We start from the raw sequence: 60948 nt of genomic DNA, 5'->3' as shown, positions 1-60948 counted from the left end.
AGGTTTTGTCTAAACTTGAGTAAAACATCTGATAAGTGGGTGATAAGAGTGTGCTCATCTGCTAATATGTTTGGGACACAAACTTCAATATCTAAGAACAAGGAAGAACACAAGTCAATAAATAGTTTATATTGGTTGATAGACAGCATAAACAAGTGCATTCTTTAACATTTCCCCTTTTTTAGAGCTAGAAAGTCCCTCTAAAGAGTATCTGTCAGCGTCTTTCGGTGCATCGGTGCAGTGGGTGGGACTATGCATCGATCCGAAAACAGAGGGAGGTACAAAGAGACACACACGGAGAAAGTCAGCTGAAGCTTGTTCACTCCTTCTCCGTGTCCCGTAAGGTTCAGCGTGTATCTGTCGAGAAGTTACCGGCGGAGGTAGTTTAAAACACTTTTGTCTGAATCCGCGGAAGAAGAGGAACAAAAAGAAGAAGTAGCTGTGACAGCGTTTTTACCCGCTCAAGTGGTACATCTCTCCGACAGTGCCAGTGAAAGGTGAGCGATTTTAGTAACTAAAACCCTGATAGAACAGTGTTTAGAATTATTGAAGAAACATAGTTTACTCAGAAGGAAGACTTTAACAGCATGCCACTGTTGTATTTTACCTATAGCTCCTAAGCAGCTTTTTTCTTTATTTCCACAGAAAGATTTCAAAAGTGTCTGCAAGCAAAAGAGACCACGTTTTAAGTCAACGCAGCAGTATGATTCTTACGAAAAAACATTGCCTTCTGTGATGCCAAATGATGGTATCAAGACGTCATGATCTTCTTTTGTTTTGTGGAAGTTCCTTATCACTTTCACACTGAGCAGGGATATTTCATTGCAGAGAGCTAAACATGAACATGAACATAAGCATGGTTTTAAACGAATCATGTAACAATACCACCTGCAATGACACTCGCATTGTGAATGGGGATGGCAAGCCAGTTACCAGCATCATCATGTTTCTGGCTGCCGTGGTGGGGAACCTCCTGGCTCTCTACATCCTCGGGGTGCACCAGAAAGAGCATCGCTCCAGGTCCTCTGTCTTCTGCATCCTGGTGACGGGCTTGGCCCTCACTGACCTGCTGGGCACCTGCCTCCTCAGCCCACCTGTGTTCATCTGCTACGCCTGCAACAAGTCCCTGATCACTCTGGGGGGTGCGGGCCTGTGCAACCTCTTTGGCTTTGCCATGAGTTTCTTCGGCCTTGCTCCCACGCTCATCCTGTGCGCCATGGCCGTGGAGCGCTGCCTGGCCATCAGCCACCCTTACTTTTACTCTGTACACATCCGCCACAGCTTTGCCAAATTCTCTCTTTTCTTTATCTACCTCTTTTCTTTGGCCTTTTGCCTCCTGCCATACAGCGGCTATGGCAAATTCAGACAGTACTGTCCCGGGACGTGGTGTTTCATCGACATGGACGCCACAGGGGATGAAAAGTCCAGCTTGGTGCTTGCCTTCTCTCTGTCCTTCTCTTCTCTCAACGCCCTGCTGATCTTTGCAGTGTTTGTGTGCAACGGCTCAGTCATTGTCAGCCTGTGCCAGATGCACCGGAGCCAGATGATGCGGCGTGGCTCGGTCGGGTCGGCGGGGAGGAGGAGGAGGATGAGCCTGGCCTGGTTTGTACAGGGGGAAGAAGAGGTGGACCATCTGGTGCTGCTGGCACTCATCACCGTCATCTTCGTGGTCTGCTCCCTGCCACTCACTGTGAGTTCATTTTTGACATTCCCTTGTGTTTGTGTGTCTCACAGAATGAAATCTTTTGTGGATCCTAGTCGGCAATTTTTTTGCAGATTTCACCTCTGAATCATGATATGTCAGCATGCTATGAATGTTATGTACAGTGGAAAAAAGTAAAGACCGGACAACCTATTGTGACATTTATTCAGTGGCTGTTGAAATCAAGAGGAGTCAAAGAAGGTTTATTCTGAAACGGGAACAGAAAAAAGGAGTGAACGTATTGTTCCCCTTTAACACGAGTCCTTGGCTGGACGTATGTCTCAAAGCTGACAGTGAAGGGTAGTTTCAAGCATGGAGATTAGTTTTTTTTAGAATGTATGATGTATACTACTTCCCCTCACTCTCTAATCATTATGTACATAGAAAGCTCAGCTGGCATGGCGACCGTTGATGTTTTCTTGCTCTGGTATGTGTTTGCATGTACTGTTGGAGTCTCCACTAATAAAAGGTGTGCCTTAAAGTGCAGCCCTCCTCACACAAAGCATGCTGGCTGTGTGTGCATGCACTAAGCTCCATATCTGTCCCTGTTGGAGAGGAGTGTGCAAAACCTGCCAACCCTGGAGGACTGGTCCGTTACTGCCTTTCCCAGAGGGCAACGCTCCATTTAGAGGAGGTTGCGCTTTCCCGTCTGTGCCCATAAACATCAGCCAGAGGTCCTGATGTCACTGATGTTTGGGAAATAAATATCTGCGTTGCATTACAAAGGCATCCCTACTTTCACATGTTGTAAACCTTGTTAACAGCGGTGGTCTGAAGATCAGGTAGTTTACAGGAATCAGTAAAAAGGTTTTCACATTCCGTTCTTTGCCATTTACTCATCGTCTTCATCCGAATGGGTTGTGGTAAGACATGGTTTGACTAACCTACAGTGCATGCAGCTGCATTTGCCAGGAGTTGTCAAAGAGAGGGCCCTGGGGAATGAAAATGATGACGTTACGCACACTCAACACTATGAGTCAGACTTCAGGAAACAAAAATCCCAACTTCAACACTTGCAAATGTAATTTAGCTGTAATTGTGGGTCGTTTCATATTAGAAAACTTGCAGCTTCGCCATGAGTCATGTTACCTCAATTCTTTCACTTTTCCTTCTAAAATACATTTTTGTTCTCTGAATTGATTGGAGGACTTTCACAACCCTAATTTTAGATGTACTCATCAATATTCATATGTTAATCATCCCTACCAAACAATCTAGAGTTACAAGCATTCACTAGTATGTTAGTCTGAATAATTCAATGCCCCGTTATTAAGCTGTTAGTGATTCATGCACCATCTCAGCAGACATTTCTGTTTTTGTGTTAGCTTGCCTGCCAATGAGCATGCTCATCATTGTGGTTCTAACCGATACATGTGATACATTGGTGATACAGCGAGTGCACCACAGCAGACTTAACACGTTTCTGTGGCCTGAAGCTCACCGGGTAGTGGTGAAAAAGTCTTATTGTTTACTATGAGAAGAATATAGTCAAGCACATATTTAGTTGATGCTGCTTACAGCACTGACACAGTTCTGACATTTGTTCCTTCACTTGCACAAGTATTCAAGCTGCATGCAATCATTATTCCTCCACGTGTTACATGTGTTTCCATGAAGTCTTAATTTGCTCAAAGCGCTTTCATGTATCTGATAACACCTTGAAGAATGATGTTTTTGAAGCTTTGATGGCATCAGCAGGGACTGCACGCTGTGGGTGTGATTGAAAACAGATGCTGGAAACCCAATGTTTCCTTTTCTCATTGTAAGTTTGGCATGTGAATAGACCAAATAGAAACTTGTCAAATCAGAAACATTCATTATTTTCTGTGTTCTTAGCCACACGGGCATGAATTAAGTTGCAGACGTTGTATTTGCAGTTCGAGTTGCTTTAGCACAAAAACAAATGAGACAGTATTTGCTCTGTGCGTTACAAAGGTGTAACCCTGAATGTTATCTATTATTCAGGAGGCAAAACACATTTACTGATCAAGGAAGTGGTAAAAGATAACCAGATGTGTGGGAATTTCTCAGGAAATGCTCAATCTTTATTTGATGGTGGTGGGTGACGTATTCTATACGTTATCTGTTGGCTCTGTATATTTGATCTGTTTGCTGTTACCTGATTAAAATAGCTTCTCACGCTGGTCACACTACAACACTGCCATATGTTATATATCACCTAACTGATTTAAACACACAGTTCACACATTGAGCAATTAAAGTAGACAGCTGAAGGATAAAAGGTGCCATTAATCTATACAACTTAATGAACATTATCATTGCAGCTGTTCTGTGAAAGAACAGTTTATTGGTACTGATGCAACATAAAACATGAGGAACATCTTGGTCTGTTCTAGGAAGCAGAATTGACATGTTAGTGTCATGTTGTGCCATTTGCAGTATATGGCCACTGCTTGTTAAACATTTTAAAATACAGATAAAAAAACCTTCACTAGCTGTAGAACGGTTGTTTTGTGGGGATTTTAGGGTCAGTATTTCATACACCTTGACAGGTTTCCCTCTAAAAGGGAAATCCACAGGTCTTGTTGTCCTCCTCTTTGGTTTGTCTTCCTCAGTTAATTGATCAGAGCTGTCTCCTTCAGGGGAGAGGTACAGACTGATAACCTGCACAGTTCCTATGGGAACCACAGAAGCAGCCCAGGGTTAATATGTTGAGTCAATACCAGGATCAATAACGTGCTGCACTCATATCACAAGCTTTGTGCAAGATTGTACATGTTTTTAACTGTACATTAGAGAATGACATAGTTCACAATGCAAAATAAATCTAGCCTCAATAACCCCATGGCATGTTTTGTTTTTAGGTGACTGTAAATGTAATCCAGAGCTGCACTCTGGGATGGATTTGAATCACTGACGCTTTGTATAATGAAAGGTTTTCCATTACCATGTCTTAGTCAGCAGGCTCTTATTGACTTGTGCTTGAGGTTAGAAAAAAAAGATCCATAAACTGAATTATATTTCATAGCGCTGTTGAAAGTTTTATAGTTTTAAAAATAGTAGCTGTAATGGATTATTGTGTTCATAGATCCTATGAACACATCCTAGATCCTATGATCATGAAATTGAAGTCAAGAAAAATACTGGACTAGAGGTCAGGAAGTTGTAAACCCTGTTGAGTTGTTTATAAACAAGTGTATTAAAAGCCTATTTTGCATGCACTGTTTCTCACCAAAATTAAATTATTAAGGACATGATCTTTGGAAAGATCTCAACTCACATGATTTACATTAAAGTTTGCATTCCAGAAATCTTCTTCATCTTTGCTTGTGGTGGCAGAGTTTTACATGTATTGGCACATTACCAACATCAAGATCTATCACAAAGCCTAAAACCAAAGCATTTAAATTCGAGGATTTTCTTCCCACTTGGTTAACTACATGTCCCTCTATCTTTCCCCTGTGGCTTCCAAATAAAGACTAACATGCTAAGAAAGAAATTCTCAAGGGCTACACAAGCACAGTTCCTACGATATTGTACAAAAATAATAAAAAAATACTGCATCACTTCCAATAGCTCTGAGCAAAATGAGCCAGAGGGCAGATTGTCAGTAAAAAAAATGAATAACAGCTCTGACACATTTATAGACACCGGGCATCATGCCTCATACATCATAAATCAGGTCTGTCTGACAGTCAGTAAGAGGCAACATCTTATTTAGCTTAAAGCGACAAAAACCTACAATGTTTCACCTTTTCAGGGGCTCTGAGACTAAACATTGATTAAGGAACCAGTTAATAGTTATACATCATGAAGAATATTATGTATAAGCTAGGAGAGAGCCTGCTCTTAATAAACAATAAGACAAACGTGGTTTCGCCGCATGACTCAGACCATAAGCATACAGCTACCTGCCAATAGTTACAGCCAGGATCTCTTAAATCCTTCGACAGGCCCGGTCAAAGCCGGATTTAAAGGCTACTGAAAATATGCAGAATGAGAGGTATCAACTACCCATATCCAACTGGATCCAGATTTAGTGAATCAGTATGAATGAAAAGGGGAATTCCTCAAATCCAGACACATCCAAGATGCCTGAAAGCTGATATCCCTGTAATGCCTCCCAGAGGTGCTGTTACATGAGTCTACGTGTGCATCAACACAAAATGTGGAAAACATTGGCTGAGGTCTTTGTGACGACAGCACAGTGTACCCTGACCTTTGAGGTGTCGGAAGTATCCATCAGGCATGGGAGAGGTCCCGTCGGATATATAAGACTTACATGCTGTAATATGTGTGAGCCGAAATAAGAACTGGTTTTGTTTTCGTGAAGCTCCAGCCCGCTGCTGGGAGATAAATACCATTGTGAGCTTCATCCATGTTTCCGTGAGGAAAGATGATGCTCCACAATAAGCAGCTGGCTTTAAACAAACAATGAGGATTCCCTTCCTTAGTGGATGAACGCTTTATTCTCTATTCAACCTATACACAACACACACACACACACACACACACACACACACACACACACACACACACACACACACACACACACACACACACACACACACACACACACACACTTAATATGTACGCACACAAATACTCCTATTACAGCAGTCAGAAGGCTGCAGGCTCACTAAGCCTTCTCTTTGTTACTATTATTTTTCTGGTTTGTTGTATGATGTCACACGCAGGAGGAACTGAACAACAAATGACCGCAATGAAGATCCTCGAGGTAACGAGGTGTAGATATTGAACCCATTTAGTGTTTCGTTAAATTGTGTTGCAGCTGAAGAACATGGCCTCAGGCTTTAGTCAGACAATAAGAGGTGCTGAACAACATTATGAAGGCTGTGAATGATGAAAAGTGTGTAAAGACGGATGAAGAGAGCAGATTCGAGATTGCACGTTTGAACTCAATCCCCTGAAGTAAACTTTATTTTTTATAGCAGAGATTTTGACCAAAACCTGTATTCAGTGTATACATATTGTTATTCTGAAGTGTATCAGCAGCTATTTGCTAAATGTTGGCTGTTACTGTATGTGCAGGGAATGTAAGGTATTTTGTGCTGAAAACAGGTGCCTGCTGTCACTGGAACAATGCTGATGAGAGTGAATTACTGTAAAAAAGTTGCAGGCTAGAAAAAACTAAACAATGAGCAGAGAGAAACTAAAATTCTTCGTAGAGGTAATAGTTGTCTGTGAATTTGTCACTGGGTTGGACAACTTTCACATAGAATCCATCTTATGTGAACAATATTTAGTGTAAACCCTTTAAATCGTATTTTCTTTCTTTTGTTCTAGTTTGAGTCACAACTTTACGGTTAACCCTGTGGGGCAATCTTTGCGGATTTGAAATCAATGCAATGTTGCAATGAATATCCTGTTTGGGTCTTTAGGGTTTTGTGCACAATAAATTCTTATTCCTTGTCCCTTGAATGATCTTTATCTACGTCCATTCAGACTGCTTGCCACATATTTTCTCTGCAGCTACAAATTGAAAACATTACTTTGGTGGTAAAAGCGGGGGATGCAAAGCGGGAAAGTATTATCAAATTCATTTGATTCCCGGTACTGCTGATTTGCAATCACTGCATAAATCTGTGAAATTACAGGCTCTTAATTAACATATTGTATAAGGAGTCCTTGATAGATCCTGTGTGTGTTTATGGATAATTTACATCATCACTATTGGACATACTGCCTGTATTATTTCATATATATTGAATAATAATACCCACTGCAGCCAAAATTGGGCCAACAATTATTTGATATGCATTCACAGTTTGACATTAATTTGAGTTGTTTTTATTATTTGTGATGGTTTCATTGTGCAGATATTCTTCACAAGTCATGACTGCTCTTTTATTACAACAGCCCCCCCCCCCCCCCCCCCCCCTTAAACGGTGTCTGTATTTTATGGGGGTCAGTGGAGAGATCTCTCTGTAAAAACACCAGTGCAGAATCACACTATCCGTGTGCATCTGGCTGTATACTGTACATACGACAGATGGTTAAAGGTGGTATGGTGGCATAAAACGTACGTACATTCTATGTTGGTTTTAAAAAATCGACTTCACTGATAGATTTAAATGCCACATCTGAACGATTATTACATTGACCAAACCGTGAAACAGTATTGATTTTGGCAAATGTGATTAGTTATTGGCCTAGCTTGCTGGGTGGTCAGCCAAAAATAATTATTCTTCTTACATCGACTGCTGCCTTCAGGCTGATTTGTTTAAAGGTCCCATGTCATGCTTTTCCGGTTATTACCCGTCCCCTTGTGTGTTATGAAGGTTTTTATGCATGTGAACGGTCTGCAGAGTCAAAAACCCTCAAAGTACACCCTGTAGGGAGTAAAACTCTAACACAGTCTATGCTGCCCCAAAACGCCTCGTTGGAGATTTCTCATTTTCCATTGTTTACTTCCTGGGTACTCTGACGTGTGAATACCCAGAGGCCACACCCTCTGCCAGCATTTCACGAAACAAAGCTTCCCAAACCTTTCAGCGATTCATGCCGGATATGTACAGCGTAGGGCACTGAAGAACGATGCTGTTCCTACTTTGTTTGGACCAGCGGGAGATTCGGGTACACAACCTGCAAGTATTCATTGTTGTTTGTATTTATGATGTTTAAAACAAACAAGGTATCTACCACGATTGTTTAAATGGGTAAACGTTTTTCGGGCTACTAAGTTGGGATCGCGTATAAATAGGAGCTCCAACAAGCCGTTTAGGACAGAGAGTGAATACCGGTGAATACACATACTTTACAGAGATCCTGTATGAGAAACCAATGTGATTTTGGAAAATTGCACAGTATAAATCTATTCTAGTAGACATCAACAATGGAATTATGATCAGTAGAAATGGCCATGACATGGGACCTTTAACAAGAGACATGAAGAGACATGTAGGACGTCTTCCTTAAAATGCTGCCATTTCATCATCAGCTTCTCTTTTAAGACCTGAGGTTATGTTTGCCCCATGTTACATGAAATGATATTTATTTTATTTTGTTTGTTCTTGGAGACGTTAATCAATAGCTCACACGCAATATTTAGTGGTTCTTGCCATGTGTGTCCACAGTTATTTGTCTATCCATCAGCACCTTCATTGTTCCCACAGCATTGTGTGAGATGTGTTCCACACCCAAGTGTAGAGTTTCTCAACCTCAGGGTTGGGACCTCTTGTGGGTTCACTTGATATGCGTAGACTGATACATTTATATGTGTTTGTTCCCAGTATATTTATTAAATAGTTTTATAATAAAACAAGTTTCTCTCATGGTTTTAAAAAGACGCTGGACCCAAAAAAAGTAAAAGAGGAAGGCAGGTATAACAAAAAGCGAACTTTTAATTAAATAAAGCTGATGCAAAAACAGGAAGACCAGACAAGGCGAAACAAAACAACAAAAATAAAGAAACACTGAACAAGTACAGACCACAGGGCACGAGGAACAAGAGCGGGAACACAGGCAGGATATCGGAGAAAACAAACCGGTACAAAGACGATGAACTGACCGGGAACACTAGGGAATACACTTATATACAAGAAAAATCACAAAGACAAGACACAGGTGGAGAAACACAAGGGCAGGAAGTAATACAAGACACTAGGAGAAAGGCATTTAAAAATAAGACGGGAAACCAAAACTAAGATCATGACAGTTTCAGGCCTACACTGAAAAATACATTTGGAGAATCATGCTTTTGAAAACGTAATATATAAGTATGCCATTCTAAAATTGAACATGGCTATGTTGGAGATATACTTCAGGATGAGCAGACACACTGAAACAATATGGCTTTAAAACTATTAGTACCGATTTAACAGCATGAGACAAGCGACGTGTGCTTGTACAAGTGTGTTATAGAGTAATGTGTCTTTTCCCTCACCAAAAATATTTAGAAAACACACCAACAACAGCCCAAATTGCAGAATTTGAGCAGTTACAGAGTTTATGTTCGGGGACGGGGAAGCTGATCTAAGCTGCTATCAGCTAGGAATTAAAAGCCTGCTATCCATTGCTTTGACTTTGCTCTTTGCTAATAAATAAGCAAGAAGTGAATAAAGAGTTTGATATTCAAGTCAGAACAAATCCAGGTATCTTTCCAACCAGGAACCAGATCAAAAACGGAGTTAGGTAATTGAAATCATCCCTGGTGATGGTTTTGTAACAACATCTTCTTAGAAATGTTGGGAGAACAAAAGGATTCTTGTTTCATACTCCAACTCTCCAACAGTGTCAGGAGATGTATGGTCTAATAAAACTTGGCTGAGCAGCAGGAGGGAAATACAATACAACAAACGATACACCCTCACATCAAACAAAGCAGAATCTGCTCATCTGTTGCTGTGCCCAGGGACTTGGGATGATGGAACACGTCGGTACCCAACAGATATTATAAATTACTGACACCAACAGTTTAGGGTCACGCACTTCAGATAATCTCAAACATTCATCATGAGAAGAAAAAATAAGAATTCTCCCTTGTGATTTCTTGCATCATATTAAATTTGAAATACTTGTGACAGAATTCATGAGTAAATGAGTTGTTAGCCATGATTTCAGTCCAGTCATACACTTACCCTTTTCTTGTTCCATGGAGTTTATGATTCATAAAGTGTTTGCGTTTAAAAACACATTAGATGACCAGTCTTGCCGTGCTGGGTGTTAACTTTTCTATCACAGCTTATAAATAATGATGATTCCCATGTGACAACACAAAATGAATCCTTCATCTTTCAATTATTGATTATTTCTGTCAAAACACTCACACTTGTTTTCAATTCTGGGAACAGGCGATATAATGTATTATTTGTGGTCTTCCTAAAATGTTATTGTGCTGTGTATGAAACAAGTTCTATCTTCAGAGAGCGTCTGAGCTCTTTGACAACTGGGATTAAACAAATCCAACAAGATAATTGCAACCAGGCGGCCAGGAAAGAATCTATGGTTTGAGATTTAAAGGCCCAGTGAACTCTAGCTGTTGTTTACAAGTGCACAGAAACTGAAAATATGTGGTGGGAATAAAATCCCCCCCACTCTCCTCTAATCCCTGAGAGTCTCTCGATGTCCTAAAAATACCTCCAAAAGTCTTGTGTGGAACAAAAGCTTTAGGATTGACTTTGTATAATGATGCTGATAAATGGTAAGATTTTAATATGCGCAGCCCAGTTATGAAACTAGTTCATGTTTAGAAAGAAAATAAGTTAAATGAGAATAAGTGGGTTGATGCATCAAGCATTTAAAAATAGATTTGACATATTGCTTATTCATTTTGAAAAAGATCCTGACACCCTCCCACACACATTTATGCTCCCAGCATCCCAGTAGGAAAAACTCCCGGTTTGATGTTGACAGAGGGGAATGCTGGGTACCAACTGTCCAGACAGAGAGATAATTAATATAACAAATTAGTTAGCAAACATTCTCAGGATAATTAAAGAACAAAGTAAACACACAAGCACAGCCGAATGTGTGCTACCTGACAGTACTCACACTCATTCACACTACACACCGTGTTCCTAAATTGATGTGGTTGTCTGTAATTCACCTTAGTGAAGTCCCATTGTCCCAGTCCCATTGTTTTCACTTCCAATGAAGCAGTTAAGTTAAACTAGGAATTTATTTGCACATGATATTTATAATTGTATCTGGTATTGTATTGTTATCCAACCATGATTGCCCCATAACTCTGTCATAAAGTTGTTGTCATAGCCAACAGTGATGATAGATACACCTATGAAAATAGTACCATAGTTTTAAAACAACATCATTATTTCAAGTCAATGTTGTTCAATGACTATCATGCCCTACTTTTGGCAAATGAGATGATGAATTGTGTAATGGCTAGGGAATGAGAAAGGATGGATGAAAGCGGGTCTTATCGTCAAACAAAACACACGTATAAGTCAACAATAATCTCTCAAATTGAAGTTTTAATTTCCAGAACACGACAAAAAAGACTCCTCTTGGCATTAACATCTCTCAAAAGACAATCAGCTAATCACAATAGCATGCTGTTATCAACAAGCAAACATCAGCCCCTCGGTCATGAACCTTGGAGTGACATTCACCAGCACTTTTAAATTTGACAAGCAGGTTAGCACCGTAGTAAAATCCTGCTTTTTTAAAATAAGACTATTGGCCAAAACCAAGTCGTATTTATCTTTTAAAGACTTGGAAAGGGTTATTAACGCCTTTGTAACCTCGAGACTGGACTATTGTAACGCTCTGTATGTGGGTATGGACCGGGCCTCAATCAAACGCTTACAGCTAGTCCAAAACGCGGCTGCACGTTTACTGACTGGTCACAAAAAGCGCGACCACATCACCCCTATTCTGGCCTCATTACACTGGCTTCCAGTTCGGTTCAGAATTGATTTTAAAGTGCTTTTATTTGTTTTTAAAGCCCTAAATGGGCTGGCTCCGGCCTATATAACTGAACTGCTCCAGCGCTACACCCCAGCCAGAGCTTTAAGGTCTGCTGACCAGCTGCTGCTGGTAGTGCCCAAGACCAGGCTAAAAACCCGAGGGCACCGAGCCTTTGCAGCAGCTGGCCCTAGGCTCTGGAACACTCTGCCCCTCCATGTGAGGTCGGCCCAGACCCTAGGGGTTTTTAAATCCACATTAAAAACACACTTCTTCTCTCTGGCCTTCTAATTAGAGCGGAGCATGACTCCTGACTTCTCCGTGTGTTTTATATCTGTTATAGTTATATCTGTTGTAATTTATTGTCGTTTATTGTGTTTTGTAGTAATGTGTTTTTTATTACATGTACAGCACTTTGGCTCGACCAAAAATCGCTTTTAAATGTGCTTTATAAATAAAACCTGATTTGATTTGATTTGATCAGCCATATGAAATACAGTAAAGGCGGCATTGGGCTCTTACACTTGAGTTTTACAACATGTGAAACTCGGTCTATTCTTATCATATATTGACACATCAACATGACACTTTGTATTTCACTCTGCCCAAGATTGAAGTTGGGATTTCTTCTCTCACAGTTGTTTCACTTCCTCTTTGGTGTTCTCCCATGTATGTTTTGTCAGCATTTTCTTCAGCAGCACCACAAACTCTCAGTGTCTCTCACACCACACAGTTTGAGCTCACAGTGATCATTTTAGTTTGCACTTAATTCTTCAGCTAACATCACTGGTGATCATTATAGTTTATGTAAACATGAAGGCCGTTTAATCTTTTTTTTAATACTTATTCTTCACAAACTGTGGAAGAGAAGAAAGCATTTAACACAAATAATTTATAGCAGAAGGTCGTTGTGTGCTTGCTTGTAAAACTTGTATTAACTTGCTCAGTGATCACTTCTTCCCAATAGGTGTCTGAATTGAGTGACAAAGAAGCGCCTGTTCTCTTGAATAGTTTTCGTATGCTTTCCCTCTTGCTCAATGCTGGTAAAGGTGTATTGGCTGCAGGTAACTCACTGCAGCCTTGTGCAGAGTAGAGTGACTCACTAATGGGGGTTCAGACAGCACAAGTCCCCTGATGCAACTTGTCTGAAGACAAACACAATCGGACTTTACTACCTCACGTTGCTGCAACTCATTAACATTTGATGTTTTCTTGCTCCAGAAACAGAAAACATTTACATTTCATTTTTTCATTTAATCGTTTATTTGAATAAACACAATGCACATTAATGAACACTTAAGACAAATAATGCTTCAAGTGTAAATATGCCGGATTTTAGCTTTGAGCTCATTTCCATCCGTCGTCCCTGATTTATAAATGTATAAACATAGCAAAAAATAAATACATGATATGCAAAAAGAGCAAGAGCAGCATACACAAGTATTTACCACATGGCAGTACAATATAGCAGCAACGACATATGAAGTGCAAGAGATGATACAAGAGCTACATAAAGTGCGAGAGGAGATACCCCTGTATTAAAGTTCATTTAGCAGTGATTGCACGTCTGTTTGTTTCTCAACCGTTCTTTGAGTTGACCTTTAAAGCTATTGAGAGTGGGACAATCCCGTATGTGACTCCTTTGAGTTGATGCCTCTTAAGTGAATAACTTAATACTGATAACTTCCACTTCCATGCTCTGGCCACTAGAGATTTGTTTTAAGTGTTGTGTAGGTCACTAAACAAAGCCTGTAGAGAAATCCACATGAGGGACCTAATGATGACATTCACAGGATGCATTTTAACACACTTCACACTTCACACTTGCACACACTTCACACTTGCATCACACCCACTCCTTTTTCCTGTCTTTATCTTCATCTGTATCTCAGACCACACTAACCACCCCCTCACTAACTTCCTCACTGCTCAATTGTGGAGCAGTGTATTTCCCCTTCAGTGTTGAAACATGCATTACATTAAAGCACCTTATGACTCATCATCACCAGACAGTTTATCATCGGGCCCTTCAGGAGGAAAAATCAGGTGAAAGGTCAGCGTGGTGGGTCAGCCCGGGGCACATTTATTGTTTTGGTTGGAGGAGCTTGGGGAGGTTTGAGGCTACTCATATGTTCTTGTGAAGCCTGGATCGATTTATTTGACATCACAGCGTCAAGCAGGAACAAATTACAGACAATCATGCAGTCAACGTGTGTGAAAACTCAATGAACAGTATCTTCAGTCTGAGGATTGACCTAGAGGTTAATGATAGGGCAGATGAAGAGTGGACAGACTGAGTGAAGTTAAATTAGGAGTAAGAACTCTGTGTCACCTCACTGGCTGTGAAACACGTGTTAGTTTCTCACACCTTCGGTAAACTGTGCTGCTGTGTCATACTTATTTGCTTATTTGCTCTTTTTCCCAAGTGAGATGTGAACATTGATATCAGTCTCCTGTCTTTACATTGAGAACAAGGAGTCATTATTCTATTAGGCCTCATAAAGACTTTAGGGCAGTTAGCCAGAATCTGTCCAAGTATGCCTGCCAGCCGCTTTCAAGTTTAATTATTAACACACCGGTACATGAAAAGGACATTTAACAACAACATTTTGAGCTTTCAGAATAGGTTTACATGATATAACTATTTCCCTAACCCTATACTCATCAAGGATTACTGTGATAGACACTACAAAGGCAAACATGTTGAATGAATGAACTTAAAAATGTATCAGTGAGGTGGACAGGAACTTAACAGATACACATTACAATACAAGCTGTGTTTGAATCTTGTTCCCCTGCCTCCAAGATGACATGTTTTGTTGCCTGTCCAAGAAACAGGCATGAGATCTTCTTATCCTAGACTGTCTGTAGGAAAGCAATTAAGCATGTTTCACAGAAATGTTGGACTACTCCTTTAAAGTCTACTGTAGCACTGCAGAATTTCTCTCTTTCTTTCTGGCTCATTGCTGTAAACGGTGCTCTCTGAAAGGCCTGTAATCTCTGCGCTGCCTCCTCTCATCCCCGTGTAATGATCCCGCAGTGAAACAGGATCAGGAAGAAGGAATTGGGAAGAGTCCTCCAGGACCATGAGATGGGAAATAATGGCTCATAGAGTGCAGACATCCATTATGTAGTCTGCTTCCTGAAAGACACAGCGATCATCCGCCCCATTTCGCGTCTTATGTGTCTCTGACAGGATGTACCCATTTACACCAACAGGGTTCAGGTACTCAGTCAGCAGGATATCGAAGTAAAATAAAAAATCTTCACACCTAAAATATCAATCTAGTTCACTTTGATATAGTAGTTGTGGAGATACATTCAGGTTGCAGATTAGTGAATGGTGATGAATGTGGAGGTTTTGTGCATGTACGAAATGTGCATCTGCCTGCAAATGTACTGTATGCATCTGTATATACAGTACATGTGTGATTGTGTCTATGATTTATGACTATGAGCTAGTCGTTCTTTAGAAGCTTTAAGCATTGTCGTCATTCTCTGTTCACCTAAATAATCCCCATGCACTCGGCTGCTGAGCACCGCTTCTGGGCTCTTCAACCACAGACTGATTCATTAATATGCTCCTGTTTAAGGAGAGCATGACATCTCATCAGTTTTGGCCCCACAGCCTGCAGTCCTTTGGAGAGGACGGCTTGTGATTTGTGGCCCTCTCTGCAGCGCTTGAGGTCTGTGGAGAGGACCATAAGAGGCAGGGTGGCATGCGGCAACAAAAGCAATGCTGAGGGTGAAATGTGGAGGGAGACAACAAGGGCAAGGAATGGCCGAGCAAATGAAGATGCATGTCTGTTTGAAATGTTTCTGTAACATTGCATGATGAATAAAGTGTACGATAACTCCTAGTTGAGCGCTACAGGCATTTGTCATTCGTGTTTGTTAGTGTGTTTAGTGCCAGTAGGCCTAAGATGCATTTTTACTTCAAGTATTATTTCAAATAACAAGTTGTTGCTAGCACGAGGTCTGTTTCTGTGATAGTTAGTGGTATCTGAGTTGTTAAGGTCAAAAAAGGACATTATTTCACTTTTTAAGTTTTTAAACATGAGCATCCATGTGTGAGAACTACCTCTTGCATACTGCTGATGTCATTGCAAACAGATATAACTTATACAAATATTAGGTTTAGACTAGCTAGAAGTTAATAAAAACTAGTGATCGACCAAATAATCTGTCTGCCAATAAATGCGTCACATTTATGCCATTTGAGATAATTGGCATCACCCCATGTCTATTTTAACAAGGCCCATTGGTGTTTTTTTAAATACAATTTGACTTTGCCAAGAACAGAGTAGGTCACAACACTGACATTGTTTTTTGTTTCTTGTTTTAAAGTTCAGTTTTTTAAATACATTTACATTAATATAGTTGATTTGCTTTTATTTAAAATACTGTAAGTGCAGTGGAGACAGGGTGGCTATGTTAAATTAATGTTCATCTAGGTTTAGCAATTCTATGTCTGATTTGATAATATTATTACTTTTTTATTTATTGTTTTATCCAATGCAGAAGAAAATCCCCCAAAACAACATAATAAAAACAAGAACAATATGTCTGCATTATATATCAGCTATTTCCCCCCCTCTCTATTAATATTGGCCTCGGCATGGCCAATTCAAAGACCAATATGGCTTGAACTCTACTATAAACCAAAGACTAACTAAATGTAGTAATGGATTTATTAATAGATGCAACCCAATGTGCTTTACATTATTCATTATGGAATTTGGGCATATTGTGATTATAATCCATAAAACGTGTTTGCTTCATGTATTAAGCCTCCGCATTCAGTGAGAAGTCAACAACAATCCTGACGACATTGGTTGTGCAATTCAAGAAATTTGACATTGCCTCCTGAAACCTTGAATACTTCCTGAAACAGCCAAGAACATCTGTCTGTTGTTAGGTTCAACTGTGGACTCTTACCACTTCTGACACAAATAAGATGACGATGGTGTTCCAGGGTGCGGTTTTTAGTCATTATACCACAGATCTCAACCCTTGCTTAGAAGAGTCACAACATAATTGCTGTTGTTTTGGGGTTTGCCGGCCTCTTCTTCCCTCTCTGTCTTTCTCATGGATGTAGATCAATATGTGAGCGACCACATCCGTGTGAGGTAATCCAGTAAATATACATGGAGAGGACAGAGTAAGCCCTTTGCCTGCTTGATCCCTGTTGGCCTGGCTCTGGTCTTGCTCCCTCTGGCCCTTCTCACTTTAGATTATTAATTTTCATTCCAGGCCCTAGCAACAGGGAAAACATTTACACCAATGTATTAAAGCACTCAATCAGCATCAGGTCATTAATTAGACCACTGTTTGTTGGATATTTCATGGAGGAAATGGAGAATTGTTGATAGAGAAGAGAAGCGAGGTGACATTGATGCTTCCTGGGCCAGCTGCTGCTTCTCTCTCGGCAGGATGAATAATCAGCCAGCTGCTGCTGTCTGGGCTGCCTCCCTGCTGACTGTCATACCTTAAAGGTCAACACAGGAAGGAGTTGTGGTTTTCTTATTACAAGAGCATTGTCTGCTGCTGGATGCAGGACACTTTGTACGTCTCAAAATTGAAGTGCTCACACCCAACTTGTGGTTTGAAGAGAGAGAGAGAGAGACGTTAATGTTTGGTATAGCCTAGTATAACAAGAAGAACCACAGCTCTGCCTGTCACTGACAACAAAGTAATGTGCTCTCATCTGGTTTTAATATCAAAGTGCAGAAAACACCATCATGTTGTTACAGAGGCTTGATGTAGGTTTGTTTCTATTGGGACCCGACCAGCAAACCAAGTGTTTAATCAGTTGGGCTGACGGGTTACCAAAGCTCTTGTTTAGCACTTAGAGCATTTCTTGTAAATCCCACAACTATTGTTCTGGTTTGCTTGTTATGGGAAGCATACAGTACCCAAAACACTAAAGAAAACCGGCTCCAAGTGTGCCGACACCCAGATATAATGCTCATCTTGTTCTGTAAATTAAATAAACATGGTTCAGAGTTATTTATAATCAAAACAACGAGTCTTAAAAAGCAAAAAAGTCGAAGCTAGTGTCCAGACAAATTACTGATGATCATTTACAGGAGAAATACATCCAAAATATCTAAACTGATCAGAAAGAGATTTTTTTTTAGTAATACAGAAAGTTGGACAGGTGGGTAGGGATAAGAGAAGTGAAAGACATAAAGCCCAGTGTTTGAGGAAGTATTCACATCTTAACTTAACTAAAAGAATAAATACAATTCTGTAACATATAATAGGGGCGTTCACACAATAGTTCATGAGAACTCAGTTCATGAGAATTCTTTTAGTTCTGATGAACTAAAGCAGATCGCGTTCACACCGCAATGAGTCCCTGGGGGTGGATTAGGCAAATGAAGCCGCTGACGTCACTTCTTCTTCTTCTGCTTTGGGTTTACTGGCAGGCCGCAAACCACTTCACGGCGTATACTGCCACCCGTAGTCCCCGGCCGGAAGTCCCCGGAGTTGGGGACTGGCTTCAGTAGAAGCTGCTGGGACTCCCAGCAGCTTCTACTGAAGCCTTCCGAGTAAATCGCCAGAACGCCGACACCTCCTCATCTCCACCGCTCCCATGTTTTCTTTTGTGTTGCCATAAATTAGTCTCTCTGCGTTTGTGCGCTGGGCTAATGCTAATGCTAATAATGCTAATGCAAGGATAATAAAATGGCGGCTTCACAAAACTTTTTGGGAGTTTTACGGGGCGTGGTTTGCAATCCGCCCAGCCAATCAGACATAGGAACCTGTTCAGTCCCTGCTCTCTAGCAGGGACTGAACAGGGGGTAAAAATGGTTCTGATGAACTAATTTAGTTCAGGGGGCTTTTTGGTGTGAACGCAAATATATCTGAGTTCTGATTAACTATTGTGGGAAAAGTACTCCGGTGTGAACGCGGCTAATGTAATAGAGTTTCGAAGATAAAGTATTAGGAATAATGTTCTTAAAGTACTACAGTAGGTGTAGTACCCAATGCAGAACAATCTAAAATAAAAACAAAAAACATAAAAAGCTTTAAAATGATTCAAAATCCAAAGGTAAATTGTGTATAGATGACATTTAATGATCTCTTACTCAGCTAAATTATTAATTGTCTTTCTTTAAGCTGTTCATGAAAAATATGTCGGTTAGTTTAACCTAATAAAACATCAGGGACAGAAAACCAGCGTTTTTCTTGCTTCCGTGTAGGGGACTCAACTCTCTAATATTTTAAATGTTTTTTATTTTTAAGTAACCTCCACCCTCTTTTTCTTCAGATTGCAGGCTTCATCAACGCCATTCACCCATTTTGTGGCGACACAGAGAACCTGACAGCCTTCCGCTTCTACGCCCTGAACCCCATCGTGGATCCCTGGGTCTTCATCATCTGCCGCAAGTCTGTGTTTTGCCACCTTGGCTCTCTTCTGAGCTGCCGCTTCAGCAAAAGAGCGGTGAAGACGACGGCAAACTGCGCTCTTTCTTTACCACTTGACAATCACATACAGCGCAACCCCCCAGATGTGACAGATCCACAGACACTGTACTCCGGTTTACCTCTGTGACCCCACAGATGACCTCTCAACTGGAGGCAAGAGGCTTTAACGTCTCATAAAACATGTTAAAATGAAACATTTGCAAACAGGATTCCTGCCCTCACCATTTAAAGGCACACAACGTTGACAAATCTTTGTCCATGAACTAACTTCTGGAAAAACAATTGCACTAAGTCTTAAACTTCCATTGACTAATGGAAACTGTTTAAAAGTGTCATGGAGAGATGTCCCATTAACAAGCAGCACTGTAACATAGCACTAAGGACCACATTAAACCATGACATGCCTATAAATATTTACTATAAATTCAGAATATAGGTCATCAGTTAATTGCTATATCGGTAAACAATATGCATGAATGTACTGTATACTGTCTTCTTTTTCTCTCAGCCTTTTCTTTACGACACAGCCGGGTAACTCTACTAATGGACATCTACAGCATCTATGACATGAGAAGCAAGTCACACTCAACATGTGAATCCATTTCAGAAAAAGTTGTCATTTGGTTTCCCTGACAAGGTGCAGTGTAAATATTATTATAATTAATGGAGAGTAGTTAATCATGTCACAAGCCTAAAAGTCTACAGCCATGTCAGCAGTCATTTTAAGGCTTCACTTTTGCAGAGCTGTGCTTTGAGCTAAATGCTAACGTCAGCATGCTGATGCTATGTTTACCCTTTCAGTTTGTCATGTTTCCTTGTTAACATTTGCTAATTAGCACTGAACACAATGTACAGTACAGCTGAGGTTTAGGAATATCATAACTTCTCTAGTGTTTTGTCATGCGTGAGCATCAGGGTGTCATTCAGCAAAAGGTCAAGGGATCACCACAAGTCCTCAGGCTTCATCTTTTCGGGAACTTAAATGTGAATGATTTTATGGGAATCATGTTGCAATTCTTCTGTGTGTGAACCCACAGACTTACACTGCCATCTCTTGAGTGATACCGGGAGAAAAAAAGTTGTTTTCTAGACAAATGTTGTATTTACATTGTACTGTTCCATGGGCACAGACTGATGGTACTTTAAAACATATGAATGTGATATATATAATTGGAATGGATATGAATCGTGTCTTTTTGATTGTTGTTATTTTAAAAAGTACAGTTATAAAAGAATAGCAAAGCACTCCTGAATTGCAATAAATTAGGAGCAAAACTAAATAATCTGTTTAAATTCAAACTAAGTTCTCTGCCTTTTTGGAAGTTTAGATCTAATATTTGATAAAGAAATAAAACTAGACTACATTTTTGATTTCTTGAAACTACACAATAGAGTGCTGATGTAACCTGGTATAAAAGCATTACTAGTTCATTTTATTAAAACAATAATGATAAAAAGGACACTTTAGTCGCTCTAATAATTCCTATTCCTGCCTTATCATTGTATTGCAAACACATTTGCTTTCTCCCCTTCTCTTTTGTATCTCACTGATTTCTAAGCTACCTATGATGATTGCCTTTGAATGTTAAACTCTGCTGCTGCTTAATGCACTGTGACAATGTGTTTTGTGTTGTGACTTTAATGCTGTAACTGCATTTAAATGTATTTATGCCTTAATGTTGTGTTTTCTTACAATTGTGCCGGTTTGGTGGAGTGCAAAGCTACTGGGATACCAGACATGAGGTATTTTTATTTTTTCTGGCTGTGCACATATCATGTTTGCTTAGTCATTTGAAACTTAGTCATGCATGACCTGAGGAAAGAAAGACACGTTACCACTTGAGTTGTACATTAATTCGTATTTAAATGAAATTATAAATTTAAGAAAAAAATTCAAATAGTATTTGTTATACGTCTCACACTTTGTTTGTGTGGAATAATATATTGATGTAAGGATAAACGGTCTCACAACTTATGTCTGTGTACAGTATGTTCCCAAAGAGAAATGTTTATGCTGATTTTGTGATGTCCAACAGTCTCTGCTCTGTATCTCAGCCCATGTGTAGTTCTTGACTGTCATAAGACCTGAGCATGTTTTCTGCCCAAATAAACAGAAGATGATTGTGTTTGAGTTTGGACCATCATTTGTTTTTGTCTTGTTACAACCCCTTGCATCAACCTTGAGTCCTGGGGAACATTTACAGTATATAACGCACAGTATTCTGCTTGGTTGTCCGTAGTCATGTGGAAATGTCAAAAGCTTATTTGACTGTATAAAACAATCAAAAAGGAAGCGTCCGTAAGTAACATTTCAAGTTTCAGAATGAAAGAAAGTTAGTAGTCATGTAATTGATTGTTGACGGGATTTTGACATTTGGATTTCTGTTATACTTTGTTTTTATTTTGATTAAGAATAAATACATGTTGGTATTGACATGTGCACAAAAGGATGAGAAATATGAATCGTTTTTGCAAATTAGACCCCATTGTGACATCATATATTTTATGGGAGTGTTGAAGCTGTAAAATATGAGTCTGGACAAGGATGGTGGTTCTGACGGGATGAAGAGAACGCTTAAGATCTGGATTTGATAAGGAGTGGACTTCTGATGAGCTTATCATGGGCACACGGTTTGATGCCTGGAGGCCGATGGGGCGGAGGAGGGCAGCACCAATATCTCATGAATAGCTGAGAGCTGACAGCAGAAAGGAAAACAGATTAAAAGTATGACAACATATAATTGAGTTGCTTAACTTGAAGAAAGAACGCTTATCAGCTGATTAAGGAACAGCAGGAGAGAGAGAAAGCATTTGAATGAATTAAGCTTAAAGATTGTCTTACTGATTGAACTTGGTTAGAAAAATATCACTTGTCACTGGCTTGAGCTTCAATATCAGGATACATGTATTTATTATCCTTGCAAGAATGGAAGTAGTTCTGCTTTACAGAAACAGTTTTTGTGGGTGAAATAGTTTTGTGAATTAATAAAATCATGGAGTCCTGATTTAGCCTGAAGAAAGCAGACTGGCATACTGTATTGAATGCACAAAACTGGAAATTGATGCATACTTTATTAAAAGTGAAAGGCTCCACATTTTTTTAATGTTACATGTTTACAGATAGTCACCGCATGTAATTCAAAGTAATAGAAAGTGTTAATACTGACATAGATATTTACATTTTTAACTGCTGGCTTGTGTGGAAAATAAGGAGGGATCACACAAATAAAAATGACATGCGAAACATTAACATTGAATAAGAGCTGAATGATGACAGTATGATGTAAACAGTAACATTTGTATGTATTCATATTGGTTTTGTCATCTTTAGAAACATGACTGGCAAACAAAGACCTAAAAGTCTAATGTAAAAATGATATTAAAGCAGCAGAGCATCGGCTTGTACTTTAGCGCCACTATCTGGTTAACCAGTGAACACTTCCAAAACTGTCTCTCCCCAGGCAACCACTTGTCCGTGACAAAGATGATTTGGTTATATAAATCAAAGCAGAGCGTTTGATCAAATAAGATTCACATACAAGAGTAATCAGGATGTGGCTCCAATGTGGTTACTTTAATTAGCGGGTGTGTGACTTATCACAACACCAATGCAGCCAAATTGGTTTTTAACACAAGCCACATGTTCTGAAAAATGAATTATTGGAAATTAATCACATTTAAGATTTCTTCTTGTGTAACAAAACATATGCCTGCTTTTAAATCATGCGAAAGAATAGTAAACATCTGGAGTCCAGACTGTTTGCATGTGTGTTTTCTTTGTGTGTAAAAACAGCCATAAATCACCTATCATTTTTTCCTTTCAGGCAAGACTAATTCTGCCAGGAAACCGATATACATAATGGAGAATTATTTTACTATTCATACACAAATGTTGAGTTATTTAATCCAAACTTGCTTTTTTCATTTAAAAGTTATTCATACCTATATACAGTAAGACTGAACATATTATTTAGTTTTTTATAACCATGCCTTCACACTTTCAACTAGTTTTCTGAACTCTTTTCTACTTGACTTATAGCTAAAAAGGTATGTTACTGTAAATAAAAAGATGCCTAGGGTATTCAACAATCAAAATAAGGGTCTACAGGACTGAAGATCACCATCATCCCAACAAATAAAAGCCACATGGAACACAGAACCATTATTTTATTTTGAGTGACCTCCGAGCACATACATGTACAAAATCACAGTATCTAAATCTATACTTAAATGATTAAGAGAAGCTCTACGAGTAGCTTCCTGCCTCGAACAGTTTGATGACGATGGCTTCATGGGGCCGCAGCTCCAGCGCTTCCAGAGATGTCGCCCCCAAACGGTCCATTCGTGTGCTGCTCACAAACACTCCGGCTTTGGGGAGGCTCGGTGCCCAGGCTGGATCCAAGGGGCGAAGCTCAGGCCCGACGTTGAGCAGAATGAGGAAGTGGACACAGCCCCAGGAGCGCAAGAAGGCCAGGATCGGGGGAGATGGAAGAGAGGGCAGGGTGGAGTTGGAGGATGAGGAGCTGGAGGAAGAATTGAAGGGCAGGAAAGTGAAGCTGCCGAACTGAAGAGCTTCTTCTCTGGCTCTGGAGTGACTGAGGGAGGTGAAGAGAGCTACAGCCAAACGCCTGTTCTTCTCCTCGTCCTAAGGTAGGGACAGTTAATATAACATGCATAACTAATGCTTTGTTTCTTTCACATAGATGACTCCAAAATACAGGTTTATCTAGAGGAACACAGTGCTTTGTTACTCACTGTAATGACGTCTAATGATATATTCGTGTCTCCATGTGACGAGTTGACTTTTAGAGACACACTCTGTGAAACGGAGAAGTATATTTGGTAATGGGAAATTATGAAATGTTAAATATATTGACTTAAAGTCTTTCCTGTGTCTTACCGGTGTTTGGTTGATGTCTTCGTCATACGAGACTGCAGGTGAACCTGGCAGAGTCATCATCAACACCAGCAGTAAATTCTTCAAATTACGGGAAGCTTTACCACCAACCTGCAGAAACACATTGTAGTTTTATAATAAGTCACTAAATCAAATACATTTAAAAATGATATAGTTAATTTATGCAGGCGTCTTACTGTCCAGCTGGGCCAGGAGTCTTCTTCTTTTGTTTGCAGCTGTGTCTCTATGGCAGCAGCGACTTCCTCTGAAGACAGGCGGTGTTGTGAAGTTGGCAGAATTGACTTCAAGACTATATCCACCACTGTGACATTGCTATGGCTAGAGTTTTTTAGCAGAGGCAGAACGTCGCTCGTCTGTTTCACCACCACAATCCTGAAGAAACACACAGATGTGGTTTAAAGTTCATTTTCAAATAAAAAAACAAACAAACACCTTTCAACATGTATAACAATACCTTTCCTCCTCCTCACTGCCAAACTCTTTGAAGACACCTTTCCACTCCAGCAGAGTCTGAAATGTTAAAAACATAGTTGGAGGAGGGGAGTTTGGGAAACTCTTCTTGTAACAATCAAAACACGTGAGAGAGCATCACTTTACCTTTTCTGAATACGCTGCATCTGTGTCACAGATTTCAAAGCCTGCCGCACCCTGTTCCAGCCAGAACCGCAATGCATGCTGTGGAAAAAGTATTGCCATGTTTATAAGAAATCCAGCACTGAGAACTTAAAATGTTTACCAGCATGACCAGAGAGGAGGTTTTACATGGACGGTGCCTGAGACACCCGAGGTCTTGCTAGCATTTCCCGCTTCATCTCCAGGTCCCAACAGATCCACTTCACAGACGTTTAACAGCACCTTGAGACCTGTAGGGCCAATAAAAAGCTACATTTAGTCTACTGGTGCAGGCTGTTTGAAAAGAAAAAAGGCCCTTACCCACCTGCTTTGTTGCTCTCTGCTAACAGATGCTGGATCTGAGGCAAAGTCCCAATCCTTTCACCAGTAGCATTGTTTGTGGGATGCGCCTTCTTGTCAAACAGACCCTCCAGAATTAGAGCTCCTATACCCAAGGACTTGAGGTAAGGAAGCTCATCACACAGCGCTAGGGGGATTTAATGAAAGACAAAGATAAAATGTTTTATATGGGGTTTTTGGTATGTACCAGATGCAGATAGATTATGTAGGCTATTTGCGGATGCTTATCTGTACTAGACAACATTTCTTGAACACATAAAAATTGTTAGACGTCTCTGCGATAAATCAAAACTGTTTATCACATTTTAATACAATTTAATACCAATGCGGCTTTTTTATCTCCATACCAAGGTTGTTGCACATTAAAGGTGGGGTAGGTAAGTTTGAGAAACCGGCTCGAGATACACTTTTTGTTATATTCCATGGAATGCTCTTAACATCCCGATAGCAATGAATATCTTAAGTGCTTTGACAAAAAATCCATACAAAAATGTCATCTGTGGAAGCCGTAATACTGTAAAAAGCACGACCAATCATTTTAGCCGGCCCGGCTAAAATAACTGGATGGCCTACCTGCCTGTCAGCCTTCCATGTGTGCACAAACTTATATCGTGCCCTCATTGGTCATGTGCGCCTCCGTGTGTGTTGGAGGAGGGGCTCTGTAAGGAAGTGGCAGATTTGTTCCGGCTGTGTATTTTCAAATTCTAGCGCACTCGAGCTGGTTTCTCCAAAATTACCTACCCCACCTTTAATTATGATTTGGCTGACAATATTAATGCTGTGATGTCTAAAGAGTCCATGTGGGGAATAAATCAAGTAAATGTCCACGCCAATTGAAAACATATCTTCAGCTTTCATGCGAATTATGACTGTTTGGCCTCAGACATTTTTCTCAGTAATCAAGGAGTTTATTTGTTAAAATGTAAATTGGGGTGCGGTTTGAATGTTCCTATACAGTGTATGACAGCACTAGGATTCATATCAGCCAGCTGGTAGGCTTACTTACTGAAAGAAGCTGGATCTCCACCAATTACTGTAACAATCTATGAGCAAGACTATGTTTCTAACCATGCAGGCACATTTTCTGGGGCATGGACATTTCAAGATTTGCTAGAGAATATATGAATGACAAGCGCCCTGAAGTGTCAGAAGGTCCTGAAAACAAAATCTACTTTAAGACCACTTACATTTTGAACATGAAACAATAAGTATTACAGCATAGAAAACGATATACATTATCTTACACATGTAATATGTTTAGCTTATATTCTTTATCCTCAACAGGTCAATCTGGCCCACAACATGACACCACACACCATAAGTGTTACCATGAAAACGTTCTAACTGCTCTAGCTTTAATATTATGTTCATACTGACATTTCTCACTGTAACGTTCACAGTAAGACACAAGCAACATAAAGTTTGTTATTCTGATTTGCAAAAACTGTTGAATAAACTATGAATTCCTCCAAATGGCCACTAGAAGGCAGTAAATCCAACTATTTTATCCCTCCAAATTGGCATTTCCTCACCATTGATGCCCCCTGACCCCTCGGCCTGCTTCTCCAGGGTCAGCTCTGGCTCCACCTGGTAGAACAAGGACTTCTGCCACCACTTCAGCGGCGTTACAACCGGTCGGGGGCTCATGGTTATAATGGCGATGGCGATGGCGAGCATGGCTAACCAGGCCAGCCAGAACAGCAGCACCAGGTAACGCCGCACCTTCTTCCAGCCCGGACCACCGGCTGCCAGCTCCAGCTCCTCCTTGGAGAGGGGCTGCCACCGCTGGATGGGCTCGTCCTCCGGGATGAGCAGCGGGGCCGACTCCGAGCCGCCCACGGTGCTCGACAGCCCCGGGTCTGCCACGCTGCCATACCCGGTGTCTCCTGCGTTCAAAGGCATCCTTTCCGGCTACGGATAGGTAACATATAGTTAGATTAAAGGGTTTATTTGTGTGGTAATGCATGCAGAGACTTAAGTTACAGCAGGCAGGAGTAGGCCCATGTTGCTGAGTTGAAGTTTGGTGGTCTAACCGTACCTTATTAGTTTGCACCAAGTGAAGAACAATGGGACTCTATATATAAACTCAGGTGCTGCAGGATTCAAAGTTTCTACATTAAAGTAATTCCACACTCAGCAAGCTGCTCTGCCATGACCTGCACTCAACACCCCCTGCTGCTACTACCGGGTTTACACAGGTGTTTCCATTGATTCAATTAGCTGATTTGACTTGTTACAGGTCAGGTGACATACAGCGGTGAAGTTAGTTTTAGGTTGGATATTCAACAGACATCACTGTTGATATGGAAGCTATAGAAAAAAACTGAATTGAATAAAGAGTGTTGTGTCATATTTGTCCAGTGTAATCCTAAAATCTGGTATGGACATGAAAGCAATTGAAACAAACTGAAATTGTATTTTTTTTAGCATAGTTTTGACAAATGTGTTTGCATAGAGGATTGACAATAACATTGTTTTTTTGTCATTCAAAGAGTTATTTGTTATTAATTGAACCGTAAGAGTAATAGCCTCGCATGTGAGCTAACTGACCCCTGACTTCCAACAGTCTGTGAAACTGAGTAGTTGATTATCCAACCTAAAAACTAACTTCACTGCGGTAATTGATATTACTACTGGTCCTGGAGCCAAACCAAAAGCAAATGTGCACATAAACACATCAAGAAAGTAATTTAAACACAACAAAAATGTCTTCTAATGCTGCTATACAAACAACACAATGAAATGTTATTCTATATTTACTTATATATATTTAGAGATGGTGAACAGAAAACAAGCGGTTTCTCCAATTTCCAAGAGATTTGCATGCTTAAAAATAATAGGTAGACTTAATTGTGTCTCTAGGGAGGTTAACTGCATATCTACTGTCATATTTTATTTGTATATATGCTGCTGTTTTTCATATAATTCTGACATCCCTTTGATCACATTAGAATTTGAATTAGTGAGACTGATTATCCTAACATCACATCATTTACTAGTTGAGGAGCCGTCTTGTGGCCACTATAAAACAGCTGCTTTTATTCAGCATTGCTTTGGACTGAAATGCACCAGCTGGCCAGTTCATGTTCAACTTTCTGTGAAGCAACACGGTCAGTGTATGTTTTGGTCATTGGATTTTCTTTTCACAAATGGATATTCAAAAACAAAAAACGACTGGATATTTAATTTTCGTTTTAAAATTGAAAAACCAAAATTGAAATACAAGGCGTTTTTCTTTATCATGGTCAAAAAGGGATTTACTAAACTTAAAAAACGGGATCATTTTCTACTTCTCAAAACAAAAAATAAAATCACTAGAAAACAGAAACAAAAAAACTACAGTTTTTTCATATTCTGCTACCGGAAGTTACCTTACATAATAAGAGCGCAGATGAGGTCGAATCCGTGTATCTACGGTCCATCAACACCAACCACTTTGTGCCTATGTTGTTTATCTAAAAAAAACACCCAAACACATATCACAGTCATTACTCACATTGTCTGTTTCAGGTTTCAGGTTCTTTTTCTGCTTCTCCGACTCTTGTTCCTCTTTATCTTTGTCCACGAGTGTTCCCAGCTGAGCAGCAGCGTCCTGAATACTTCACTGAACTGCCTTTTGGAGAGTGAGGAGGTGAGAAGCACACACACCACAAAAGCACTCTGCTCTGTCAATTAATACAGAGGTGCTGAGCCTTACCACACCCTCCCAACACATTCTGAAGAACACATGACTGCCAAGCAGAGCCCCCTGAAGACCCTCATCTGGTAGTTTTGACCCTATTTTTTTGTAGTATTACTACTGCAGACAGGCTTTTGGATGAGATTTGTGTTTTCTTTACTGTATAGTTTTTCCCTCTGAATGGATTACACACTTTTATTAAGGTTTTAATGAAGATGATATACAAGCCAAGCCATTGCCATAGAATGAGGGCTGTAAACTTTAATCATATGTTATTATATATTTTATAATAATATATTTGAGACATTTCTCTGTGTAGAAAAACTGAAAAAAACAAGTTTAATGGGCAACTGTTTTGATAATCCATCTGAATAATTTATTGGAAACAAATTTGCTGTTTCCAGTTTCCTAATCATGTTAAAAAAATTATATGGATAAATCAAAAAGTAAATAATATTTTTTAATAGCAAATGTATCAAAATCGCAACTCATAGCATATCAATTTAAAAGAATTAAGCGAACTATACTATCAGTGTGTTCTGTACAAATCGGTTTCCTGCAAGACATTCATTTCTAAATCACATGCTGTTGTCACCTATCACACCTCCTCTCTAAAGAGCCATAGGCGTCCACATTCAATGACTAATTTGTGCTAATTCCTGGGAACATCTCATCTTCTTTACCAAGTATTTCCCTCAACTCCCCCTCCATTCCCTATAGCTCCCTGCTGCGTTCTTTCTCCTTTTGTTTCTCTCCCTTCTTCTCTTATAGCACACGTTAAGTTCTTGCTATAACAAGTCATTGCTATTCATGTCACCCTGACAGCATTGTGCAAACTAATTATTTACTGAGAGATGCTGCGTTCCATCACGAGAGTCTGACACACGTGTAGCCCACGTTTGGAGCACACCTTGAAAGGTGAAGCACGTGTGGGATGTGTGAATAAGGAGTGCCAGATCCTTTGTTTGCATACAGTTTCAGCCTCACAGCCATGTAAGATGAGCTGCGTTATAAAGAAGCCTCTGGCATGTGCAGATAATGTATCATATGAATGGTTTTATATTATTAAATTATTTCTGTCAGTAACAAAAGACAGTATATAAATATTATACACATAACACAATACAGTGGGTTTTGATTACAATTTTCCTTTAATTGACTGGATCACAAGTGCTCAAAAATCAGCTTAACTTAGTGCTCATCTAAAATGTCAAATTGCTCAATTAAGCTGGTCTCCATGGAGACAGGGAAGATGTTGATGATACTGTTTTCACGGCAACATTTTTAGTTTGAGTCTTCCTTTGATCCTTCGATGTCCTGAAACAAAACAAATAATGTTACTGACATTGAATACATATTGTAGACTTCACTGTATTTTCCAGCGGGAAATACTTTTATTAAAAATCAAATTGCATGACTCAATGTTTAGCTTAGCGTCTACAATTGTTTGAGTAATTCTGATTTTAAAGCATGAGATCCATATGTCCTACCATAGGCTGCTGGGATCTGACAGTCATGGCGTGTTTCTGATATGAAGAGATGATGCAGTCTCGCCTGGTAAGAGAGGAACAGTGTTATTTTGCCAAAAGGTGTTCTGTTTTGATGTGATTTTGGGGGGTGGGATAAGTTGCTCAAACTCACTTGCTGGTGATGCCTCCACCTGGTGGGAGCCCGGGAATCTCTTCGGCAGCCAGAAACTTGATCACATACAGAAGGTCAGGTTCGTTATCTTTGGACTTCATCATCTGGACTATTTCTGTGAAGGTAGAGAACATTATTGTTTAATCAAGAAGCAACAGTTGTTTGAATTTGTTTTCTTCTTGTTGGAGTTGAGAAGCACCTTCCACTTTCATATCAATATGTTTCTCAAGCTCTGCCTCCTGCTGCAGCGCCTCCTCTGTCACCTTGGGGGCGCCAGGGAAGCAGACGATGATGATGCTCATGTTATCCAAGCTGCCCTGCAGAGGGAGACAGAAATATCAGAGAAGTCTGACACGAGGAAAGGTTTACGTTTAAACAAAGTAAGCTATTATGTTATTGATGGTTTCTAGTTACTCTGCATTTAAAGAAACATATAAGAAGTATATAAGTTACGCTTTGGGACTTGTTATGCAGTGTGTTCAACTGTTCAGGTCTAAAGGAGATCAATTGTGTTTTGGACAGTATATCATTCTCCAATGTTGTCACGGTTGAGAACTTATAGAGGATGTTTATATTGCTAATTTGCAATTGCATTTTTTAGTCTGTGGCTTTAAAATAAATAATATATTAAGTAGCCAGGTAGTTATTAGCTTATTGCAGATAAGGTCCATCTTCTAGGTATTAGTGTAAACACCTACAAATGAACTAAGCCTGTTGGTTCTCACCTCAAAGGCATGACTAGTGAGGCTCAGTGTGTACTTGAACATGAATACTTTCAACGGTACTGTTCAGTAAGCCTTACTGGGGGAAATAAATAGCAGGCCATCCCAGCCTGGATAAAGCCTATGAGCTTGTGTGTAGTGAGCGGTAACACTGAGCTCCCTTCTACAGACTCACACTCACTCTTAATCCGAGCCATGTTTAGCATTTCTTCCATCCTATCCCATGTCTTGGGATTCCGTAATACATCTATTTATAGGCGGGCTAAGGGCTCGTGAGTGTTCAGATGAGCGGTTACTAACAAGCATTAAGAGAATTCTTCTTACATAAATATGTCACGTCACAGAGGCCATGCCCTCAGTGTACACCTGCACCCTGTGCCCGCTTCTTAATCTAAAGCTTCCCAATGATATTATTACCTGTTGTGTGTTTGTGCCGAGTTTGGAGTAATGCTGAGCTAAGACTACAGTGATACTACTACTGTACTCATACTGTACTGTACAGCCGATTCAATTCATATATTGTATGGTCTAGTCTGCTTTTAGGAAACACGTATGAGACTGATGAGACCAGTATTAAAAACAATCTAAATTGAGTGAGAAAATAGAACGCCTGTTCCGTAAAACACAAAATAAGACTCTTTACAGAAAATAAACAATTAACGAGAGGTTCCTAGAGACAAACGGCAATTCATTCACGATTTCCCCATTTTCTTCGTGTCACACAGAACGATTTTAAAAGCAATGTAAATAATAACAAATTAGAAGGAAAAAAAGATTTTTTTAAATACAGATTTCAGTATTCTGACACTGAACGATTTTAGAAGCAATGTATTTCTATTGGTAGTATGTTTCGTGCCTGCACCAAATAATAACAAATTAGAAGGAAAAACAGATTTAAAAAATACAGATTTCAGTATTCTGCGGCTCTGAGCCCCATTTCTTTTCCTCACGGACGGCAAAAAAAAGTCCGACATTATACAATTTAACATAAAAACAATAATCGTGGCTTGATATTGAGTAAGAAAATGTTTTTATGAACCACACAGCTTCCGGTCTTCCAAGATCCGACCGGACAAAAAGACGTGGTGCAGGCACGAAACATACTACCAATAGAAATACATTGCTTTTAAAATCGTTCTGTGTGACACGAAAAAAATGGGGAAATCGTGTTGGTGACATTTATTTCGTGACTATTACACGAAATGCCGTGAGACTGGGTTGATATATGATGCTTACCAGCCTTTATATATTTCTTTAATTAAATAGTTCCTGTTTTTTTTCCCATTTTAAAACAATTCATATCCATTGGTGGAACTGAAACACAGATATCAAATCAGAAGTTGGTGTTTTTGTACTAAGGTCAATCACTATTCTATCCCTCACATTAAACTTAAAACAATTTTTCCAATTTGTTTGACATTCCATTGATTATTCCTTCCTGATTCTGAATCTCTTATTCAATTTCAAATAGTTGAAGAAAGACAGTTGTAAAAAGTATTGTTTTGTATCATTAACCACTCACAGAGTTAACATGTTTCTGTCAGTATCACAACAAAGCCTTGTTGTTGCTCTACCTATTGTTCCCTGCACCTTGTCTGTATTCTTGATGAATGACGCCTCACCTTATAGAGACAGAGGTCAATGACTTGGCTGCAAATGTCCTTCAGGTCATTGTTCACCTGCAGACGGCTGCGCACAAAGGCACACAGTTCCTCGTTACCAATGGCGTCCCACACACCGTCACATGCTAGAATCAGGAACTCGTCTTCGGGCGTCCTCTCCAGCTCGTACACTTCTGGCTCCGGAGACACTAGCTGCTCTGTCTGCGGCCTCCAGTCCACTTCCTTGAAGTCAAAATCCCCCAGTGCTCTGGAGACGGCCAGCGAGCCGTTGACTCTTTGCAGGGTCACGGAGCCTCCAGCGTTCTGGATGCGCTCCTTTTCTCTGGGGTTGACCGGCTTGTGGTCCTCTGTATAGAAGACCACCTGGCCTTTATGGCAGAGCAAGGTACGGGAGTCCCCACAGTTGATAAAGTAAATGTGGCGTGGTGAAGTCAGGACCACTGCTGCAGTGGAGCCACTGTGGTCCCAGTTGTCCTGGCGAGCCATTTTGTGCATGTGTCGATCAATTTCCAGGAAGCCTTCACGGATGCCCTCCTTCACCTGCTCAGGGTCCTCGTTGGCTTTGATCGCTCCTGTGGGAATTGAGGGGAAAACATTATGTTTAAAGGTTCACGCCATTCTGTATAGTTTCTGACGTGGCCATGTTGATTGTTGAGAGGCCAACACAGATGGACACATGTACAGTGTACACTAGGGGTCTTTCTTGTTTGATTTGTGAAATTCCAGGCTCAAACATTTAAAAGTCAGTACTAAGACATCCCTGCATGCAGAAGACACCATCTGTGTGGTTGTGCAATGATATAGTTGAGACAACGAGAAGCCTAAAAAGAACATTTGGCGATAAAAGTTAGCAGTAATGTATGGTAATAATTATGGTACCTTATCTTCTCTAGTAACCAGTTCATCATTAGTTTGTGGCTCTAAAAGTATAAAACTTGACATCTTAGCAAAGGTCAACAGCTCAGATTTGTTTTGATCTCTGAACTCACTACTTTATTTTGCTCTGTGGCCCCCACAAATATCAGAATATCAAGAATTATTTGAGAAGGTAAGAATATTATTTCCTTTTGTATGTGATTTCCAAGGAAATGTCACCATTAAACCTAAGTTGTTATCTAACCCTTACCCTTTAAATAGTGCCATTGAAGGCTTAGTTTGTAACTCATTTTGAATAAACAGTAGCCTTCTTTGTAATGCAAGATATATTTTGAGAAGTTAATGCAGTATGTTTTAAATTATGATGTAAGAATAAGTTAAAAAGTTTTAAATAGCCAACTGTTTCTTCCTATTAGTTTATTACACAGATTTTTTGATTCCGTGGTCCAAAGCGACTACAGTAAGTGCTCTGTATCAACAGCCACAGAACATTTGAGAAATGATCCCCTTACTGAAAGCATTTTCTGTGCTACATCACAACTTGAATATTAAGAATCATTGCTCTCTACCTGTTGCCAGGATGTGTCCCAGCAAGTTCATGGAGCAGTACTCTGCCACTGTGGTGCCTGCATGTCCATCAAAAACAGCAAAGTAACCCCACTCTGTCAGCTCTCCTTCCAGCTGGGGCTTGCAGGTGTGGGCATCCTCCATCTGGGACCTCCAGCCCTGCATATTGGCCATAGCGTAGTTCACCCCCAACTTAGATCCCCCCTCTGACACATGCTTCTCCAAGATGGGTCGATCCAGGTATGGGCTAAGCATTGAGCCGTCTTCATCAAACTTGTCCTCCACCTCAGCGCCTGTTTCCTTGGGGCCCCCTTTGAAGAAGAAGGTGACCATCTTCTCTGTCTCTTTGGCCAGCTGGCGGAGGAAGGAGGGCACCTCCACATTGCTCGCCCGCCGGGCCGTCCTCATCGCTCCACGGAGCCGGTGTTCAAGCTTCCTGCTCGGCTTGGCAGCAGTCCGTCTTTTCCGGGTGCCCCTCTTCCGGCCCTGTGTTTTCCGCAGCAGGTCCAGCTTAAAAAGTTATACTGTATCACCGACACGCAGGTAAACAAATATTCCCTTAAAAAAGAAATAATCCTGTTAAATAAAAAACTATGTTGTTTTTTTGTTTAAAATGATCACGCCCATTTTTGCATCTCTTTGGATATGTTCTTAGACCATCAGGTGTCTTTTCCCCTCTCAGTTTCTATTCTCTATGTCTTCCCTGCTTCTCTTCTTAACCCGTTCTATATCAGCTGTTCTATTGGCCTATCTATTTCTGTTTACTTATCCCTCTGCTCTACCCCCCCTCCCCTCCCACTACCTCTCCCCCTCCCTCTGTCTTTGTACCACTGCTGGATAATCACTTAGCCCTCATGACAGCACAGGTGACCTGTGTCTGCACACATACATGGATTATGATAATGCTGTTTTACAACATCACATTATCAGATTTGCATAGGGATTTTATGCCTGATACAAGATATACTTAATCCAAATAATTTCATTTTGATAATTTGTTTAGTGAGAAATAGTCTGAGTCAACAATACCAAACACTTGTTTCTATTACAAATGGGACTTATTGTGGGGAATGAAGAGTCAATTGTGTTAATACCTCAAAAAAAGCAGTGGTCAACAACAACAATAACAACCTTGTGTCAAGGTTTACTAGCTGTGCATGAGCTTTTGATCATATCACATGATCTTTTTGTGTCATATGTTGACACACTTACTTACCTGAATCACTTCCTGTCCTGTTTGTGAATTTCTCATCTAAATGGTCAGAGCATGACAGCTATGTGTCTTAATCGTATGAGCTGCTGTATATCTGGAGCTCCTGACCTACATGTAGGCCGCTTGAGGTTTCATTGCGGAAAGCACTATATTGGTGAGACTGTCCTTCTCCAGCTTTAAATAGGACTGTACCTAATGTGATTCTTCAACAGCAATCCAGCTAATAGTTTTTGTCTGTCTCACATTTACATAGCAAAGTAGAATGTGTTTCTACCAAATCTGGCCATGTTTCCACTGAAACCACTTAGCTACCGGTCAGACTATGTGAGGCTTTAACAGCATAACAAAAGTTATATTGTCTCACTTTAAATGTCTTACATGTTATTATTGCCTTTATTCAATTCAAGTTTATTTATATAGCCCAAAATCACAAATCCTATTTGTCTCAGAGGGCTTCACAAGTCAACAAACTAAATTGGCATTCAAAACATTTAGTTATATTTAAATAAATGTATCTGCAACTCATTTGCTACTCTAACCATTTCCGTTGCCCCCTTTCAAACAATGTGCATCGGTTACATCTACTCACTGCTGCCCCCTGCTTTTCACTATTGCAAAGACCTCACTTCCTCTTTTGCTGCAGTTAAGTTTGTACATTATTTATACTCCGAGTTTAATGATTAATTTAGCAGAGGTTTGCTCATAAAGTTCATATTTTTATTTGTGTAAAATATTTCTCATATGAAAGTGAGTGTGATATATATTATATATATATACCTAAATAAAGTAAATCTGATAAACCCTCCTTCTGGTAAGCTACGAACCTGCCTGGGGCTTCAGCCTACCCAGAGCCGTATAATATAATCTCTCTATATGGCGCTGAGCCTACCCATCTTCAAATGCATCTCTGAGTACATACATATTGTACGTTATACATTGTTAATGACCTGTTACTCCTTCTTTCAGACCCTCGTCCTATGAGATCCTAAGATCAAATCACATGACGAGGGGAGCGAGACACAGAAAAGCAATGAATGGGAGAGGACTGCCGGCCCACACTCCTCTCACTTTTGCTGTAGCGTACATTACTACAGCTGCAGTCATAAGGATGAGAGAGGGGATGGAGAGAGGAGGAGGAGGAGAGAGGAGGGAGGCAGGGCGGGGCTGCTGAGTGATAGCAGAGTGAGGAAGCTGCTCAACGGACCGCCAAGAAACAGAGGGAGGAGGAGGAGGAAGAGAGAGAGTATTTCCACAGGAGGTGAGCGCCGGCTTCAGAGGAGGTGGGGGGGGGGCTTCCAGACTGGATGGGCCCAGCGATGCCTTGATGGAGTATGGGCCAGGTTTTAGGATTCTCCCACTGCCGTGAGTCTGCTTTTGTTCTGCTGTTTCCTTCTGTGTTTCCATGTGGGAGGTCTTTTCTATCTCACTCTACCTTTTTGTATATGTAGCCATTGTGTTTCAGCTCAGCATCTTCTCTTGCTAACAGCTGTAAGCATCGTATGTGTTAGCTCAGTCCCCTTCCTGCCTGCTCTCCATTCCTCTCTCCTATGTTTGGTTAACACATGGCTGAATTGATAGATGCAGTGCAGAGGGAGAGGTATTCTGTTGTCCTTGCATCCCTCTGATTTATAGATGTTTGTGTGGCTGTGTACGAGGAGGCTTTGCAGGCAGGCATCTGAATAATGCAAGTTGTTTCTACCCTAAAAGCTTCTGTTGTGTGCTTTTATGTCTGTGTTTTATTTCATCTTTTTCCCCCAACAGTCACATGATTTTCAAGTGGTTTTATAAATACTTGCATGTGTTTAAGCATGCGCAGAAGAGAATATGCTGCACACTTAGCTCCGCCTGGGTTGATTTATTAGCTAATGTCATGCTGGCTATCTAATGTAGTTTAAGGCCAGTACTGCTGCCAGCTTGGCTTTGTAAGAAAATAAGTCTGTATTCACGGTTGTCTATGACATCTTAAATCACATAAAGCAGTTCACTGTTATTACTTGGACTCAAGTAATAATAGGACTCAAAACAAGGTACTGAAATGTTTAGTTTATGTTCATTTTAATTTCACATGAGTACACATACATTGAAGATTTGGAGAGGCCTATTAATCAGAAGAATGTAAGGGTTGTATTTAAAAGGTTAACTACATGTAAAAGCAGCAACAACACATTTCTAACAATCTTTTTCTATGGCATGTTGTCTAGTAATTTATGTAAAATTGTGTCTGTGTTTTCTTCCAGAGGAATATGGCTCTGTGGCTTCCACTCCAGACTCAACACCTCCCTGCACCGATGGTATGAGGAACAAAATAATTCTGTCTCACAATACTAACAAAAATAGAAAATCCCTGCTTCCTGAAGGCTTTTTTCTGAACGTTTTGATCACTGGTACATTTTTGGGGAGGAGAGATGTTTATGCACTTATCAAAGAGAGTTTCATTCACTTGAGATGTCTCACCTCCTTTTCTCCCAGACATCAAACGACACACCTGGCTGCTTTTATCTGACACATCTATTCATTCAAAGCACTATCCTTGTATGCCTCTGGATTACAATACACACTATTATCAGCAGTCTCTACCTGTATAAGCTGTGGTTTGGGGTGACCCTATTCTTTCTTATTCTGTCTCCATTCAGGCGGAAATGATGAGTCTGAGTTGTGCGAGCTGCAGACAGCCAGGGAGTGGTCTGACGATGAGGAGGGGGAAGATGATGACGAGGGTCTGCTTTCATCCTCGTCCATCTGGGGCACGCCGCGGCAGAACTCCTCCGAGCTGACTTTCTCTTACATCGCCATCGCCGAGGCCGAAGCCGTGGGAGCCTCGCGACACTTCCGACGCCGGTGCGCCTCTCGGGGGAGTCGCACTCCTTTGATCCGCACGGACACCCTGGAAACACTGTTGGACTCCCCAGATGTGGACTGGGACCCTCAAGGTTTCCTCGGGCGAGAGGAAGAAGAGGAGGCCTCAGAGAGGAGAGAGCAGGAGAGGGTGGAGACGAGTGCAGCTGCGAGGAGGGAGCAGCACAGACTAACTGAGACCATTACAGTCCAGCCCATTCCCCAAAGTCTGGAGCCAGAAACTCAGGGGAGAGACGCAGGAATTCAAAGAGGAGAGTCTCCCAGCAGTCAGATTCAGATGGAACAAAGTCCCTCCCTCCTTCAGGGTAAGAAAGGCCATGTAGTGTCGAGTTGTGCTTTATTTTGTCTGCTAACCAAAAGTTTAAGTAGTGGTTTACAATGTTCAAATGTTGGTCCAACAGGTATCGGGTTTGTCTCAGTTAATTCAGAAGGAGCTTCCCAGATCTAATGATGATGATTTGACGCATGAAACGTTTTCTAATCTATAATAATATATTCAGATGTATCTTGAAATGCCCAACCTAATTATTTTCAGCCTTTTCAGAGTAACATCATTTATGTGGGTAATTATTTTACTCCACAGCGTGTAGCCAGTAATGCAGACTAACATGCTACAAGTCTGCTAATTATTTAGTTCCCACGATGCTATACAGAAGATTTTGTTTAAGAAAGGTTATAACTGGAAAAAGTGATACATGTTTTACCTCACAGCTAAAATGTTGCAGTCCAAATACTGTGTCTCACAGCTCAAGCTGAGCATGTGCTCATGTGCTGTGATGTCCTCCTGATGGTGACATCATCTTTTGTTTCCCGGCAGCCGCAGCCTCACAGACCCCCGAGTCAGAGTCACCCGTCACCAGGGAAACCATTTCAGTCAAGCTGCTCACATCAATGCAACCCAGAGGCCCGGCATCTTCGACGCCAGCTGCCATTGGTCAAAACTCTCAGGAACAGCTGGTCAGCGATCACTGGTTTTCAGCTCTTAACCTATCAGAGGACTTTACCTATCAGAACACTATCATAGCAGGTACAACCCTCACATCTTTAAATAAGCTTACACCTTTATATAACCATGATTAATTCAACTTTAGTTAGAAACATTTATGTATCTGTTAACAACCAAAGAAATGGTAATGAATTATGTTTACTAATTTTTAGATATCCTATAATTTATTTTATTTAAGAAGTTATGGTGCACATAGTATAAACACTGTATTTAGTATGTGTTAATGATAAGAAAAAAACGTGTAAAAGCAACATTATTTAAATATATAGAAACACCAGAGATTTGCATATTTCTTCTATAAACATTATTTGGATTACTTTTATAAAGTTGCGACTGTTGATTTAAAATAACTTGATAAATAGTTAATAGATAGTTGGTAAAGCTTAACACATTGTTTGGACAGATAGTACTTTGTAAATACTTACTAATTAGTGGCTGCTCCATCTATCTATGCCTATCTTTTATTTTATATTACACAAAGGATATGATAAAATACCATTAAAGCATCACTACAATATGAAAACATTATTCATTATCATTTCATTGTTTGTTAGAATAGAAATACCTATTAACTGTGGCTGTATTAACTATCAATTTACTGTTTATTAATGATGGTTATTAGAAGTATCATGTTCTCACTGGTCTGACCACCGTCCTCACATCTCTTTGTCTTGGTCTTGTTGTCGAGCAAGGTCCTCTCTCTTTCACCCGTTAATCAATACTTTAAATAAGGGAAATATCAGATTTCGCTTTCAGCATGGAGCTTAAAGAACAGGCTGACAAAGATAGCCTCCCCCCCCCCCTCCCCGGAAGTCCTGCCTGCTCATTGAGTCTCCATAGTTACGCTCTCTGGGGATTTCAGGAATGATTCGCTAATTGCGGGGAAAGCATTTTTGGCATTGGTAGACTTTTTAGACAAGCACACCACCATCACTGATGCTATAATGTCCATGTTGATCACACACAAACACACACACAGAGTAGGAGACAGGTGTGTGTGTATCTTTATTTTGTGGGAGATTGTTTGCACTTACGAGTGTTTGAGACAAAAGAAAAAGCAAGAAAGACAGAGTGCGAGATAAAATCCTGTTCTTAGCTTGGCGGCATTTTAAGTGGATAGTCGAGTAGAGCGCGGTCTTATTTTAGTGGATGTGGGGGGGTTCAGTAAACCCTCAGACCGCTGATGAATGTGTGGCCGGGCTGATGACAGAGTTTAGGGTGTCCTGAATAAATAGCACACATGCATCTATTGGAGCATCATATCTCTTTTGGTTTTATTACTTGTTGTAGAGGCTGTGTTTTCTGTCAATTTGAATATCTCCAGCAACATCATATCAAATATCTTTGCATTTTGTAACATTAAACACTTGAAAAGCTTTTAATTTTAAATGATACCCAACCCTACTTATTGGACTTTGCAATGAAATTATTTAGCAGTATACTAATGTCTCAATTTTCTATGCAAACCAATTAAGCGAGTAATTATTTCCTGAATCAGCAGATTAAAAGAACCATTTCATTGTCAGCAATTCTCTCTGATTATCAGGTTACTTGTTGCCAAGCATTATACAATGAACAAGCTTTATTTCAGGAACATTCACAACTCTTAACAAGAAAAAAGGACAGAACATCAAGCTCCTCATCCATTTATTATCAGTAGTGGTGGCACCGAAAGGTTTGGCCTGGTGACATAACAGAAAATAACCCGGGTTCTCCTGTTTCAGGTGTTAGATGGCACATGAATACCAAACCCAACTCTATATAACTTTGTGTGAGTTCAAAGGAATACCTTCCATTCATTCTGCTCCAGAATCTACCTTTGCATAAAGGAATATGATCTAAGGATTTTGAGAGTTTTGTGTGATTGTGGTGAATCATGTCTTAAGTGTGAAGCTCTTGGAGACTCGATGAGAGGTGGGCGGTGCTGCGAACTAGATTATTTTGGGCTGTCAGGCCTTTGGACTGCTGAGCGAGCAGGGGGTGGCCAAAAACAGCTCAGAGGGGAGAGGGGAGCCTAACGGGACATCGAGAGGGACAGAGGGTGTGAGAGGGAACATTGGAGCGGTAACTAAAATGGCCAGTAAAGGTGAGAACATACGATTGAAGCGAAAAGAGGATTATTTGAGACATCTAGGTAGAACATGTATCTGTTTACTGCATTGAGCTGACAGTTGGCAACTGCAAAGTGATGTGTTTAGTTTTAGAGAGAAAAAAGGCAGTGGAAAGCTACAGAAGTGGAAAGGGTTGGTAACCACTGCTCGGTCTTAGACTGTTAAGCTTTGTGACTTTAGTGTAGAGTTGAGAAGGCTGGACTATCAGGGGACTGAAGGTGGGAATTGAGTGATTTCTCGCTCCTCTTTGATCATTTTACAAGCAGATTCTCTGGAGACGGCAGCGTCAGTCAGCTAGAGTTGTGTTTGCCTTTTAACTGATGAGCTGTACCTATCATGCATGGTAGTGCATGTATAATGAGCCTTCAATTATTCAAAAGAGCGACAGTCATATTCATTTATGTAAACTGTCCTGTTGTGGTATGCTAGTTCATTTTGCCAGCTGGGTTACATGTTTGCCTCTTAAGGTTCACCAGCTGGCACAAGCAGCACTACAGTATGGAATTTATTGGACAGATGTGATTAAGCTGACAGAAACTGGATCGAATGCAATATATTTTGAGGTTTAAATCAAATGATGTCAGGCTGAGTTTACATAAAGTATACACGAGACATGTGATTTATGTTGTTTTTGTTTAATTGGCTGATTTATTAATGAATTTGTAATTCCTTCATGCAATCACTTCCTCATTGCTCAGTTTTATAATATGTAACTAAGTCACCTGCTTAGTACACCAGCATACATTGTTCTGGATTGGATTGCATTATGTGTTGAAGAGAGTGTCCTCGCTGATTTCGGTCATTCACTGTATTTTCATTTGCTGATATGATAATACAGCTGCACATGAAGTTCACCTGAAGTATATTAATATTTGCATAGTACAGGTTTAGTTGAAATTAGCTATTAATGGCAATAATAGTAAGAGGAAGTCTGAAGTGAGGTCCTCTCTAAAGGTACCTAAAGGCTTATTTATCATACCCAGACAATAGCTAATTAGCATATATTATCTTTGCAAAGTTTAGCTTAGCTCTCTTTTAGCTTAGCTTTGCTTAGCTTAGCATAGCACAGCTGGCCTTGTTCAGTCCTAAGGGAACAATATATGGGCACCAGTACTTCTTAAGCTCATTAACTATGTTTGATTAATCTGTTCTAAAACTTTTTTGAAAATGGCGACTGCAGGAAGTGTCTTCCATATGTCCTTTTTTAAGCGTTGACATTGTTCATTGATTTGATACTCTCTGCATTCCAGTGTTGGTCTATTTCAATTGTTCTTATTTAGTTAGACGCTCTGACACCAATGTGCTGAGCAAACCTGTCTCAGAATGACAGCAGCACAAACAAACCGGTGGACAGGTGTGTTTCAGTGGCATCATGGGTAATATAAATTGTGCTCAGTGATGCTTATGAGTTACCTATCTATTGTCTGTGACTAATGCAAAGGCTAAGCAATTCACTGAATGAAAAGCAAAAATAAATATTGAAGGTTAACTCGTTTGGGAATCATGGTCATTTAAAAGGGTTCAAAAGGTGATGTTATGTAAAGAGACACATTTGATGGTTGAAAGACTGTATCAAACAGTATATTCAATTTAATTAAATATCCTTTTGGTATTAATGAAACAAGGAGAATATTGTCATAGCAATAGATACTATTGTTATTACAGTATAAAGATAAAAAGGTAAAATAGCCACAAATTGAAGTTGTCCACTCCTCTAAAGCATGACTCGGACGCCTCTGTCTCCAAGGCAGCTGTTGCCGGGTGACAGAGAGGGACAGCAGCAGGGTGTGGAAAAGGGGCTGCTGACGGCTGATGTCTGTGGGCAGGTGCTGTGAAAGGCTGCACTCTTCTCGGCCGCTTGCTTCCCTCTTTCATCCGAGGGCTAAATTTAGCTGGAGCAGCAGCCTGACGTGTCCTAGTCGCTGCTCTGAGTGCTGAAAGCTGGAACTGCTTTCTGCTTCAGGTTCCCCCTTTCCAACCCTCTTCCTTCTCTTCTCCTTTCCTTCCCTACAGTATGTCAGAACCACTGTTTCCTCTTCCTCTCCCTTGTTCCCAGACAAATTAAAGACCTTTGTGGGGATAAAAGATGGAGGCTCCAGTCATATTGCTAGAAACCAGCTTGTTTAAGATGTTAAGACATTGGTCTGAGCATTTCTGCGACTTCATTCAGGGATTACTAGACTCTACTGAATCGCTTTTTTTATTCATTTAAATGTAATTATTCAAAAACAAATGTCTGCATATCTGTCCTATAAGTCGTAACAGCCAACTGTACTTTAAAAAAAAAGATTTTCTACTCAATACTGTTTTATTTCATCATCTTCCATACACTGTTCTCCATAAATTAACATCACTGTTTTTATTCTGGTTTAATCTTTTCCTCCCTCTCCTCTCACCTTGTCTTTCAGTGATGGACGTGATCTACTGGAAGGACACGGAGCGGACAGGCATGATCCTGACAGGGATAGTGGTCGGCCTGCTGTCCTTGTTCCAGCTCAGCGTCATCTCTGTGCTCTCCACTGTCTCACTGGCTGTCATGTGCTTCACCATCTCAGTGCGCATCTACTACCAAGTCCTCTACATCCTCAACTGGGGAGATGGAGTGCATCCCTTCAAGTAAGATCATATGCTGTCATGTATTCTTTAAGGACACTGGATGTTTATCCCTCCTATTTTCTACAGCTTTCCTAAAAAAGGAACATGGTCAAAATAGGGAAAAGATGCTTGACCCCATTCAGTCACAGTGCATAAATGCTTTCCAAAACAAGAGTCAATTTGGCCACACGCCTTCCACACATTTCTATTTTCTTTCTTTTAGTAAGCAATTCCCTGCCCTTTGAACTTCACATATAATTGGCTGTGCTTATATCAACTAATGTAATATTTTCTCCAATGATGGTTATTAATAAAAAGCTGGCTCAAGTGCTTTCATTAAATATTGATACACCTTTTTCTATAAAAGGCGACTTTTAAAAATGGCTTTTGACTGCTGGTCACTGACTTGATTTATATTTGGGCTTGAGGGATAGGAGCTAAAGAACTTGTACCACTGTGCCATTAAATATAATTATTTGATGACCAGTACAGGAAGTATCACATTTCTGTTTATTGCCAATACTTCTATCCTCCTCAGCTTCCTTTTTTCGCATCTCATGTCCTCTTCTTGTTTTATCTCAGGTCATATTTGGGCATGGACATCAGCCTCAGTGGAGAGGAGGCCGACCTCTACATGCAGAAAGCCATCGCGTTGGCTATGTCTGCTGTTGAATCTCTGAAGGGACTCCTTTTTGTTAAAAACCTCTTGGAGTCCATCAAGGTGAGCTTAGCTAGCCAATTAAGTAAATTTCCTGTGTGTATGTGTGTGTCTGTGTGTGTGTGAGGACAGTTAAGTTGTTCTCTCTTAATGACCTGTCTTTATAGCTTTGCTTCTCCCTGTCTAGTTAACCTCTCCCCTTCATTAACCCAGACATCAGTTCCCTCTCTGCATTCTTTAATTTCTCTCCATCATCAGTCATCTTCCTCCATCCATCATCCCTGCACACATCACTGGAGATGACAGCATTGCCATGCCAACCGTCTCTCTCGTTATGCTAGCTCACAGTTGACGACCCAACTTCTAAATTAGGGCAGCATCACTGACGGCAACTGTCAGACCCACAAAACATATATTTTGATAATAATGTGGAAAGCAATTTGTCCCTTTGGAAAAAAAATCCTTTCAAATTATTATTATTATTAAATTGGTTCTAACAACCAAAAAAGGAAGCAGTCTGCTTTGCTCTTCTCATCTACGCTTTGTTTTCAGCCTCTGGGTATGTCTCTCTTGCCAGTAGAGCCGAAGCATTATTTTAATATTTATCAAACCTGCATCAGTATCACCTGTCATCACCCAAAATATGTTACCACAGTTTTTTATAAATATACCTTTTTTACATATATTTAAACAGTGATTTAATGATTTTAGGTTGAATCAAGGCTATAGATTGTAGTGGTCATTGTTCCATCTACAGCTCTTAATGTCGACAGGATGAATTTGTCAAACGTAACTACAAATTGGAAACTAAAGCATCCGCCAAGTTAATGTGATGTCAAACTGCTGCACAAAATACAGCTTTTGTATATTGGTAGTAATTCTAATACACACAAGCTCTTCTCTTATATTGCTTTTCATTGGTGTGGAGTATATGTGGAGTATTACAGGACATTGTACATTTAAAGTTTTAATATATGACATATAAAGAATATTTGCCTAAATCAAGTGCACACACGTCATAAACCCATATATATATTAATATACTTACACACACACACAGACACAGCAGTGTCATCATATCATCATCAGTATCGATAGAGACACCATCTCTTCACACTAATCCACATAGAAGGTCAGTACCAGTGTCAGATTTATGACCAGTGTACTGTATGTACATTGGTATAGTGTGTCACGTATCACTGTAAAAATGTGATCTATTTAGTTGCCACTTTTGTAATGGAGATATTTATATAGCTCTTTGAACAGTTCTAAAAAAAGATACAAATTTGACAATTATTTAAACATTTTTTTTCAGTTCACAGTGCAAGTGTAAACATTAAGAAAAGTTACATAATAAATGAATGCCACTTTGACAAAGTATTGTACATTTAATATCTGAATTTATTTAAATCATACCTGAAATAATAATGGCATTTCGGTAATCAACAGCAGCAGTTTTTGACCAGACAGACTTAAACTATTTGCAGTAAATGGGGAGTCAGTGTAAATGGTTTAGCCCCCTAACCCTCCGAGTGTCAACTCTGACCTGGCCGGTATGTGACCTGGCAGACAGGAGGAGGTGCTCGGAGACGCCTGGCATCAGCTGGAGCCTCTTTCCATCTGAGACAGCGGTGTCCCATATCAGGGCAGCGCTGGATCCCTTACACTGAACCGTGACATGATGAGATATATGGGGACACACAGAGAACCATATTTGGAGTCCTGTACTTAGACTCTTTCCTTTCTTCAACAGAGAGAACATTTGAAGGGCATTATGCCATATTGCAGCGTGATTTACTTCTTTCTGCAGACATCTTTGATGGGAGTTAAACTAACTGAGTAACTGCTCTTTCTCTTTGTCTTAGTTGCTGGTTCTGGTGTACCTTGTGACATACCTGGGAGAGCTGTCCAATGGCCTTACTCTGCTCATCATCAGTAAGAGATCTCACTACTGGAAATGTTGAATCTATTCAAATATAACTGTCTGATTTGATGTCAACTTATCTACTTTTCTCTGTTTTTCTGCAGGTGTAATCGCTGTCTTTTCTTTGCCACTTTTCTACAGACAACGCCAGGTAATAACCCTCTTAATTGGCCCCTTGTACTGTCACTTTAACTGGTCCTTTATTTTCATATTCATTTAAATAACTTAAACACTTCTGTTATTTAACAGGAGCAGGTGGACAACGTCGTTGCACAAATCCAGGGCAAAATTGACAACTTTAAGGACACGTGAGTATAGCTCCATCTTCTGGTGCAATATTGCCACCAACACTGGTATTTTGCTACTGAGTCAGTTTAGTGGTCTGTTGTAGTATCCACACTTGATGTTATTTACTGTATGTTTTCCGGATACTGCTAGTGTCAACTTAACGGTTTAAAACAAAACGGTTGTCTTTGTGTATATCACAGGGACATGTTTGATTAATGAGAACATCCTGTCACTCAGACAAGCTCATTGGAGCGCAGATGATCTGTTGGGTTTAATTTAATTTCCATATAATGTACAATCAACCAGTGTCAACAATTGTGCATTACAATTACAGTCAGATCGGAGCAATAATACATTGATTACAATAACAACAATTAAGCCATTCAATTTATATAACATATAATATATATACAATACATACAGTAAGACAAACATGATGAGGTTTGCAGTAGGGTTAGCATACATGTGCATCAAGTGATGGTTAAGTGTACTTTTGGGCCTTTGCAGCAAATTAATGTGTAAGAATTCAAAACTGCAATGTTGGAAGGACAGGCCCCCAGTAACTATTTTCTATTTATCTCTCTCACAGTCTTTGTAGAATTGCCCAGGGTGGTGGCCCTCCTCCTGACTCAACTCCTGGTGGCGCCAAACCCAAATCCCAGTAAACACTGATGGACAAGAACTTAAGGAAAAGCTCCCAGAGATACAGGATGTCACTCAGATGTCTTACCCCACAGTCTGTGCTCAGAGCTCCAGAGATCGGAGCTCCAGAGACTGGGGAGGGGAGGCTACTTAAACGGACAATGATGAGGATCACGCATGGTACTTTATACTCTAGCTGTATCTAATTTATGGGGTTGGAGGTTGGGGTCGGGGTTTAAACGTAATCAAGGTGTATGAATCTTGAATGGGACTCTTGCTGGTGACGTCGGAGATGAAAAGATTCAATGACACAGCTTGATGTATGTGACCATCGTTGGAAATATTCACTGTTTTTAACATGTTCAAAATGACTCAAGAAGTGTCTTAGATGGTTGAGAGCTGTAGTCCAACTGAGGTACAATGACCACGAATGGAAAGTTCCCACATCAACAGCTACTAACCTAAGAAAAAGGGAAGTTGGTTGATAAGGTGAAAAACAGGGGTCATCATTATTCATGGCAGCATTAAACTGGCAATTAAAGATGCATGTGTCAGCACATGAACTTTTTCTGAATGCATAATCATTTTCATGACTGTTACTCTATGTTAATGCGAATGTGTGTGTGAGAGAGTGTGAGTGTGTGTGTGTGTGTGTGTGTGTGTGTGTGTGTGTGTGTGTGTGTGTGTGTGTGTGTAATTCCTGACCTACAGCTTAGTGAAATGAAAATGCTACCTACACGCAATTAAAGTCACATTTCTTCTTTATTTTTCAATACTTTCTGTTTCTTTTCACCCACATAGGCATTTACTTTATTCACATCATTCATTTGAGTTATATTTTTTTCAGCTCACACCACTGAACATTTGTAACACAATATTTAGAGAAATAGAATCTTCTGCTACAAGTTTAATAATTAAGATGTATCATAAATGGAAGGAAATGGCCTGACAGGACTTCATTTTAGGATCACATGATACAAAATGCAAGTATTTCAGATAGATATCTTCTCTGAACTCATAATGTCATTATTTGAAGCCTTTTGAAGTAATGTGGGAGTGAAATACAGCAGGTGCCTTGTAACAGTAACTGCAGGTTAGTGCATGATCTGATTCAAAGTACTTCAAACTTCTGACAACCGCTTACAGCGACTCCGCCTCCCACAACAAACCACTTCACCTGACCATTGCCTTCCGGAGAATGGTGTTTTGTACATGTACTGTACAATACTTGTGTAATGTGCACCATGACAAGGTATCTTATACATAATTGTAAGTAGATCCGTTTTAGGAATAATAAAATTATTCAGGATACTCTGCAGCTTCACATTTTCCTTTAGCAGTTGCATTTAAACCTCATACCAAAATGTGTTTGTTGTTATGCCTTATTATTGCATAATTTAACTATGTGTGCTTCAGTGAACACGTGTTAACAGACATGATCAGCTAAACCTAAACATGAACACTTGTTAGCCTTAGACATTTGCTGCTTAGTAGCTTCCTGCAGCAGTTTTCTGTAATAATACAAAATGAGATCAATCGTCTTGGATTTCTTCTGAAAAGAACACTCAAATTGTAGGCACTGACTTCCTTATCTATTTCACAGCCTGGCAAGAAAATGTTAATTTAATGAGTTATTTCTTGTCAAGCTACATTTAAAAAAATATGTAGCTTGTCTAGACTCACTTAGTCTAGACAACCACATAATTAACTTTTTAGATTTTGCTGAGATAAATCCAAACAGGAAAGCAACTTCTGAAGAGACAGAATCAGCCATAACATCCATTCTAGTAGTATATGGATTATTTTGTATTCCTGAATACAACTAGGGTTTTAATCTTGGAAAAATGCTTTTTCAGTATGCATTTTATTCGATGTTAGAGAAGGGGACATACTTAAGGGGACATACCATAAAGGGGACATACCATAAAGATATTATACTATCTAACCAAAATGACTTACTTTATGTATGATCTTTATATGTATAGCTTCAGATAATTTTGGGTGACCAGAAACTACACTAGGTGCATGAATATGGGCCTACGACAGTAAATGCTCAATTGTGTTGCTGCTTAAAGCTCCCATGTCATGCTTTTCCGGTTATTACCCGTCCCCTTGTGTGTTATGAAGGTTTTTATGCATGTAAACGGTGTGCAGAGTCAAAACCCTCAAAGTACACCCTGTAGCGAGTAAAACTCTAACACAGAAAATACCTCCCCAAAACGCCTCGTTGGAGATACGTCACTGCCCATTTGAGTCTTCCATTTAGTTCCGGGTACCGCCTGATGTCATGCGGTACCCGGAACGAAATGGACCAATCCCAAAGAGCTATGGCCACACCAGCAGCGGCGTGTTCCTCCTCCAGAGGTTCGAAGAACCGGCATTTCACAGACGAAAGCTTCCAAAAACATTGCCCAGTTTGAGGCCGGATATGCACAGCTTGTTTGGACCGTTTGGAGCAGGGGAAGATCTGGGTATACAACCTGTAAGTTTGCATTGTTATTTGTGTATTTATCAAACAAGACTGTTTAAATGTGTAAACTGTGTTGGACTGCTAAGCCATTGACACAGTGCTAACTGTGCTAACTAAGTTGCTAGAGTTTCCATATATCAACTCTAATATCAGCAGATGGCCTTGCATACATGTATCTCATAGCAGGAGAATGTCTGCATTCACACACAAAATACCTATTGACAGTATACTGCGGGTGATTTGCCGGTCAGTCGCGAAACGTAATTACATTATAGCTGGCGTAGCGATCTAACACACGGAGCTTGAGCTAGTTTTGGTCAGAAAAACATTTTTGTGATGCTACGTTGCTAGCGTTTAAATATATCAACTACAATGTCAGCAGATGGCCTTACATGTTTGTCATGGCAGGAGAATGTCTGCAGTCACACACACGGAATACTCATACAGTATACTCCGGTTTACCGTACATATACTGCATGTAGCTAACGAGGCTAGCTGTATGCTAGCGCAAAACAATGTATTCATGCAAGTTACATTGTATGGTAGCAGAATACCCGTATACGATTGCAATTATAAACACGTTATTGCTAGCCTAATATGAACCACTAGCTTTTGTTCATAGTAGTTTTATTACACTGCATTATAGTTGCCTTTCCTCCAAGCTAACGTTCATATCGTGTTAGCTACCAAGGTAAACAAAGCTAGGTTAGCATATTAGCAGGCAAGCTGTTCATTACACAACTACTACTAACGAATCTAAAACAACTAAGTTTCTCTAATATTTTGTGATTTGAATTTGATTTCGTCCAGCCAGATCCTGGCGGACAATCCATGACGGGGAAGGGATTCTACTACTACTGAGGCGTCGTGCTAAAAGGCACCGCACCGCACCGGCTGTGCGCAGGCAAGAGGAGGAGGAATGGATGATATACCGTGTATATATGTATATTTATGTTCATTTTGTACATTTCTAAAAATAAAGTTTAATGGAAATACTTAGTAGGCCTATCCTTTCTTCCCTGAATTCATATATAGCAAACCATGATTTGATTTCTCATCAAACAGTAGTAGTTTATAACGGGTAAAAATAACTTACTCTTTGTTATGAGAGTAGCTCGTAGGCCACAACGGAAAGACAAGGAGACATACACGAGTTTACAAAACCACGGCACATTTATTGTGGTAAATGCAAAGATAGGTGGTTGAGAGGATCGCAGAGTTAGTCTTCCTGCAGCCACTTTGGAGAGAGACTGGGGCCGTAGTGTCCGGAGGTGTCCGTGATCGTGCTGATTAGCTTCTTCAGCTCCACCCCATCGTAAGACAAAGGCCCTGGGGCCGTCACACTCTTCTATAACAACAGTTAAAATATATATGTATATAAAATATACCGCTGTACCGACGCCATGATAAGACTGATGTTACGCTGAGAGCAGCCGGGAAAAGCACTGACATGGGCGCAGCCTCTCTGGTGGTTGACTAATCAGAACGAGTGGCCGAGCTGACCAATCGGAGCACACTAGGCTCACAGGGAGGGGGGGGCAAGAGCTCCAACGAGTCGTTTAGTGGAGAAAGTGAATACTGCTGAATACACATGCTTGACAGAGATGCTGTATGCGAAACCAATGTGAGTTTGGAAAATTGCACAGTATAAATCTATTTTAGTATACCTCAACAATGTAATTATGATCAGTGGAAATGGCCATGACATGGGCCCTTTAATGTTTGTTACTGGTCCACGGTTTCTTAATGAATGTTGATCTTATAGACACATGTGATTTAAAGTTAGGGTTTTACATATGCACTTATTTTAAAAGGGTCACTTTGGGCCTCTTAATTTGCTTGCCCTGTAAATATTCAGGCATGGTAGTTTCTGTTTCTGTCTCTTTCACACAACCACAAGGAGGCGACAAAAGTCAGGATATTACTTTTAGTGTTTTTCAAGTGTCCAGTGGGTCTGACAGCTTGCGAAAACTGGAGGTCTCCAGCCACTGGACAGTTTTAAAAACTACCCAATCAGAGAAAGAGTTACATTTGAATTTCTCCATTCCTTATACAAGTATGATTTGATTGAGTTGTGTTTGGGTTTTTTATCTTCTCCACTACATTTACAGTTTGTATCCACTGGCTGTTACTTTTTATGCTCAGCTGGCCGCGAAATAAAGTAGGTCAGGTCAGGTGATAGATCTGAGTAGGTTTTATATTTCAGTACTTTATGTGTCATGTTCATAACGGACATAAAGGCTGTCCTCCTTACAGTGGTAGTGACAAGTCTGGACTTGTCTGCCCAGTTTTAAACTCAATGAGCTCATGGCAACACAGTAAGTTGGCTAAAAATAATGACACAATTGGTTGTGATGTGGACTATAAATTACCTTGTTAAAATAATATAAATGAAAGAATCACACGTTAAACAATTTGATATAAATGACTATTCATCAAAGAGTCTAGTAAGCATATGTTTTTTTTAGAATAAACTTCTTTAATACAGACTGCTCAACCTGTCTGTTCAGCCCCCTGTTGGGAGGTAAAGAGGGTGGGATTAGTCAAGACCCGCCCTCTCATTGTAAACGGCTCGGTCCCAGGCTTCAGTCCTGATGCAGATCTGCCACAGTGGAGTTGGTCGCGCGCAGAACAGGAGCAGAGGTGTTACGCACGAGTCCATCTCGAGACTATAAACCTATGATAAACTCTTGTTAAGGAAGGGATTCTGTTCTCATGGTGGGTCCTTCATCTGCCCGTCGAAGAGCGCGGTGAAGTGCTGGCTGTTTTAATGTCACCTCCAAGCACAATGGATTACGGACGGACCATGGCCCCTCCGGTACCCCCCCACAACCCCAACCAGAGCCGGCCAGGGGGGGAGCGGCTGCTGAAGTGCGTCCTGCTCGGAGACGGAGCTGTGGGCAAAACCAGTCTGGTGGTCAGCTACACAACGAATGGCTACCCAACCAGATACGTCCCTACTGCATTTGATGACTTCTCAGGTAAAAATTACTTTACAGCATGGTTTATGCATTAAGCCTTCAAAAGTGAGAACCAATCGATATAAACACATACTCCGCGAGATAGACTGTGCATTGGTATTTGAGCATATTGTCCAGTTATGATGTTGAATTAAAGATATTGTTTTCCACTTAAGAAGTTAGTCCGCTAGTTTCCACCTGCCTGCCAATCACTCCATTTCACCAGCTTTGTCTGTTTTGAGAGCACCCTTTCATCCTGCCATTCACCCTATTTTTCAATTTTTATGATGGATGATTTTTTTCTTTATCTAACTTTCCTCTTTGTTAATGCACGTTAGTTATCCTCCCTGAGATTGCCAGTTTTGCATTTGCCATGGTTCAACTTTCCAAGCTGTCTAACTTGTCCCAGCAGGCTTTGTTTACTGCAAACTGAGTGGAAATATCACAATTTTCCAAAGGGGAAACTTGTTTTAAACTGATCAGTGTTGGCATTACACACACCTGTGACCTGTTGATAACCTTCATGATAACATTCTCAGACCGTCACTCCTGAGCTTTTCTTCAGAAACTCTGAAAACCTTACACTGTGGATGAAGTTGTCACTCCTACATATAATAATCAGAAAGTAGGCCTATTGATAACTGCACAATCACACATTTAGATGTAAGGAATTAATACTTGTGTCCTGTAACCATAACTGTTAGTTTAAATAAATGTTGCTATTAATCACTGACATATTACACTGACAAGCTGTAAAACTGACAACTTGGCCAACACACACCCTATAAAACCCTTGTTGAGAACACACACCGCCCTCAGACGAGCGCTGGCTCAACCCTCCCGTACTGGACAGAGAGCGTCTCCGGCTCATGGGTTTTGGATTGCACAACTCTGCCTATTGTTGTCAGCCTTGACCCGTGAGCCCTCTGCTCCATACTGGAATAGGCACATCTGTTGCAGTGGCTCAGAGGCAGATATTGTCTTTCGCCTAGGCCTGACAGAGAGTGATTGTGCAGTTGGGGCCCTTAATGGTGATGTCATTTCTTGGTGCCCTGGAATCAGAGCGTCCTCTTGAAAGCTGACTTCTGAGCAGTTACGCAATGCCACAGGTGGCACAGCGGAGCGAGAGGCTGCAATAGGGGACGATAAGAGGGAGTTTTAGTCCAAAAAATCAAAGGAGTATCATATGTCAGGGATTATAAAATGATTACACAATGGCGGCTCCATCTCACTTTCCTTTCTTTCTGTCCTCCTGCTCTTTCTCCTTGCCTTTGTATTGCTACCATGCCTGTCCTACTACACGAATCGTTCAAGCAAACTCTTTGATCAGGTTGTATGACCGACTATACACTCCAGGCGTATTGTAAATGTTTCCATGTGCCTGCTGCTTTGCATTGTGCTCACTCCTCTGAAAATAATAAATGGGCCTATAATGAAACTTTAAAATGACTCATCCACTTTTCCAATCTGGAAATAAGGCCTAATAGAAGAGAAACCCTGAACAAACCCCCTATTAGTGGACCTTGGAATGGCCTCTATCAAAACACAGCGCAGAACAAAGCTCACAGAGTGGGTCCGAGCGACAGTAAAGTGTTATGGTCTCAACAGTAACTGGCAGGGTGGGTGGGCGAGACAGAGCAGGCCGTCTGTGAGCGGGAAACGCAGAGCAGGGGGTCTTTGTATTCTCAACTGGCAGGTTTTGTTTATTCCAAAGAATATTCTGGTGTGTGTGTGTGTGTGTGTGTGTGTGTGTGTAGCCTCACTGAAAAAAAGTAATGATGACAGCTGTGACTTATTATCTCTGTGTCTGTTTCTATGTCAACAGCTGTGGTACAGGTGGATGGAAACCCAGTGAGACTACAGTTATGTGACACTGCAGGACAGGTGAGTTTTGTTCAAACACAAACACATATTATATTACATATTTGGCACCCTGTCCATATCACAATGTAGCCTATGCCTCTCAATCTGTCAGGTTTTAGCCATATGCTAGTGGCGTGGCTCTTCTTGGCCATATATCTGCAAAATGACTGACACTTCCTTCAGCATCATCTGAACTTTGTGTTTAGTGCTGATCAGTAAATGTTTAAAGCATATTTCCATCAGCTATTCACCTTTTTCTAGCTTCTCACATGGAAGGATTTTTTAGCTTTTCATGTTTTTATATTATTTTTGTGGGGCTGCTGGTCCTATAAAATAAGCCATTTTACTATCACATCTTAAGCATTTATCTGTTCAAGCGTTTTTATAGTATTTTTTTACTTTGACTGAATAATTAAATAGTTGACTGAAGTATTTAGCACGTAGTCTTTACATCACATGGGCCTCTCGCCTGCTACTTCAGGTAGCTCTTCTGTATAGAAAATGGCTACATTCCTGGGTCTGCTGTCATCTAGAATGAAAATAACACCTCAATAGATAGGTATCCTGTATCTTATGGTGGTGCATTGACAGGGTGATGAAGGAGAGGGAAAAGCCTGAAGGTAGATAGGAGGTATTAATGGAAAAAAACAACTCTCTGCTTTAAGGACATGGTGGTACAGGGAGCTTGCCAGGCAAAAGTTATTGGCTCATTATGATGTTGGTACTCAAGCGCAATCTTTGAAGGAACAGCTTGTGAAAGAGTGTGTTTTTTTCCCCTGGAGCATGGGTGGTTGTTTCATAATCCAACCAAAAGAACCCTGCCCTGGGAGCAGCATATTTGACATTCACAAATGCTGTAAGGGCACTGCCAGTTTAACACACAATCACCTGCGCTGTAAAGTGGAACGAGGCATTTGAACAAGCCCCTAATGCGTCTAAAATCTAACTGCATGTTGAAAGCTGCAACCAGTGTAAAAACGGCACACATGTATGCAGAAAGACGCACACATGCAGACAAGCTTGGGCAAATATGGGCTGATAAAAGTCAGCAAACTGTAACTGTATTTTTGCCATTTCATAAGAGGAGAGCCTGTGCCAAAAAACAACAACAGAGAAATAACAGAGAGAGAGAGAGAGAGAGAGAGAGAGAGAGGCAGACAGAGATAGCCCAGACAGAAAGACAGAAACACAGAAACAGTCTAGAGGAAAATGATAACAGCTGCCGCCAAAGCTGATAAACAGAGCTGCTCTTTGCTCAGAGATGTTGATGTCTGTATGTTCTGTAGATGGACGTCATCAGATTGGAAAGTACAGCCAACGTTTGTGCGGGAAGTTGATAAGTTTCAACTGCATTTTGTTAAGCTTCGCATTCGGACTGTTTACTGATTGTTTGTGAGGATATTGAGGTTGTGTGTGTGAAAATCCGGAGGTGACACAGAGCCTTGTTTAGGTAAAGAGGGATTAGTTGAAAGAGGAATTAGACGTGAGCTGGAAAGGAGAGGGTTAAAGGGAAAGAAGGAGAGGTTTGTGTCGAGTTTCTGCCAAACTTAATCTGTGTACTCAAGGGTGTGGGAGGCCCTTGTTAGTCAAAGCTGCGTGGCTCCAGAGTGTTAATTTAACAGATTCAGTATAGTTGACATAAATGAGGGGGCAGGGCTTGTGTATGCTATGTATTAGCACAATATAAACACAAAATAGTCAGTTTATTTAATTGGTTTTGGCACAATTGCCTTTCATGTGATGTTTTTTGTACTGAAAAGTATTGACCGGTAAATAAATGACTAAAAGTGCTATAGTGTGTGTGTGTGGTCAGTGTGAGTGAAGACGGGAATGGAAATGAGTCATCACACAGTATTTATTCACAGCTAAACGTTGATATTCAGTGGCCTGACATTACCACATTGCTAAATATTTATTTCTCTCTTCAATAGGATGAGTTTGACAAACTCCGCCACTTCTGCTACAGCCGGACTGACGCCCTGCTGCTCTGCTTCAGTGTGGTCAGCCCGGCGTCCTTTCAAAACGTCTGGGAGAAGTGGGTCCCCGAAATACGGCGCCGCTGCCCCCTCACACCCGTTCTTCTCGTCGGCACACAGTGCGACCTGCGGCAGGACGTCAAAGTGCTGATCGAGCTGTCCAGGCGGAGGGAGATGCCCGTGCTGGAGGAAGACGCCAGGGCACTGTCGGAAAAAATTGGGGCTGTAACGTACATTGAGTGCTCAGCGCTGACACAAAAGAATCTGAAGGAGGTGTTTGATGCGGCCATCGCTGTCGGGCTGAGGCAGTCTGACAGGAGAGTGAGGAGGGAGAGGAAGGTCCGCAGCACGGCCGATAAGATGAAGATGCTCTCCAAGTCCTGGTGGAAGAAGTATGTCTGTGTCCAGTAGGGAGACGCTTCCTGTGACTCATGATAAAGCTGCTGACTTATTGGAGGGGACTGAGATTGATGCAAGGACTTTTTTTATGTTCACCTGGACGTCTTCACAGCTTGTTGGTGGATTGACTTTTATTCAATGGAGCAATAGCTCAACAGAGAGCTGTAGAGTCGTTGTAGGAAACATCCTTTTGTTGATGCCTAAAAGACAGATGGCTGTCTGCTACCTAGAGCCCGTCTGAACTGTTAAATATGACTGTGACCAGCATTCAACCAAAAATAATGGAGCTAATAAAGTTTTATGGCACATGAACTCTATATCCTACTGGACGTGTCCAAAGGAAATGTGAGCTGACTTGGAGGGGAGGTGTCCAGACAGTGATGTTATGTACTAAAAGTATACTCCTCGTATGAGTCTGATTCGATGCCCAAACGATGATATAATGATATAATTGTCTATGTTCTACACTGTAATGCATCCCCTAACACATGATTTATTTCACTGAACTCAGAACATGAAGTTAATGTAAACTAGCTTCAATCCCAAATCAAAGATTCCATAATTATACTGTTGAGAGCCAAAGCCACTCCAGCCCCTTGCTTCCTAAATTAAGGAGCAACTTCAGTTTGTGAGTCACATGTGTAACTGATCCTGTTTATTTTTACTCATTTTCTTTTGGATTACAACCAAATTGTAAATTAGTATAAATTACTTTTGAATCTATGAGTTTCTTTGGGATTGTTGCAGTCCAGTTCAGTATAAACTACAAGTTAATGTAGGGATTTCTCTTCACCAGCTTGTGTCTGTGCCACATTTTGAATTGTTACTAAAGCAGTCACACTGTTAGTCGACAACACGGTTAGACGCTCTACACCTAATCATGTCTGATACAGTAGATTCAAGCACCAAACAGTACGAATAAACCCAATATATATTGATTTATGCAATAACACCTGTAGTGCTAAAATAAAAAAGTGTGTTAGTTTTTATAACTTTACCGTTACAAGTTTGCAGCAATAAGTTGGGTGGTGCCACTGTACATTGCACTTATAAAACACAGTCCAAACACATCACTGAAGTCTCGCCATGCAATGGCCTGTGGAGCAGTGGTGTACATTAGACATAGAGCAGCACGTGCACATGTGGTGCTTGAGATGTAGGATTACAGTGTCACTGAAACAGTGGCTGATCTGCATTTTCCCTGCACTACCCACCAGTTTGGATGATCACAGGGTCTTTCTTTGTCATTGCAGTCAGGGCCTTAAACAGATAATTATAATTCTTTCTCAGCCAGCATATTGGAGCTCTCTACTCTTTTGAAATTATACAGTAAATGAGGTGAAATCACCAAAGAGACTGATTATATGTTTGCTTCTTATTTTTCAGAAGCCTGTCATTCAGCTCTGTCTATTTATCTGTTCCTTCTGGGCCAATAACTGATCAGCAGATGTTTGAAATATTGTATATCATTATGTATGTTACATAGTACTCATTTATGATGTTTGTAATGTCATCAGGATAAATCTGTGTGTACATAAGTGAGTCAGTCACGGCTGTGCTGTCCTAATGGTACTTAACAGAATGAGTGTTCAGTTGATGTCTGAATTTTGGCATGAGAGCAGTTTGTTGAGCTGTATGAGCAGAACAAAATAAAATGTGAAATATTTAAACTGTTTTCACTGTTGACTCTTCTATGGAGATTTTATCTCCACTGGTACACTCAAGAGAAAATGACCTGATGATCTGTGTGGAGCAGTGTTTGTTGAACACTTGCTCTCTGGGGTCAAAGGTTATACGATCATCAATAGGTGTTGAGACAGATCTCATGTTCTTTGTTTTTCAGTAAGACATTGCATTACAGAACATTACCTAAAAGGGAAGATGGACCTCGAACCCTAAATACAGATTTTCCCAACTATAATGGAGTTTAGTTAGTGAGTTTAGTAACTGAAGTCTTAAAAAACACTTTCCACTGAAGACAAAAGTATCCAATGGAAAAAGTAATTGTCAATACAAAATGCATGTATAAGTACAAGTGTGACATCCCATTTTCACCTTTTTTAAACTTAGTTTTGTTTAGTATAGTCTACTTTATAGCATGGAACTATACCTACATAGTTTATTCATATTATCCCCTAATGCAACATGAAAGGTGGTGGGAAATGAAGGGCCAATTAAAGTATGATAACTACCAACATGTATTGATAAGACAGAAAAAAGTTGAATATACAAAAGGCAGCTAGCTGCTGGATGTGTTTTAACCTGAGTAGCTTTTTTGCCATGTGATTTACCAAATACTCTTACGTGTCTATACAGTGAGCAGTAAGTAAACAACGTCAGCCACAGCCAGTCTCTAAAATTGACTAAATGCTACATTTTACAACGTTGGTAGAGAGTTAATTGTGACTTCAAAGATTTACTGTAGCCACAGAGGTTTTGTCGGCACGAAGACTTCTAACTATGCAGGATCCGATGATTATAATTGCTTGAAATAGGCTTTTCCTCCTATTCATAGCTACGTGTCTGCACCACAGTATGCAACAATGGGCAGAGAATGACAGTTATCTAGGTATCTTGTACTTGTTTAGAAGTGCTAATGATAGGGTTGGCAGCTAAAAGAGATTTTGTGTCGTCTGGCAGACTGCAGATGAGTCTGTCGTCAAGCCTCAGAGTAGCTGAAACTGAGTTACAAGGTTGCTCTAATTATGATAGTCAGGATGGCTCCACTTTCCAACAATATTTTAGCAGTAAACCCTGTTGTTGTGTCCTAGCAAGGCAGCCATCTTGTGAAACGTCTTGTGGCTTTTGTGTTTGACTGTAATATCTACCTGTCTGCCAGACGTAGGCCTACAAATTATTGTCTTCGGTGGAAGTCTGAGCTGTCAATCATGAAATGATCATGAGTCATTTAGTAGTCACAGCTTCACGTTGGCAAAGCTTCTGGGTCAATCTGTTAGCTTCCAGTTCAGTCGAATGGAGCTGCTCATTTGCTCTCAGAGTTGAGCCTGAGCTGTAGTTTCTGTTGTGAGTTCAAAAAGTATATCTGCTGCTGATGGAAGACTACGAATACCGAGATATTTAATCGACATTTCTCAAGTTATCAACCCAACTAAACTCCTTCAAATGTTGAGGCACAAAGAAAAAACTGTCCGTATAACTTTTATATGTCTAACATATGTCTAATATGTCTAACATAAAACTGGAATCATCCGCCAGCGAGTTTAGCTTACCATAACACTGAGCGAAATGTCTAGCTGACTTTGTACATTTTATGTATGCAGTCTATGGCTCTGTACAGCACATGATTCCTGTAAAATCAAAAATTGTAAGTAAACCTGTGTGGCATAATCACACAGACCAAAAACTCATACGTATGGTCCTCCTGTGAACATATGAGAACATGAGAACAGGTCACTGAAGTAACTACAAGACTGAGGTCTTAAACATACTTTGAAAGAAGATTTATGTCCAGAATAATTAACTGTTCTCAATCGTTGGTTAAGTCTA

General features: G+C 40.4%; 5 protein-coding genes across 6 annotated transcripts; 3 read left to right on the top strand and 2 right to left on the bottom strand.

The window, feature by feature from the left end:
• The first annotated feature begins 207 nt into the window (after positions 1-207).
• ptgir (prostaglandin I2 receptor) lies at positions 208-21614 on the top strand. The gene is made up of 3 exons (XM_034115312.1): positions 208-497; positions 646-1690; positions 19326-21614. The coding sequence occupies exons 2-3, from the start codon at positions 839-841 to the stop codon at positions 19608-19610; spliced, it is 1137 nt and encodes a 378-aa protein (XP_033971203.1). The 5' UTR covers positions 208-497; positions 646-838; the 3' UTR covers positions 19611-21614.
• Positions 21615-23334: 1720 nt separating this feature from the next.
• Positions 23335-27577, bottom strand: LOC117470444 (4F2 cell-surface antigen heavy chain). Its single transcript, XM_034115222.1, has 10 exons — positions 27412-27577; positions 26906-27284; positions 25339-25500; positions 25164-25264; positions 24999-25076; positions 24856-24911; positions 24578-24773; positions 24384-24491; positions 24239-24301; positions 23335-24128 (listed from the first exon to the last, which is right to left on the bottom strand). Exons 2-10 carry the CDS (start codon positions 27273-27275, stop codon positions 23730-23732), a joined length of 1533 nt encoding a protein of 510 aa, XP_033971113.1. The 5' UTR covers positions 27276-27284; positions 27412-27577; the 3' UTR covers positions 23335-23729.
• A 2608-nt stretch (positions 27578-30185) lies between these two features.
• On the bottom strand, positions 30186-34888 carry ppm1na (protein phosphatase, Mg2+/Mn2+ dependent, 1Na (putative)). Its single transcript, XM_034115064.1, has 6 exons — positions 34483-34888; positions 33038-33609; positions 30893-31010; positions 30694-30808; positions 30543-30606; positions 30186-30369 (listed from the first exon to the last, which is right to left on the bottom strand). The coding sequence occupies exons 1-6, from the start codon at positions 34886-34888 to the stop codon at positions 30337-30339; spliced, it is 1308 nt and encodes a 435-aa protein (XP_033970955.1). The 3' UTR covers positions 30186-30336.
• A 1971-nt stretch (positions 34889-36859) lies between these two features.
• On the top strand, positions 36860-49084 carry rtn2a (reticulon 2a). Of its 2 annotated transcripts, XM_034115061.1 has the most exons (10): positions 36860-37055; positions 37931-37984; positions 38327-38854; positions 39367-39576; positions 44075-44282; positions 44844-44982; positions 46785-46854; positions 46948-46994; positions 47093-47151; positions 47721-49084. In XM_034115061.1, exons 1-10 carry the CDS (start codon positions 37025-37027, stop codon positions 47794-47796), a joined length of 1422 nt encoding a protein of 473 aa, XP_033970952.1. In that variant the 5' UTR covers positions 36860-37024; the 3' UTR covers positions 47797-49084. The 2 variants fall into 2 exon arrangements, with proteins under 2 accessions (XP_033970952.1, XP_033970953.1); XM_034115062.1 differs by lacking the exons at positions 36860-37055; positions 37931-37984; positions 38327-38854; positions 39367-39576 and adding an exon at positions 41407-41641.
• A 3729-nt stretch (positions 49085-52813) lies between these two features.
• Positions 52814-59116, top strand: rhoub (ras homolog family member Ub). The gene is made up of 3 exons (XM_034115060.1): positions 52814-53224; positions 55029-55087; positions 56998-59116. The coding sequence occupies exons 1-3, from the start codon at positions 53014-53016 to the stop codon at positions 57451-57453; spliced, it is 726 nt and encodes a 241-aa protein (XP_033970951.1). The 5' UTR covers positions 52814-53013; the 3' UTR covers positions 57454-59116.
• Positions 59117-60948: the final 1832 nt, after the last annotated feature.

The sequence above is a fragment of the Trematomus bernacchii genome, unplaced genomic scaffold (assembly GCF_902827165.1).
Source record: "Trematomus bernacchii unplaced genomic scaffold, fTreBer1.1, whole genome shotgun sequence".
In the NCBI taxonomy this organism is placed as follows: Eukaryota; Metazoa; Chordata; class Actinopteri; order Perciformes; family Nototheniidae; genus Trematomus; species Trematomus bernacchii.
The sequence above is the reverse complement of the archived record's forward strand: the minus strand, read 5'-3'. Positions and strand labels throughout refer to the sequence as shown.

What these genes read in the sequence shown, in the direction of transcription:
- ptgir (XM_034115312.1), top strand. Translation starts at nt 839, where the DNA reads ATGAACATGAACATAAGCATGGTTTTAAACGAATCATGTAACAATACC. An exon ending in TCTGCTCCCTGCCACTCACT is followed by an intron (nt 1,691 to 19,325) that starts GTGAGTTCATTT and finishes CTTTTTCTTCAG; the next exon opens with ATTGCAGGCTTCATCAACGC.
- LOC117470444 (XM_034115222.1), bottom strand. Translation starts at nt 27,275, where the DNA reads ATGCCTTTGAACGCAGGAGACACCGGGTATGGCAGCGTGGCAGACCCG. An exon ending in GTGTCTCAGGCACCGTCCAT is followed by an intron (nt 25,077 to 25,163) that starts GTAAAACCTCCT and finishes CTTTTTCCACAG; the next exon opens with CATGCATTGCGGTTCTGGCT. An exon ending in TATCATTAGACGTCATTACA is followed by an intron (nt 24,129 to 24,238) that starts GTGAGTAACAAA and finishes TCCCTACCTTAG; the next exon opens with GACGAGGAGAAGAACAGGCG.
- ppm1na (XM_034115064.1), bottom strand. Translation starts at nt 34,888, where the DNA reads ATGAGGACGGCCCGGCGGGCGAGCAATGTGGAGGTGCCCTCCTTCCTC. An exon ending in TATTGATATGAAAGTGGAAG is followed by an intron (nt 30,809 to 30,892) that starts GTGCTTCTCAAC and finishes CTACCTTCACAG; the next exon opens with AAATAGTCCAGATGATGAAG. An exon ending in GGTGGAGGCATCACCAGCAA is followed by an intron (nt 30,607 to 30,693) that starts GTGAGTTTGAGC and finishes CTCTCTTACCAG; the next exon opens with GCGAGACTGCATCATCTCTT.
- rtn2a (XM_034115061.1), top strand. Translation starts at nt 37,025, where the DNA reads ATGGGCCAGGTTTTAGGATTCTCCCACTGCC. An exon ending in AACACCTCCCTGCACCGATG is followed by an intron (nt 37,985 to 38,326) that starts GTATGAGGAACA and finishes GTCTCCATTCAG; the next exon opens with GCGGAAATGATGAGTCTGAG. An exon ending in CCTTACTCTGCTCATCATCA is followed by an intron (nt 46,855 to 46,947) that starts GTAAGAGATCTC and finishes GTTTTTCTGCAG; the next exon opens with GTGTAATCGCTGTCTTTTCT.
- rhoub (XM_034115060.1), top strand. Translation starts at nt 53,014, where the DNA reads ATGTCACCTCCAAGCACAATGGATTACGGACGGACCATGGCCCCTCCG. An exon ending in TGCATTTGATGACTTCTCAG is followed by an intron (nt 53,225 to 55,028) that starts GTAAAAATTACT and finishes CTATGTCAACAG; the next exon opens with CTGTGGTACAGGTGGATGGA. An exon ending in TATGTGACACTGCAGGACAG is followed by an intron (nt 55,088 to 56,997) that starts GTGAGTTTTGTT and finishes TCTCTTCAATAG; the next exon opens with GATGAGTTTGACAAACTCCG.